The sequence below is a fragment of the Schistocerca nitens genome, chromosome 1 (genome assembly GCF_023898315.1).
Source record: "Schistocerca nitens isolate TAMUIC-IGC-003100 chromosome 1, iqSchNite1.1, whole genome shotgun sequence".
Taxonomy (NCBI): Eukaryota; Metazoa; Arthropoda; class Insecta; order Orthoptera; family Acrididae; genus Schistocerca; species Schistocerca nitens.
This window is the reverse complement of record NC_064614.1, coordinates 458,147,953-458,220,041: the sequence shown is the minus strand read 5'-3', so window position 1 is coordinate 458,220,041 and position 72,089 is coordinate 458,147,953. Positions and strand designations below refer to the sequence as shown.

Below are 72,089 nucleotides of genomic sequence, written 5' to 3'. Positions count from 1 at the left end.
CCGTGCTCGTGTCATACGGAGAGGAGGCGTGGGGTTTGGTTAATGGCTCTGAGCACTATGGGACTTAACATCTGAGGTCACCAGTCCCGTAGAACTTAGGACTACTTAAACCTAATTAACCTAAGGACATCACACACACCCATGCCCGAAGCAGGATTCGAACCTGCGACCGGCGGTCACGCGGTTCCAGACTGAAGCGCCTAGAACCGCTCGGCCACCAAGGCCGGCGGTTTGGTTAATATGCAGCGTTTTCTCCTACCAGTTGTGTCAAGCATTTAGGTGTGTAATCTTCCATCACCTTTACAATTTCCCACAAAATATATATGAATAAAACACTTACCTTGTTACTTTGTGACAAAATATTATTTCAGTGTAATATAAAGTCTTTGGAAATCAACTTTGTCCTCCTGTCACGAAACGTAAGATAACAAACACTTTGCACCTTTAAATAGATTGCATCTTTGTGCAGTCTTGTGATCATACAAGTAGAATTTCATGAATTGCACGAGAATGTTGAAAAATGTTGGTGCGAATGGAACCTATAAGAAAAACAGTTAACTAATTATTGTGTACTACGTAATAATCAATTCATTTGAAAATTCAGAAGAGAAGAAACTAAAAATTATGCCTATTAAGACAGAAACTAAAATGCAGATGTGGGAACTGTGCAGATCTGCGCTTTTTCATCTTCAGATCTTCTAACATTCTGCTTGGTGTCTGTTGCTCTATGTCGTGTCTCCCTACCACTTTCCCGCAACGACGCTCTGAGCGTGTTTTTTAGGGAATTGACTAGTTTGAACCTGGGACCTGTTGCTGGTAAGGAGACGCCAGACCACACATGACATGTAGAGTTCAGAAGAGTTCAGTGACACTAGCGATGATATAACCAAATACTTAATGATTTCAGCGTCAGCTCCACTGCACTCCCTGTAAAAGAATCTTAATACTAACTAAATTTAGTGGAAGGGGTTCAAGGCTTTCATATTTTTAGTTAGCTGGTAAAAGAACGTCGAAAAAGCAGTTAAGTTTACCATTGGAAATATTATTCTACTCACAAAACATTGTTTATAAATTGCACTATTGATAAAAGGAAATGTTTTAATACAGGATGATAAAAACCAACTGCGTTCAACAAAAATGTGAACGAATATTCCCTGAATGGGTTTCCAAGTTCTGCAATGGATGACCTATGCCATATCACATCTATAATCTAGGTTTAAATTAAGTTTCACAAAAGAGAAAACTATCAAAATGGTCTACAGTGACCCTCAATTATCTTAAATTACTTATCTAACTTGTCGTAAATTACAGTGGCTGATGTGACTTCTCAATAATTATATAACAGAAAAATCATCGCGTTTCAGATTATAACTTACGTAGCAAATGTGAATACCATGAGCTTTAATTGACGATCGACACTAGTATTACGTAAAAAAGGGGATGTAACAGATTAGACTTCTGCAGTTCTGAGTGAAGCCTTATGCGCTCAAAAATGCGGCATCGCGTGCGTTCATTACATTGTCGGTGTTCGTCAGGGGGCGGCGGCCGGCGCAGCTCCATACAGCTCGCCCTCTCGGAAGCAACTCTCTCCTAACTTCTCCTTACTACAATTTACCGAAGTTGGTTTAAAAAAAAAAACTATATGGCTGTGTTTTCATCTGACCAATCAGGGTCTCAATGTTAACCTTAAGCTCCGCCTACAAAAATTCTGTCTATCCAATGAGAAACGTTATACTTTTCGTGGTGGGGCAATGTTTTTAACGTTTGCAACGTAACAGAGACGTAAAAAGTCTCACGCTGAAACTTGCAGCTGGTGTGGCCCTTTTAGTGTTATCGTAAGATCTATACTTTTAGTGTTAACATGGGCTGGGGGGGGGGGTGGTCCTGGCGGTTACTTTTCGTGGTGGGGCAATGTTTTTAATGTTTGCAACGTAACAGAGACGCGAAAAAGTTTCACACTAAAACTTGCAGCTGGTGTGGCCCTTTGAGTGTTATCGTAAGATCTATATTGTTCTTCTGGAGGACTCTAGCTCTTAACATGGGCTGGGGGGTGGTCCTGGTGGTTAGCTGGCGACGTGGGTGTCCGTCCCTTCACGTAGGGCCTTCTAGCTTAACACGGTTCTGCTCTCGCCTTCTGTTCTCGTTTCTCCCCTCGGAAATGCGTCTGTCTCACGGTGGGACGGTATGACATGCATTTAGGCATTCTTGTGCTAGTCTGTGGTATTCCATTTGCTCACTCGTTACTCGTATTACTTTGGTTAATTTAATGTCACGATTTATTCGGAGCTATGTGACATACTACTGGATTTGCTTATCATGTCAGGGTTTTCATGGAAGGTGTTGGATTTGCCTGATACCTTACAATCTATACAAATAATGTATACTAATCGGCGTGTTCATTGCTTTCGTAATGTTTCCCTCTTGTTTAGTCGTCTAATGATGAACTGGACCACACTCATGAGTCAAATTTTTGTTTGTATCCTTCCAACTACTACCTTTGAGAGTTATTGTTCGCTGTTCAAAAAGCAAAATATTATGCCTACTCCCACGAGGTATTAAAAGGAGGTCGGAAGAAAAATGGTTCAAATGGCTCTGAGCACTATGGGACTCAACTTCTGTGGTCATTAGTCCCCTAGAACTTAGAACTAGTTAAACCTAACCAACCTAAGGACATCACACAGATCCATGCCCGAGGCAGGATTCGAACTTGCGATCGTAGCGGTCTCGCGGTTCCAGACTGCAGCGCCTAGAACCGCTAGACCACCGCGGCCGGCGCGGTTCCAGACTGCAGCGCCTAGAACCGCACGGCCACTTCGGCCGGCGTCGCAAGAAGGCTATCGAATTTTAATCAAAATACAGTGAGACTCCAATTTTTCTGTCGTCATGGTGTTAAGTCGACAGAAATAGTAGGGTGTTATTGCCTGCATCACCAGCATCCCGCTGTCGTCTTCTCTTATTGAGATTTTCATATTTCCCTGAACACAAGACGCCTAGATAAATGTGTATATTCTCCGTGACGAGACATCCCACGTTCCATTCATCCTGATCCATTCGTTACGTGCATCGGCGGCAATGAGTGACAGGAAAGCTGTTGTGAGGGGACGAATAACAATAACAATGGTAGTACTAACAAATCAATAAACAAGGATGTTTACTGCATTACAGACGATAAACAAAATAACCAAGAAATGCTGATTGTTTAATTGGCGGACTGCGTAGGTGTTCGTACCACTTTGTTACTGAATTCTGTTCTGATTTTTTGCAGAGAGAAAAGAAAGAACCCTGTAGCCATACACATCGCTTGTACTACGAGATATTACCTATCAACTATCCTTGCTTTACATCACGAGACGAACATGGCGTCACTGAGCTGATATTTGAAATACATTTCTGTTTTCTCTCTCTGTCTCTCTCTCCCTTTTTATTTTTATTTTTAGTTTTTGAAGAAAGCATCGAGAAGCCGAATAATAAGCAAGTAGGCATATAATCTGTTTACAGTTATTTTCATCGGGATACATCATGCAAAAATACAACTTTTAAGTGTATTATAACGTAATTCCAGTTATTGGCAGTCTATTCGTGAGCTTGCTCGCATTCAGTGGGGTAAAACCTATCACAGAAGCAAGCAAAACACAAATATTTCTTGCACCATGCGCAACACACAAATGAAATCTCGCTGTTCTGACGTGTTGTCTGATATATTGCTCGGAAAACATATCTGATTCATGTTGCTAAATACAGCTCTATCAGATATCAATTTGGATGCGTACCAAGTGTATAAAAATATATCTTGAAATACACAGAAAGGCACATATAGATATTCGACTGAAACATAGCCCTGACCAAGATTGTAACTGGGGTCGACAACATCGTCGTCTACCACCTTGACAACTAACGGTGACATTGCTCAGCCAGTTACTTACGTTTACTGGTATCAAAGCTACAGCATGAAAACACAAAAATGTTAATAACCCGAAGATCATTAATTTTGGAACCCATAGAAAGTAAAGCAGTCATCAGTCGGAAGAGTGGTTTGAACACCACAGGGCTTCAGTAGGCACGATCTTGCTGGAGGTGGTATGCCGTTGCTTTCCTCCGACCTTTCAGTTGACTTACGTAGCCACTTAAGAGGAGAATCTACAGTTTAACGTGGCTTTATAATCTCTCGTTTGTGCCTGCGATGGCACTTGCGTCACCCTTAGGAGACCTTACCTTTGGGATTACCCTCGTATACGTGTGTGTAAACGCCTTCCAATGCCCACCCCAGGAAGACAAGGATACGCAGTCTAGCTTCAATATTACAAATAAGCCTCAGTTTGTGGATGAACGCAGACTTATGTTGAGAAACATTTTGAATACTTAGCAGTACTGTACCCATTGGTGTTAAACTCGTTTTCAACCAATGATTCCTATAGCTACAGGAACACTACTTGTGATACCTCTTAGACAAAATACTTACGCAGTGCTATCAGACGAAAAGGTCAACCTGACACAAACTGTGGGAAGTTTGTTTTATAACCTGGATAAAGAGCTTTTCCTGTTTGAGATATGTGGGAACGTTGCTGCATAAGACGATTTAAGAAGAAACTAAATTCCTTCAGCTACGCCAATGTTTAAAGAAATCGTCTTAACGACACTAAATCGTGGTTTGTGAATCGTTTACCGGCCGTACTGTGCCGCATTTCGCTGGTTGGAAGGCAAAAAGCTTACTGACAAATTTCACAGAAGGAAAATGGGGATTTAATGTCTCCCACTGGAATGATTACAAAACAGGTAGAACGAACAGTGAGGTTGTCAGTATAAGCACATTACTGTTGTCAATACGATGTTGCACTGCCCAGGGCCTGTAATGATAATGGGCCCGTTTACGTCAGGCATATTGTATACATAAATGGAAGAGAGAGCACCACTAAATTCTACAATGCGTATGCATTGCATACACACAGAAATTACTATTACAGCGTACTTATGGAGCCCAATTGGTGAACTGCATATTTTCCGGTGAGAAAGAGCACTGGCAAATAGTCTTCGCTACATTAAGTTACTTAAACTGGTGTCACTCTGAGCTAGAATTTATGGTCAGCGACTAAATGTAAGGACAATGAAACGGATGCGGCTTTTGCAACTGTGAAATACTTTCCTACATTATACAAGCCAATATTTAAATTTGAACTAATATTGCGAAAATTTTGGACTTAGATAGCTTAGAATGAAAATCTTTCTGTTTATTGCAAAGGAAAACAATTGATTTTCTAAAACATTATCTGTCATACACAACTTGAAACAGGTCACGTCGACCAAATCATATGGAAGAACTGACAGCGACGTATATCGGAAGGCAATAAGAACCCTTGGTTTGTGGTTTGGTAGTATTCGACAGCCATTTCTAGGCGCAAGTAAATGAATAAAAGCAGCGCGTTTTTGTTACCAAGTAACGTCTTCATCAATTACTTTAGTTTTAATGTGATTCAAATGGTTCAAATGGCTCTGATCACTATGGGACTCAACATCGGAGGTCATCAGTCCCCTAGAACTTAGAACTACTTAAACCTAACTAACCTAAGGGCATCACACACATCCATGCCCGAGGCAGGATTCGAACCTGCGGCCGTAGCAGTCGCGTGGTTCCGGACTGAAGCTCCTAGAGGCGCTCGGCCACCGCGGCCGGCTTTTGATGTGATCTGCGAGTAATTGCTGATTTTTGATATTAACATGAAAAGGATTCCGTAGACAGGGAAAGTACCTGTTCTTGGGCAACTACTTCTATAATGGCCAAAAGGCCTTAAATTATCTTCAAGCACATGTGTTCCAGCAGCGGTATGAAGAAAATGATAGTAATAATGATGGTAATAATCGAATTATCCGGTAACTTCACACTTCACAGTGGATTTTCTCGAACTAAGATATGTCCTGAATTAGTGAAAATTTCAAAATGGCTTCACATCGGGGCTATGATGCCTAGAAGACTCTTTACATCCTCCTGACATGAGAATAGTATAATCTCCGTGTCAGAAGCTTGCTTCTACTTAACCATTTAATAGACTCGCATTTTTCCATCGTGACTAATTTAATAAGCCAAGCACATCGTCCGTTACAGCACACTCCTGGGGCTGGGAAATGTTGTCACAATGGTCTGCTGGAACGAACTATCACAAGTGCAATGCGTGGGTTCAGGCATTTACTTTTAAGAGGCACAAACAGATGTACTTTACCTTTGGTAACCTCAACAGAAAGATATTATAATCAAGAATCCTCATTAAACATCACTTTCCTTCATTCCCGACTGTGCAGAGCCTGTTTACGTTGGGAAATGACAAAGGTGGATGTCATGGTAAACAGAAATACTGTCGCCAGTAAACTCACTTACATTAGAAATTTTTATTTTATTTGATTTACCGATAGCCATTTAAATGAACAGGGCTCTTATTTTACGTTACTTGATTGAACTAGAGACGTTGAAAAATTTGGTGGTGGACTGTGATTCGAACTCTTATCTCCTCTTTCGAGGATCTGAATCTCTCGGGACAGTGTAGTTTAATCATTTCGTTCCTTTTCCCAAGACTGCAATATTCTCTAGGTCTCCTCGTAAGGGAAGTATGTGGCTACGAATCCTGATACAGTACAAAAATATTCACAATTTCATTTCAAGCCCTATCACGGGCACACCGGTCTGCTAGTGAAAATTAACGTGCATTTTTGATGTCTGTTCATGTGCTGCCAACAATTTCTGGTCAAACACGCAACATCTTTCTGTTGGTGAGTAAGCAACTGATACTTAAGCAATATTCGTGAACGATAAGGATGAACGATAGGAGTGCGGTTCGATTGTCGCTCAGGCACAAAAATTTGTACCCTTATTTTAGGTCCCAACACCTAGCAGCTGGTAAGAAAAACCGATACGTAACATTTGATTTTACTTAGTTAACAACCCGATTACTTGTTGGATTCGTATCTCCGTCACAGAACTTCACATCATGTGCTTCATCTTTAAATGCATATGCACTTTGTTACTTCTGAATTGAGGTATATCAGACATCTTTCGTGGTTAGTTCACAGGGATGAAAGGGTCTTGATAGGAGTCCCGGTTTATTACAAAAACTGTCGTCTTTTGTTTTCAAGTTTAGATTTGATTACTGATATTGGCGAAAATTTCGGTAATTCAAGACTCTTCATAGCTAGTCAGCAATATGATTAGATTATATTAGAATAAATACTTGTTCCATAGATCATGAATACAACATTTCGTAATGATGTGGAACGTGTCATTTTAATGAAAGATTTCTTTACATACCAGTATTCAGTTTCTTACATACCAGTATTCAATTTTTTACCCTCTCTCTCATTCTTTTTATCTCTCTCTCTCTCTCTCTCTCTCTCACACACACACACACACACACATTGTCTTTTTACTTTTATTTGTTTGTTGTGCTCGACTATCGGCGAGGCACGTAAACGTCCGTGACTGAGTTTCTTAGTTTTGAGTACAGTTACGAAAGAGATATAAAAACAACTATAAGAGTTACTGATTTATGATGCTTAGTTAGCAGTGAGTTCTGAGTATTATTTGTAACTACGCTTCAGTTTCTAAACCTAGTTACAGAAATACGAATCAGACGCATTACGTGTTCCAGGCCGTAACAGCCGCGTCTTTGAGGCGCCAGCTATGGGCACTTCTCAGCCCGCTGTAAGATCACATCGGTTCGTCTTCTTCCTGCTGGTACTGTAACTGAGATTTGGCAACAAGGCAAGGTATGTTTGGCAACACTATGACCGACGATTTACTTCCTGGTGAGCACGGAATTAAGCCTCAAAGTTCACTTGATTTTTCTTGTCATTTCCATTGAATAATCTGTTTATTATCGCTTGAGGTGTTAAAGAATATTTTAAATTTACGGCTGTCAGCCCAGGAAAGTCATCGCACGTGGAAATCGCAACTAATCTCGTTCTTTAAGTAGAAGTTTACGAGTTCTAGCCACTATTGGTCTTGTAAGAGGAAGGTCCGACACATACCTCTTCACTAGCTCTGTGGTGACGTGTTGACCTGTGGAAAAGTGTCGGTTATAGTACGCGGTTCCAGTCTCGCTGACTGTAACGCTTTTATCCCTTCTGTGAAAGAGCTACAAGCAGTCAAATCAAACATCGATAAGCAAATCGCAAGAAACTACTTTCAGCTCATAGTGCAACGGCGAAAATCTTACAATGCTGCACAACAGGTAACGCCTCTTTCCGTGCTGACAAGCAAATTTTGGGTTTCTAGGAATACATAACTTTACGTATGAAATGCCACATTTGCATACTTGTTGAGTATGACACAGCATACCAATTAAACACAGACTCAATCGAAATCTAAGTGAGTAGTATTTTACTAATTCGCGACGATAGAGACATGCTTGTGTACAAAAATGGTTCAAATGGCTCTGAGCACTATGGGACTTAACTTCCGAGGTCATCAGTCCCCTAGAACTACTTAAACCTAACTAACCTAAGGACATCAGACACATCCATGACCGAGGCAGGATTCGAACCTTCGACCGTAGCAATCGCACGGTTCCAGACTATAGCTTGTGTACAGATACTCGGTTTTATAAAACAGACTTTCGTCGTAAGATTATCATGAGTAGTTTTATTTCGTTTTTTATAATACAGTGCACAATTTTCGTAAGATTTCTTTTAGTTTTGTTAAAGCAATACTAAACATGAAGGAGAAATTAATCATCAACGATATATGCGAATTCTCTGATGTTATCTATAACAGTCTGACAATGCACATGCAGTTTATTGATTACATGCATGTATAAAAATTGTTCTGAGTTAAAGTTGTCAAACAAGGTTTGAAGAAGAATAAAATGCCACTACCAGACGACAGCTAATGTAGAAAATACTTTTCTGACTATTTAGGCACGATGCGCTCTCCCCATACGTAATACAAAAGCTTCTAGATGCATCTGCTGCCTGGCCGTCTATTAAACCTGAAAAGAACAAAATGTCGCAGAAGTTAGACGTTTTTCTACTTGCGACTATTTTGAGTTGAGAAGTGAAGGGAATTATGTTCAAAGTTCCATTAAATTGATAAATTCAGCAGACAGCAGAAATGCGTTTTAAAAAAATGTCGCAGCGACTCTAATAGAAGTCACGACGCCTCATCTACAGTGCGCGACGCTTACCGTTACACTACTAGCTAGCAGCTCTACAAATCAACAAGAGTTCCTCCAGAAGTTCCACATTCCACAGTGCTATGTGAGAATGCATATGGCCGGATCTAGATTTCTGAGAGACAGACAGTTACAGTTTTTCCTTTGCACTGCACGACGGTTTCAACAAACAGATAGCGCAATGGAGTAGCTAATGTCGAAAGGAACACTTCCTGTTTAAATTTCTGCATCCTACACTGTTGGCAGTTCTGTGTAGGTGGCAGTTACGCTATTTTATTTCGGTGATTACAAAATAGAGTCGAATGTATGCACTGGATAGCCGAGGCAGCTAGTACATGGCGATTCGGTCAACCAAGTTAATGAATGTACTGAACATGCTGCAAACCACTACAGGGAGCCTGTGTGTCAGAATTCTCATCGAGTGTGCCGCATCGCTGTTATGATAGAAAAATGAGTCACAGAGAGGAGGATTTGCTGGTCTGTTGGATCGATGCTGAGTCGGCTTTTGGCGGCCGTGGTGTGCGGACCTCCGGCGTGTGCTGTGCGCTGCGGTCTGCTGCGCTCCGCTCGGTAAGTCAAGCGCCTGCTGCAGTAGTTAGTTGCGGTATTTCATACTCTTGATGGATTCATATTAGAAGGAGAGATGGATCAGCCTAATAGAAGAGACACGCTGAAATTTGTTTTTGACCAGAAAGGGCAGAGACCGAATTCGTTCTAAATTGAGACATGGTTAGAGGAAGTTGTGAAAATTTCGTTTGAGGATATTATAGGTATTCACCTTTCAATTGTGAGTAGCATTGTGTATGTCAAGCTTAAAAACACGGAATTGTGTGATAAAATTGTTGAATCTAGTGGCGGAACATTTAAGTTCAAACATCACGATGGCAATGTTAGTGAAGTTCGTGTTACGCATGCTGGCCTTGGTATAAGGACTGTCCGTATCTTTGAGCTACCATTTGAAATCACCGCTGAGCAGATCAATTCAGTGATAGCTCCTTATGGGAGAATAATTAGCAATTTTGCAGAAAAGTGGTCTCCTGCTCACAAGTTCCCCGTCTTGAATGGTATCAGGCAACTGCGAATTGATTTACACAAACACATACCCTCGTATATAAATGTTTGTGGTTATCGGGCGATAGTCATATATGATGGGCAGCCAAGAACCTGCGCGTCTTGCGGCGGTACAGGCCATGTCCGCTCGCAGTGTATACAACGCCGAGTGGCCCAGCTACCTGCGGGCGAAGCAGTGAGACCCCCAGCCATGTCGACGTTGCCTTTAACTTATGTAGCGGCAGCCGCTGGACAACTCCACACGCGTGACGCTCCTGACGCTACTCGGGACGCTACTCAGGGTGATGCAGCTCGCGACAATGAAATGATAATGGAAGTTAGCGACTCGACGGTGACAGCACAGCCAAAGAGTCAAGAAAGAGAACCAAATATCTCTGTTCAAATAGAACAAACTCCTGAACCGGTTATAGTCCTTCATGTTGAGCAGTCTCCAGAAAACCACAAGGAAACCAACCCATCACTTGCCAGCGAACAGGACCGAGTGCAAGAAACCGAAGAGGCAATGGAAAACGATGAAACTTCCCCAAGAGTCAGTCCTCCAAGGAAACATAAAAAGAGGAGACTAGCTGGTGGTGGTGGTGGTGGTGGTGGTTAGTGTTTAACGTCCTGTCGACAACGAGGTCAATAGAGAGGGAGCGCAAGCTCGGGTTAGGGAAGCAGTAGGAAGGAAATCGGCCGTGCCCTTTCAAAGGAGCCATCCCGGCATTTGCCTGAAACGATTTAGGGAAATCACGGAAAACCTAAATCAGGATGGCTGCAGACGGGATTGAACCGTCGTCCTCCCGAATGCGAGTCCAGTGTGCTAACCACTGCGCCACCTCGCTCGGTCAGGAGACTAGCTCATAAGGGCGCTGAACAACTGGCACCGCCTTTGCGAGAAAAATCAAAGCAGATTAGCAACAAACTGCATGAAGAACAACATAGTAATCCGATTCTGAGTATGCAGGCACCTGACCCATTGCAAGCCAAATCAAATACACCATGCCCCATGTCAACGGACCATTCGTCACACGAGAGATTGAAGCTGCTAGCAAATTTCTATGCAGACAATGCTTTCCCTGATACTAGAAATGCAGAAAAAGAGACATCGAAAGCTAATCAACACAAAACCTGGGCTGATGAATCGGATGAAATGAATCAAGATGAATTGAATGAAACTGGAGGAACGGAACAGACTCCTGCCCCAAGAGATCAACTGAACACGATGGGTACATCATTGCCGGAACATACATGTGAAAAAGGATCTTCCTCCGACAGCACATCGTATGACGAATATTGACTTCGGTAATGAATAGGACAATATGAACGCAGCACAAGCCTACAAAATCGCTACGTTGAACATTAATAAGATACGCTCCTCCCTGCATTTACAAAATCTGCAAGACTTTCTTTTGTAGCGGCGTTCGTAGCGACAAACAATTCGCTGTAGAAACGGCTTACGAAGTCACCGCCACACTTTTAATAGCGGGCCGACCGGTCCGCTGGAACAGTGAACAGAAAGATGAAAACCCAAACACTCTGATTAAATAAAAGTCGGTACTTATCTTTATTAACGAAGATACAGAAACACAGTAGTGAACTCCGTGTCTGCAGAGATCTGTCTAGTTCGAGTCGGAGCGGCTAGGTCAGCGTCGGCTGACGACAAACAACAACTCTGCTGCGATGAACACACAACTGACTAGCAAGTACACAATTCGGTGGCGAGTATACAACTGAGCGGCGAATACAGAACTGTCCTAGCGCTCGCGACTCCAGCGCTTAAGAAACCAGAAGCCAGCGGTGGCGCGCGCAGACTTGCGGCGATTTCCTGTCTCGCTGGCGCTGCTTATGCGGACGGCGTCCGGACTTTGATGCTGCCAACCTTTTGGCAGCGGGCTCGGGTGGCAGTACTGGCTAGGATACAACACTTTCTATACGCAGCTGATGTTGATATACTACTGTTACAGGAAGTAACAGATATTAAATTAGAAAAGATACGTGGATACAACGCCATAATAAACCCCGGTATCGGTGCAGAGCTGGGAACCGCAATTATCACGAAAGAAGGCATCCGTGTCACACAAATAGCAAAACTTGAAAACAGCAGAGGGGTTGCAGTGACTGTTAATAGTGCCCGCATCATCAACGTTTATGCACCGTCAGGCAACAATAACAGGCGTACTAGAGCGGATTTTTCAAAAAGTGAAATCGTTCATTTCTTCGGTACACGCCGAGATTATATAATTCCAGCCGGCGATTTTAATTCTGTGTTTAGCCCGAAAGACCAGACACCGAATTTCAACAAGTCCTTAAAACTGGAAAGAATAGTCCACCAAATGCAGTTAACCGATACCTGGGAACATACCCATGGCGCACAGCCCGGTTTCACATATTTTATCAGTCACTCAGTAAGCAGGATAGACAGAATTTACGTCTCGTCTATCCTTAAGAACCATGTACTCCAGTCTGAGGTCTCGCCCACAATGTTTTCTGACCACGCCGCGTACATCACCACAGTAAATTTGGAAAAACAAGAGACTTACCGAGCGAGGGGCATATGGAAACACAACATTACACATCTACAAGATCAGGAATGTCGCGTAGCATTTAATAATGTGTGGCAAGAATGCGAAAAACGATTCCCGCTATACAGTTCTGCCATAGCTTGGTGGTTACAATGTGCTAAGCCTAAAATAAGACGAATGTTGATAGATTAATCACGACAGAAAAGTTTCTGGATTAAAAAGACGACTGAATTTTATTTTAGCTGCCTTAGAGACCTGTACACCCTGGACACACGATTAATGGAGAACTTTAGCCGGATTCAGAAAGTTAAAGCAAAACTTTTAGCACTGAAGCGGCGACAGTCAGAAGGTTTTAAAGTCAGAGCGAGAATGCAAAACATTGTAGAAGGGGAAGAAACAGCTATGTACTATGTAATGCCTGAGAATAAGAGAGGAAACAGAAAAATACTGACAGAAGTTAAGTTACCTGATGGGACCAGTCACACAAAACGCTGTTCATAAATATATCTCAGATATGTTGTCCACCAAACCTACCGTCGACGAGGCGCGGCGTGATCTTGTTGGTAACGTATCAGGACGAATTAGTACAGAGCACGTAGAAAATCTCACGGCTGAAATAGAAGAGGACGAATAGAAAGACGCAATAGCACAGAGTCCTAAAAATAAGTCTCCAGGACCTGGTGGTATCCCCGTGGAATTCTACCAGGTGTTCTGGCCACAAATGAAAAGCAAGTTGCTTTGCATGTACAACGAACTCATGAATGGCACTGTTGTCGCTCCCAAAGAATTTCCTGAAGGGATCATAGTTCTAATTCCTAAAAACTCACTTAGCAAAGCAATTGAAAACCTTCGCCCAGTAACATTACTCAACAGTGATTACAAAATTATGGCCCGCGTATTAGCAAGAAGAATAAAAATGGTTATTAACTCTGAAACTGGCCCGTACCAAACATGTGTAGGCAAAGACAGAAACATCTATCAGAATATATGCGAATATAGGGATATAATATCAACCGCCAATGTATGCCGAATAAAATGTGCTTTAGTGTCATTAGACTTCGAGAAGGCGTTTGACAGAGTAGATCATAAGTATCTCCTTGGAATCATGGAAGTAATGGGATGCCCACCACGATTCGTGAGGACTAATCAACAAATTCTGAAAAACAGTGTAGCACGAATAATGATAAACGGACAACTAAGTAGAGAGATTGAATTGACTGGATCCGTACGTCAAGGTTGCCCAATATCAATGGCCCTTTTCACAATAGCAATAGAACCTCTCCTCGCGACACTCACGCATCACCTGCAAGGATTCTGTATAAACGGCAAGAAAATAGTGTACAACGCCTACGCAGATGATGTGGGCGTCCTGGTTATAAATGAAGATGAAGTGGCGCAAGCTCTTCAGATTGTGCACACATATGAACTTGCTTCTGGCGCCAAACTAAATAAAAGGAAGTCAGGCATCATGAACCTAGGCAGAGGAATATGTATGCAAAATCGGGGACAATTGACGGAAGTATCCACATTGAAATGTTTGGGTATTGAATTTAGGAGCAACATCCAACACACTATTGCCGTCAACTATAAAAAACTACTTGCAAGCATACGAGCATCTGTACAAGCAAACAGTATGAGGCAACTGGACGAGATACAGAAAACTACACTAGTAAATGTGTATATAACATCCAAACTTTAACTATGTTATCCAAGCTTTTCCGATGCCATTAGAAACAGCCAGAAGAATTTTATCCGCGATAGGAAGCTTTGTAAGTCAAGGCAACATTTTCAAAGTGAAGTTCAATACACTAACACTCCCAACAAGGAAAGGAGGTTTAAACCTTGTTCATGTCAGTTACAGGTCACGAGCGTTATATGTGTGTCGAATGTGCAAGCAATGGAAACAGATGCCCGACAGCTTAACGGCCCACTTGCTGAATGAAATTGCTCCAGCAAACATGCAGCCGCCAATAGATGTGCAGCATATACCAGCTGGTCTTTGTCACCTAAAAACTTGTCTCGTTGCGTACAGTTATATCTCATCGAGGCTCTCAGAACAGCAGTTGAAGAAAGTAAAGGACATCTATACATATTTGGTGGAAGCTAAGGAAGGAAATATTATTGAAAGAAAATAGCCCAACAACGACTGGTCTGCAATTTGGAAAAATATCCACGATCGGAACTTACCCTCTAAGGTGAAAGCAACTTGGTATAATGCAGTCAACAGGAAAATATCAACTAATTCCAAATTGCATGCTATACATCTCACAAATTCGCCCTTGTGCGCGTCATGCAACGTTCTTGACACTGAAGAACACCGATTCGTGTGTGAAAGAGTGAGGGACATACGGCATATAGTTAAGCAGAAATTAGCGACCGTTAACAGAACATCTCCAACCGTTTTCACCGCCGCAGATTTTCTGACTCCAGACGCAGTGTCATATCCTAATACGAAAAGAAATGCTGTTAACTGGCTAAAAGGGCGCACAGTGCACTATATCTTGAAGGCAGAAAATAAAAGCAAAGAAGATTACTGGGTGTATCTGACGACTCAGCACCATCATCTCATGCGGACAAAAGACTACAAATTACGCATGCTTCCTAAATAGAATTATGGAATAAAATTATACAGAGAACAATAACAGATTAAGATTCGTACGGAATTCAGAGATGTCAGCCTTGCACGATTACAGATAACTGGCACCAGAATGTCTTCGATCCTTTCACGAGACACTACAGAAAAGAAATCAAGTCCGTGGCAAGACGCACCGGACTATATCCTCATGAAGAAATTAGACATCAAATTTTATGCATTTTATTTTTGTTAATCATCTTATGCCATACGCAGAGCAGTTTTAAGTTCTAAAAAACGTTTTTCAAGGGGATGCAAGATTTTATGTTTTCCTTATGAAGATGAGAGACTTCACGTTTCAGTTTATTTTAATATACTTGTCTTTCCATTAGCAAGAGGAAGATTCATTTCCTTTAATTAATATTAAGAAGAAATATTTATTCTCGTTTATGTTCGCAAAGGTAATGTACGCATCCAGCTTACAGAAAATAAATAGGAAGCCGACAAAAAAAGTGGCCGAGCACTCGCAAAAAGTAAGAAAAATGAGGATTTGGCATCAAAAACATAAAGAAAGTACGTAAAATAAAAAAGTAACAAAAGTTGGTAGAAGGATGGACTCTTAATAATAATCATAATAATAAAAACGACAAAAGCAAAGAAGCTTGCCGAAGAAGGCAAAAGAAGGTGAGCGTTTGAAAGGGCTGTGAGGGGAGAAGGGAGGCCCTAAAATAAAAAATAAAAAATGCTAGCTTTGTATACGGATGGTCTGGGTTCGATTCCAACTTCTGCCGGTGATTTTTGATAGGGAGAGACAGATTCTATTCGCTTCTGGCTACGCCAAGTGAAAAATGTATAATGGCATTGTGGTCTGAAATTCATGTTAAACAGAATATTACTTCTCTGCCAAGTAGACGTTAGGTTGAACCACAATAAAGTCAGGAGTGGCGACATGTAGAAACTCCATCACCAATGTCCATTCTTATACTAGTCATTTATTTCTAGTGACGAAACAAACGATAAGTAGGGTCACAGGACACTTATTCCATCTTTTATTTGAGCTACTGTATGTCGCTAAAATTGGTTCTGAATTGGGAACGCAACTCAGACCGCCCTTAACGCGGACTTTGATCCCTTCGTGAGAATACAGTTCGACTACAGTTTGCTGTTTGTTCAAAACTGCAGATTCCTAAACATCTCCACATACTGCGCGTGAATGGATTCGAATCCTGGCCCGGCACTAAGGATTTCAATGCGAATTGTCAAGCTCTAGCATGAGAACACCTATCTGCTGGTGGATAGCAATTTTGATTTTTTAATGCACTTTCAGTCGTTGTCAACGTTAACGATATATGACGTTTCTGACTCCCAGTGAGACACATAACTATTTACGAGATCACTGTAAGTTCAAGGATGTTATTCCGAGCTGTTGTTGGAGAAAAATTCGGTAGCTGAATCTGTTTGTGTGTAGTCAACAACGATACGTGTGGGTTTCGATTCCCAGTCAGCACTGAACTTTTCGTCATATTATTTCTAGTTCAAACATGCTCACATGTCGCTGCTGGTGTAAAAAACCGATATTTAACGTTAGTTTTCTCTAGACTGTAACAGCGATAAGTGCCGGGTTGGAGTCCTGGGAAGGAAAAAAACTAATGTTTCGTCTCGTCATTTCAGTTAAGACATCTAGCTACTGCCGAGAAATTCCGATATGTCACAGTTGATTGTGCTTCGATAACAATCCGATTAGGTTCTGGCTTTGAATCCCTGTCCAACACAAAGCTTTACCTCGCGGAATTTCAAGTAAGTTACCTGTGAAGAAGCAATATTTAACATCTCTCGTAGTTCGTTAACAGGGACAATAGATGCTGGGTAGGAATTCGCGTCCGTTGAAAATGTTAACGTTACGTAATTTAAAGTTGATATTTGCTAACTGATACTGTCTAAAATCGAGGTATATCACTCTCTGTATGCCTAGTCAGGAATGACTGTTAGTTTCCGTCAGTCACGAAATCTTTGTCTGCATGACCTGGGTTTGAATCCATGTGCAGAACGAGACGGTTCGTCGTGTCATTTGAAGTTCATACATATTCTCAACTAGCTGCTCGTAAATAACTTAAATTTTTAATGTCATTTTGTGTTAAATAACAAGTACGGTATGTTACTTTGAAGAGGAAATCATGAATACGACGAACTTACTACGTGCATTACCTATCTGGCGTAATAATGAGAGTGGTAACATTTCAGGTATGTCATTTATTGCAATAAATGCGAACTTACAAGCCTTAAGGACAGTCTTATCTGTGATAAGGTGTTCCCTGATATTTGTAGGATCGTGGTATTACTTTACATCTAGAGTTATTGTGATACAAACCAGTGTTTTCTAGTGGTTACTTGTTGGAACCATTTTCAATAGTTAAACGACTGTACCAAGGAGCGATTAGAGGACCTACTAGACAGCTGCGTCATGTGGGTTGCATGCGAATCAGGTGAAATGCAATGCTGATCGTTCTGATACTTTTGAGCACGATTGTACATTTTCCAGTCTAGTAGTCGGATATCGGAATGTATTCTGGAAGTGTTGAGATAGCTACAAAACTTTCAGCTATTGACTTTGGAGTTGTGAAAAGTTTAAACGCGTCTCGTCGGACAATGTTAGGTAGACGACCCTTTATTCAGAATGATATAATAGTTATTTACATTTAATGAGGACCTACGATTTGAAATACTGAAATTCATTCCTTAAATATTTATCTGTAATAATTGTAGATGTACTGTGTAACGCGACATATGAATATATAAAGCGAAGACGGGCGTGTGACGGAAACGACAACGATACTCTATTACTTCTCGTTGGCTTAATTCTAAAAACCTGTGCGGTACTCACGAGATGTGCGAGTGCGGGTAAATGAATTTTGTCTATGAGAAAAAATAGATAAGTGTGTGGCAGATGGAAGTCTGGATCGGTCCGGAGAGCGTACTCGTGTAACTTAAGTGGTAAGGCGACCACTCGCGATAAGTGGGAAATACGGGTACGTCGCTTCAGGTACTACATCTGCACTAGTAAAACCGACACACTCGGGAAGTAGCACAAGACACCAAAACAAATATTTTTCTCTAATGTCATAATGCCCCTTAAGCATTATTTAAACTGGTAGAGAGCGTACTCACTCTTCAATTTTAATGACTGATTAGTTGTTCTAATGGTTCCTGTTGCATTGGTAGAGGACAGACTTCACTTTTCAGTTGTAGCAGCTGCTTCAGATTAGCATTTAGCTGTACGTCTTGACCCGATACATTACTTGTTTACTAATGGGGGCGATACACATAGCGTGAGTACACTGATGTGGTTGGTGCTTACTACGTAGCGATACGATCTTTTGCATCCGCAATTCACACTTCTGGAGTAACAAGGAGAGGTCCCCAGCGGCGGGATCGACCTTTTGGAACCAAATATACGGTGATGAAAGTTAAGATCCCTGCAACCATTAACTCTTGTGGGCCCTAGTTTGCGAGTAACTGACGAAACAAAATTTCGGAGTTTTGCGTGGTGCTGGATAAAGTTAAGAAAGTCGTGTTATATGAATTGCTTGCCCGGCGTAGTTCATAGGATAATAGCTCCACACGCAGGAGGTTGTCGGTTCGAATCTCGTCAGGTGCAGTGAATTCTTTATTTTTAAATCTTTATCGAGATAACTTTGATCTTTATTTTTATTCCCTTAATTGGTTTAAATGTACTTTTTATGTCTATTCCTTTGTCAAGTAATTTTAATCACCGTACGAACTATTTCGTTTGTTTAATTTTTTCTTTCTATCATTCTTTCTCCAATAGGAATTTTTGTCAATATGAATTTAATTATATTTATCTTTTATAATATTCGATTATTTGAAAATTCCGATCTAGCAATTACAAAATAAAAGATGGAATAGCCTATATTGACTGTGCAATGGTGTAAAATATGTGTTTTCGTTACCAGATGTGCAACTTTTTTTTTACTCGGTAATCGTCATACGAACATTTAGAACATAATCTAAATGCCTATTGCACTATGAACAAAATAATGCAGATGAAGATGTAAATGAAAGAAGGATTTAGCCGTAAAACGAAATAAAAGCAAAATGAGAAATAGATATAACGAACACAATAATGTTGACGAAAAACCAGGGTGATAAAACAAAACATATGAAATCGAAATTAGTACATAAAATTAATTAAAAACACTTGAAAAAAGATTTCTGGTGGAAAAGAATGATAGGAAGAAAAATGAAACCAAATGAAGACGTTGGTATTATAATTAAAATTATGTGACAAAGGAACAGAAATAAAAAATACATTTAAATCAATTAATGAATAAAAATAATGATCAAAGTCGTTTCGATAAAGATTTAAAAATAAAAAATTGCTGCACTTGACGAAATTCGAACTTACAACCGCCTGCATGTCAAGCTATTATCCTATCTATTATACCACATAACCAGTCTATGCAAAACGACATTTTTGAAGTTACTGAGCATCAAACAAAATTCCGAAATTTTATTATCGTCAATTACTCGCAAACGAGAGCCTACCAGGGCTAATGGCTGCAGCGTGTGATACCCGGGAACTTAACGTAGATAACCGTATAGATGGCTTCAAAAAGCGAACCCACCGCTGTAGACCTCTCCTTATAAGTTTAACTCCACCTGCCACGTTTACTCACGCTCATTTAGTGCACTTCTGCGTGAACGTGTGGGCAGGTGATGTTAGTAACTGTTTAATTGGGCCACGTCTCCTATGTAAGCCATTAAATGACATTACAATGTCCTCGAGACCGCGTTCCCGGAATTTTTGGATACCGTAACGCTCGCTGGAAGACAGGGCATTTGGTTTCAGCTTGATGAGGCGTCGGCACATTTCAGTTGTCTCGTGCGTAGGTTCTTGAACCGACAGTTTCCAGAAAAGTGGAGTAGCAGACTTGTTTCTGTTCCAAGGCCTACTTTGGACTTTTTTGGTGTGGAGAGAGAGATGTGCAGCCATGTTTACAAAACCATTGTTGAGTCATAAGGGGATCTGGTTCTCCGGATAGTAGCAGCAGCATGAGAAATTAAGGAGACCCCTGAGTCTTTGACCGTTTTAGACAGGACGTGTCAGGCAGGTGTAGCCTTCGTTTACAAGTCAATGGAGTCAGTTTTGAATCTCTACGATAGTTGAAGTAATTGTGTTGTGTTTATATTGTTGTCTCTTGGTAAAAAAGAATAACAATTTTCTGTGTTACTTTTTGTCTATTGTAAGTAAGATATGATGTGCTCATAAAACGGTGCCTCACAGGAAAACACATTAGGAAAAGTGTTTTCGATGTCCCATGCAGCCTTCCATAGTTGATTGGTTTGATCAATTCTCATCCAGAGAATACTTCTACAGTTTTAAAAAATTCACAGGAGAATATAACATTGCAGAAAACTATTTGTTTTGATGTCCTGTGCAATCTCCCAGAGTTAGTTGGTTCATATAATTTTCACCCTATACGATATCTATTACAGTTATGTTGAATATCAGGAACAAATTTCATGATTTAACAGTGTGACAGAGCGGAAGATAAATCAGGGTCCGCTAATAAAGTATTCAGAGTATATCAGCAAAGAAATGTAGCATAATTCGTTCCGAGCGCCGCAATCGTTAGGAATGCGCAGATTCTGGCCGCGACTGCGAGTGAGATTTCACGTTCGCCACTGAAGTCTCGAGAACTGAATGAAGGAACGTTTCAGACTCTCTAAACACACTTCTCACAGACTATTAGTGTCACTAATATTACTGTTCCTCTCTCAGGGACCATCACTTCTCCTATAACTGACGAAATGGATCTCCTCGAGCTGATAATTGACGGCTCAAAAGTCCAGTCCTGTGTCAAATGGCGGGATTTTATGCAAAAGTTTTGAAAAGACTTTTCACGCTGTCAAAACTGTTCAAAACAGTAGACTACATAGAAAAATAATCAGAAATTTCATATATTTGCCAATTTTAATATGTATTTTTGTGCTCTTATGTTGTCAAATAGCAATCCCATTTGAGACGTTGTTTGCTAATTGAAAATTAGAAGACTAAAGAATTTAGTGCAGCAACGATTACCGCGTCTAATGTCTCAGAAGGCAAGTCGGACGCTCAAAACGAACCTGTGGCTCATTTAATTCAGTCAGCGAACGCAGTCGTTAATTAACGGTAATGTATGGACGCCACTGGCCTGGAGCTGCGCATTGTCTTCAGGGTAATTGGCTCATTTGCTTTAACGTACATGGGCAGTTTCTCGTGTGGGCAAAGCGGGGAAATGCTTTCAAGCTTTTACACACTTTCTCGTTAGCCAGGAATCTTGGCTACCGAACAGAGAACTTCTCACGATTTTACCTGTGTTACAAGGGGAAGCCGGCTCTTAACGTTTCGAATGTTCACCATGTTAAGAGGTGCTATGATGTTCTGTAGATACGGTATTTCAAGTATCGTTTTAACAAAATTTTCTTCGACATGCTGGCGTCAAATCTGTCTCTCAAAGTATCACACACACACACACACACACACACACACACACACACACAGACACGGGGGCGCGCGCGCACACACACACACGCACGCACGCACGCACACAACATGGAGGTTCTCTCTAATTGGTAAGGTTGGTACCGAAATCGTACAGTGATAATAAAAGCTGGTCTTCTTGAGGCACTATAAAGTTTCGTTTTATAATTTGTGTATTGCAGAATAACTTACAATCTGATTCAGTTGGAAATGTTATTCGCACTCGAAACTTGATAAAACCATGTGTCTAAGTCAGTCGAACTCCTATCTCTCTACGGCTTTCGTGATAAGTACTTTACCATATGAGCAATCCAATCACACCGGCAAAAGTTTTTAATGAAATGAATACTTTTCCTGAAATTGGGTTTATTTGAGATATATAGAAATGTTTTGTAGTTAACAATGATTAATTATCTTTTATTTTAATAGCTACAACATATGTACGATCTGTCATCTCGTGCTTAACACAGTGGTGTTTCCAAGCCTTAAAACTGAACATGTATTTGAAACGTTGGTAACTTGGTTCTTACTGTTTTCCCCAATTATATACCGAAAACGCAAATACTGAGTTCAGATAGAAGCGACTGTATTGAGCAGCTTACGGAATGCAATTCCTGCACTGGCCAATACAAAAAAATCACACATTTGCGCAAAGATAAAGCTTGAAGTGAGGAGATAGCAGCTTCTGGACTCTTCTGTCAAAAACTACGATTTAGTAAACGATCCGACCGAGTATATGGCTTCCAAGACGAATGGCATTTGAATGGAATATGAAAATCGGAGTATATGAATGATTTTATTTGAGAGAGCGATGAATTACGGTTCTTTGTCGGCAACGGGCTTGACCTCAGATCAGATCAACAAGGATTGTAGATGATTTTATCACCTACTTCAACAACTCTCATTACATCAAGAATGAATTTTATACGTTACTAAGACCTTTCACATTTCATATTTGTCTACACGAAGAGTGTCTCCTGAACATCGTTAGGTTAATCACGTCCTTCGGCAGATATCTGAAATTTAGAATCTGTAGTGTTCGGATGAAGTCAGCTCTTCCATCAACTGTTTCATTCGCCGGCAAACGTCGCTACGGTTCTCATAACAAACAAAGCGTTGTTTTTTGAAGTATAATTTTATGTGCTCGGTTGACATAATGGCATTATATTCAGTCCAAGGATATTTATCGTCGTTGAAAGCACGATGAATAATGATCATCTCCGGCATCTATTGAACAAGCCGCGTGAGGTCTTCACAGTCACGTCATGTAGCAATTACGTTGGAAACGCTGACCATTCTTCACGGCTATCTGTTGCCGTCAATAAATACCTTTGAACAGGTTGTTCTTCCAGTCTATTTTAAGACTACTCTATCGACTGCGAATACGGATATAAGCGTTAGAACATTTAGTTTGGAATGAGAACCAAAACAACTTTTCTGTTGAGAGTGGCCTCCATATCGACCGATATGGGGCGGTGGTAAGGTACTGCATACATTCAAGTGGGCTGATGTTAAAATTCCAGTAAGGTCATCTTCATTTAGGTTTTCTATTGTTTCCGTATACAAGATAAAGTAAATGGCGAGACGGTTCTTTTGAAAAGGATCCGACCGAATTCCTTCCACAACAATCTGAGATAGTACTCCCTCTCTAATGACCTCTTCTACATCGACATGACTTCTATGCAATTCACGTTTAAGTGCCTGGCAGAGGGTTCATCGATCCACCTTCAGACTATTTCTCTGCCATTCTACTCTGGACTAGAACGTGAGAAAAATGAACACTTAAATCTTCCGTACGAGCTCTGATTTCTCTTATTTTATTACGATTAGCTTTTCCCTCTACGTAGGTTCGCGTTCATAAAACATTTCCACATTCGGAGGAGAAACTGGTGATGGAAATTTCGTGTAAAGATCTCGCCGCAACGAAAATGTATTTATTTTTGTATTAGCCAGCCATTCTCGAGTATCATATCCGTGGTACACTCTCGCCTGTTCGTTGGTGGTACAAAACAGCTCTTCTTTGAACTTTCTCGAAGTAATTCCTCAGTCCCATCTGGTAAGGATTCTATACCGAACTACAATACTCTAGTAGAAGACGGACAAGCGTAGTGTACGCAGTGTATTTAGTAGAACTGCTGCATCTTCTAAGTGTTCTACCAATAAAATGCAGTCTTTGGTTTGCCATCCCCACAACATTATCTATGTGATCGTTCCAGTTTAAGTTATTTGTAACTAATTCCTAGGTGAGCGGACCATTTGGATGGGATTCGGTTAATGAAAAGGGGACATACAATTCAAGGTTTATTTCCCCAAAACAATTAATTAATTGTAATAAATTACACTGTGGCTTACAAATTACAGTGAAATCAAGCTGCTTACAATATGAGGTAATAAAAATGTTATATACCGCAGGTAAACAGAGAAACTTCAAAACTGTTTACAATTTGTGCATTAAACTACATACCTTCACCAAATACAGTTAAATTTTAAAATGTGAAGCACAAATGTATAATTTACAACTAAATTTTCAGTTGAAGTTACTCCTTCCTATACCTTCTTTAAAAGAATGATAAAATTTCCAACAGGTATCTCAGTTAAAAATGCCCTAAAATCTTTAACACAACAACACGTACATGACTAAATATATGTACGGCAAAGCCCAACATCAACAGCGCAAAACACATTCAAACTTTCGCCAACATGGGACGCTTGCCGGAAAAACATGTTACGACTACAGCAGCGGGCAAACTTAAATAGGTAATAACACAGGCCACGTAGCAATCTTGCCAAAATCAGTTTACACAAAGGAGGAAGAGGGGGAGGAGGGGGAAACACAATAAATACCATACGCAAGTGCACTTGCCAAACCTACTACTAAAAATACAGTATAAAAGGCTCTCAATTAATGACAAATCCGAAATAGGCCCGGCAATATAGCACCTGAGCGCTAGTAGCCAAAATAAGGTTGACAGATACCAAGGTCTGACGTCATCTTAGGGCTAAGAGTAAAAGAACAAGCAAATGCCAATGCCCAAGAATTTAAATAGGATCAAGTACACACGAGGCTAAAATCAATTGCTAGCACCTTGGACATCGTTTTAGACTTAATTGACTCTACAAATAAATAAAGGTATAAGAACAGACAAATGACAATGCCCAGCAATTTAAATAAAAATAAGTAAGCACAAGGCTAAAAGGAATTGCTAGCAACTTAACAAGCACACATAAAAATATCAGACTGCTGCCACATCACAAACGGAACAGGCGCGCGCGCAGTCCCCAGCAAGCCAAAAAAAACAATAACACACACTTCAGCAACCGAGCCAGCATGACCACAGTAATTTCAACTCAGAATTTTCAGTTGAGCACACCAGGTCCACGCAAAACACACACTGCTAAATAATTCCCACCAATAGATACGGCTGCCCCCCGGGCGGAAAAACAGGGGCAACGACCGGGTTCACACCAGCAGAAAACTCGACACCCAGACTCCGTCTAAAACGGAATCACGCAGAAAATATAAACAATAGCTGAAGTAAGGTGAAACGAACCCCGCCACGCAGACTGGACAGAGCAAACACACTGAAAACCTGCCCTGCAGTCCTTACAACTCCTGGGTGCGGAAACCCAAGCGATATCGTGGCACCCTTTTCAGAGGCTGAGAACCTCGAGCGGTCTCGTGCAGGAATCCATCAGTTGTCCACTACAGCACATCATCAACACGCCGCACTGCCCAACGCCCAAATCAACGAGGCCCGCCAAAAACGAGACCACACCTCCGTGTTGGGGCGGAAGGCAAAATACCACCAGCTCGGCGCGAATCCAACTGCCGAACCGAGCGCGCGCGGCCCCCCGCGAAAAACGCTCCAGAGGGCAGCAGCCGCCTCAGCGCCTGCGCAGGCCGAACCAGACGGAAAAACAAATACAGGTCGCTATCGATAGTGCAGGATACGCAACGCGCCAGAGAAATGGCACACTAGGTATTTAGTTGAACTTACTGTGATTTATCGAGTAACCAACATTTTAACATATGTCTTTTAGTACTTATGTGTATGACCTTACACTTTTCCTTAGTCAATTGCCACTTTTCACACCATACAGATATCGTGTCAAAGTCATTTTGCAATTGGTCTTAATCTTCTGAAGACTTTACTAGACGTTAAATGACAGCATCATCTGAAAACAATATAAGATGGCTGTTAAGATTGCCTCCTATGTCGCTTGTATAGGAACAGTAGGGGGCGTGTAACAGTACTTTGGGTAACGCCAGATCCCGATACCACTTTTGTTTTACTTGATGACTTTCCATAGATTACTGCGTACTGTGATCTTTCTGACAGAAATCACGAATTTAGCCCCACAACTGAGACGATAAACCGTAGGTCAAAAATTTGATTAGAAGCCTCTTTTGAGGAGCAGTGTCTAAAGCCTTAAAGCCTTCCGGAAATCCCATCCTCGGAGGAACATTATGCGGTAATCTTACTTTCCTCGGTCTTCGCATGAAGTACCCTATGATGTCTTTGTTTGGGTGACTCTACCTACATGTTACGAGAACGAAATTCAAAATAACTTACAAAACATCAGAGAAATGGTACCTAACATTTCTTAGGAGAGAACGCAGTATGTGAATTATTATTTCGCCTCTGTTTCCACCGTTTTGAAGTTAGAATTATTTTACTAAGTATTCTGCCCTATATACAGTACATATAACACTGTGAACAAAGCATTTCAAAGCTCTCCATGCGATTGTAACCCTTTTTTGCCCTGTGAGATGCATCTACGCAGAGAAACTAATTGTAAAAGAATTCTGATACGCCACAGACGCTTGAAGCTCTGCATTTACATAGCTGTCTTCATTCTCCTGCAGTTATTTATAAATACAGTTTAAGAAACGTCAGGGCCGAGGAGATTGTGTATGAAAGACTAACTAATTTTCGGTAAGCACGAGAGAAAGCTCGTATTTTCCCGGAACTATGTGCTTGGAGCGATTTACATGGAGAACCTAAGTCGGGATGGAAGGCTGAGACTGAACACGAATCTATTGCCGTATCACGCCTTCCATATTTTCTACAATCGGAGCAAAGAGAAAATCCTTCATTAACTGCCATTCATTGCGGCATATATTCATTTGGTTCTACTGATACGAAGCAACGGAAATTACATTTTCGGTTCCATCGATGAGTACTAAAAAATTTTGCAACTACTTCGTTGAGATTAATTTGTTAATAGGGATTGGGGGAAGTCGTTACCAGAGTGGGGCTCTAATTCTAAGAATCTACCCAATGTAACCAGTATGTATCTTATTGTTGCCTTAAATATTTCTGAGAAGATGAAATATTGGAATTACGTGTTATAGTAACCTTCAGTATTCATAAGAACTATTTCTTCTCTTTTTGTTGTATTATGCTGGGATCGACTCGGAACAGATTGATGTATCTAGATATCAGTTATAAGAAAATGAGTCTAATGACAAAAAAATAAAGACGATGTGAAACAGTATCAAACGTCTGCTGTTAAAGACAAGAAAAGTAAGGATAAAAACATGTATATCGCGGTAGACTACTACGGAAACATATCATTCAATAGATTATGCTTGCGTCAAACAAAGATAACAATCTTCGACGCACTGTTAAAGATGATATGGGTCTCAGAAAGCCGCGTCTGTACTTCTACACGAATGTAGCATATCTTATATGGGGCCGACGGCAGCAGATAGGAACATCAGCGACTCACCCGACTAAAACACCCACAAAAATCGGTATAACCATTAAATGAAATATTATGAGACAATTATCGTGGTGGAAACATCAAGGTATTGGTACAGGACTTCATCGAAATAAGGAAGTTGAAAAACCTAATTAACCGAGGTGGAGGTTGTAATTTAAAGAAAGTTTTGGGTTCGGCACTCAAATAACTAAGATTTTGCGGCCATATCACCGACCAGCACCGGAAAACACTGAGAGAATGTTTTTTTCACGGAATAACAGTCAAGGCTCCCAAAAACAACTGAGCATCAGCGGACTTATAGGGCGGCGGGTGTCGAATTCTGCTGTACGTGGTGTATGTATACTGCTACAATATAAATAGCGGCGCGGTAGCAACAATAATTTTTAGTCTGATCGAAATCTAGGCTGCGATACGCTTAACAACATTTCCCGAGTCACCTGGGGAAGACTAGGTCGATCGTCGAAATCACCTGCAAATAAATGGAACCCGTAACTATGCTGCACACCCGTCAACACAAAAAAAAAAACAAGTTTGTCCAAGCTGAAATTTTCTCCCATTTCCATTAGCGCAGCTCTGTTTGCAGTCCTTCGGAACAGAATGTTCTATTCGTTACCTCTGTATCCACAAGACAGTTCCATCAAGAACGCATCATAGCATCGACACTTTGACAGAAACTAGAGGTTTTTAAATTATATTCATAAAGTCATTTCTCAGTTTGAGGTAGGCAGGCAGTAGCGAATTTGCTGCTTCTCAGTCTCGAATGCATTATATTTCTAATTCAAAAGCTGACAGATGTAAAGTATGTATGGCGTAAGTTATATGTAAGGCGTGGCGACTTTGATCATTGACGCGATGATGATTGACAGTACCGGTCTGACGTGTACTATGATATTTCTACTGCTACAGCCCTTCGTTGACGCTGCAGGCTGCAAATTTGTTGGAGAGGGCGAAACCGATGAAAGCAATGAGGATGAAGACGTTGGCGAAGCCATTGCGGCTGCCAGTATGATATATTCGGTTGGGACAGAGAGAGTATGTGGATACGTGGGGGAAACAGAAGTGGAACGAACGATCAAGAAAGTTCCAGCACAGGGAAGGAAGGAAGGAAGATTGGGTTTAACGTCCCGTCGACATCGAGGTCATTAGGGACGGAGCACAAGCTCGAATTGTCAAGGGTGGGGAAGGAAATTGGCATTTGCCTGGAGCGATCTAGGGAAATTACGGAAAACTTAAATCTGGATGGCTGGACGCGGGTTTGAACCATCGTCCTCCAGAATACGAGTTCAGTGTGCTAACCACTGCGCTACCTCTCTAGGGCAGCATAAGGCATCGGAGGCTGATGATGAGGGGAAGAAATCAGGAATGTCATATAAGCTTGGACCACCTATCGGTGTGACTATGGACAGTAAATAAAACGGCTATTTTAGACGGCAATGATTAATTTGGGATCGAATTTATGTATCTCAGAGAGAGAAAACACTGAAATTACCTTTAGAGAGGAGATGGAGAATTTAAAGGACAGCTATGGCTAGGTTCTTGACTGACTTGATTACCTGAGAGTATTCAAGGTGGTTTTGGGGGGATAGGAATTCTGCTAGATGGTGTATGCGTAAGGTAACCTAATTAAGAACTGAGGGGAGTGCCGTTACTTACATCATAATGATGATTATGGGCGCCACCCAAAAGAGATCGAAATGTCCAGTCGAGACGTTGACGCTGTGCATGTCTTCCAAGGGGAGGCGGCCAATTGTGAATTTCAGATTCGATTCATACTGCGCATAATAAAAACTCATGGCCAGAGGTGTGATGTGGCAAAGCACCAAGATGCACTTCTCAGACGTTGTCGAGAAAATCGACAGTTAAAAGAAACCGTTGCAGTGAAATACCAGTGAAATACTCTCTACGATTAATAATTTGTCCACAGCGTCGTGTCGCAGCGGTAAGCGCTCGGGTTCGTAATCCGAAGGTCGCCGGATCGCATCTCGCACCATGCAACTGTTATTTTTAGTATTTGTTTTTTGTAATTCAGATGTATATATATATATATATATATATATATATATATATATATATATATATATATATATATATATATATACTCCTGGAAATTGAAATAAGAACACCGTGAATTCATTGTCCCAGGAAGGGAAAACTTTATTGACACATTCCTGGGGTCAGATACATCACATGATCACACTGACAGAACCACAGGCACATAGACACAGGCAACAGAGCATGCACAATGTCGGCACTAGTACAGTGTATATCCACCTTTCGCAGCAATGCAGGCTGCTATTCTCCCATGGAGACGATCGTAGAGATGCTGGATGTAGTCCTGTGGAACGGCTTGCCATGCCATTTCCACCTGGCGCCTCAGTTGGACCAGCGTTAGTGCTGGACGTGCAGACCGCGTGAGACGACGCTTCATCCAGTCCCAAACATGCTCAATGGGGGACAGATCCGGAGATCTTGCTGGCCAGGGTAGTTGACTTACACCTTCTAGAGCACGTTGGGTGGCACGGGATACATGCGGACGTGCATTGTCCTGTTGGAACAGCAAGTTCCCTTGCCGGTCTAGGAATGGTAGAACGATGGGTTCGATGACGGTTTGGATGTACCGTGCACTATTCAGTGTCCCCTCGACGATCACCAGTGGTGTACGGCCAGTGTAGGAGATCGCTCCCCACACCATGATGCCGGGTGTTGGCCCTGTGTGCCTCGGTCGTATGCAGTCTTGATTGTGGCGCTCACATGCACGGCGCCAAACACGCATACGACCATCATTGGCACCAAGGTAGAAGCGACTCTCATCGCTGAAGACGACACGTCTCCATTCGTCCCTCCATTCACGCCTGTCGCGACACCACTGGAGGCGGGCTGCACGATGTTGGGGCGTGAGCGGAAGACGGCCTAACGGTGTGCGGGACCGTAGCCCAGCTTCATGGAGACGGTTGCGAATGGTCCTCGCCGATACCCCAGGAGCAACAGTGTCCCTAATTTGCTGGGAAGTGGCGGTGCGGTCCCCTACGGCACTGCGTAGGATCCTACGGTCTTGGCGTGCATCCGTGCGTCGCTGCGGTCCGGTCCCAGGTCGACGGGCACGTGCACCTTCCGCCGATCACTGGCGACAACATCGATGTACTGTGGAGACCTCACGCCCCACGTGTTGAGCAATTCGGCGGTACGTCCACCCGGCCTCCCGCATGCCCACTATACGCCCTCGCTCAAAGTCCGTCAACTGCACATACGGTTCACGTCCACGCTGTCGCGGCATGCTACCAGATCATTGCTTGTACAGCCCTCTCGCAGTGTCCGGAGCAAGTATGGTGGGTCTGACACACCGGTGTCAATGTGTTCTTTTTTCCATTTCCAGGAGTATATATATATATATATATATATATATATATATATATATATATATATATATATATATATATATCCCGGCAATCAGTTGCAACAATTATGCATATAATAAGTTGTTGAAAGTCGTTTGTCGTGGAAAAACTCGTGACTTCGAACATCATTATGCTTTCCGCAAACAAAGTCCTATTTCACAAATGTTATTAATTTTCTTCATAATGTTAACCACGTATAGTTAACGGAAGACGTAGAAACGATATTCCGAAACGAATACGTATAACGTAAGTCAAACGTTCGAACTAGAATAGAGACCCCACGATCAGAAATTCGCTGTGGCAGGTATGAAATATAAACTCCGTTACTCGCTCGTTACACTTGAAGGACAGATGTTGAATGGGCCGAAACGAGCCGCCGCATAACAGCGTAGTTGCCTGCTAACTTCGAAAGAAGGTAGATGCGGTCCCTAGCGCAACTTATAACATCGTCGAAAATCAGTGCGGACGGGAGAGCTTTGGTACACCCTGTTAAAAAAACGGAAAAATGGAGGCGATACAATTGGAGAGCGATCCGCCTTCACCAACATGCATAAGCAATTCATTAATAAAACTAATAATAAAAAAATTTGCATGGCGCGAGATTCGATCCGGCGACCTTCGGATTACGAACCCGAGCGCTTACCGCTGCGCCACGACGCTGTTGAAAACTATTAATCGTAGAGAGTATTTCACCGCAACGGCTTCTTTTAACTGTCGATTTTCTCGACAACGGCTGAGAAGTGCATCTTGGTGCTTTGCCACATTACACCTCTGACCATGAGCTTGTATTATGCGCAGTAATAATCGAATCTGAATTTCACAATTGGCGGCCTCCCCTTGTTAGTACCTGTAAGGGATCAATCGTGGTCAATCACTTTATGGGGAACAGATGCGGATGGACTGTTTGCATCATGAGTCAAAGTCTGCATCTCTCTCGACTAAGTGTGGTACATGTAACTAGATGACTGTTAGATGCCGTTACTGAGTAGATCATTGGGTTATTCTGCTGACGCATCATCAGTATGCGAACTGGTCATGTTGATCCCAAGCTTTGAGAAGCCTTCAGCTTTAGGCTGAGACTGCTTTGCCGAGGTTTAACACTGTTAACGTGGCCCAACAATGCTGATAGGCTAGTGTATCGTATGTACGGTTGTCGTAGTCGCTACTGTCACGTGCTATTTTCTGCGACGTAGTTAATCCAACCTGGGTGAAAGTAGTGTTCTGAGGAAACTGAAGCAGTCGCTTCGCTCGGGGACCATGCAGCTAATTGTGTGCCCGCACTTTGCTACGTCGGGTACGACTGAACAGTTTGTAACAGAGCCCTGTTAAAACTAATTGCTTCTACTACTTTCCATTTAGGGACAATATACCAGTAGGATCTGATGATATGCTGGTGGAGTTGAAAGATGTACCAGACGGGCGGCGAGAAAACGACTAAAATTAATTAAAAACAATTCATATATTTAATTACAGGTACATGGGAACAGTGCGCTGAAGATTCAAGTGTAGGTTTCATGCTGGAAAAAAGTGCTGTAACGAATATAGAAGTTTTACAAAATAGGAAGACTTATTTTAAAATTAAGGGAAGGATAAAAGAAGTCAGTCATTGAAGTCTGAGCACCAATGTGTCTACAATTTGATGATGATGATGTAGAAAGCCTCGATGAGAAGTTATAAAATCTGGCAAATAACAGGAAATTGCAATGTATGATGACACTGGAGGCAAATTAATGCAAAATTAGGACACAAACTACAGAATGGTTTCTTAGGGAGAATGGCTACGATAACAGAAATGACAGAGGTTGAATCTGCAATCCAGAAGAATATATATACGACGTGGACTCAGTAAAGAGCAAATGGGTCTAAGAATGAAACCGAATATCTAACAATAAACTATCTAATAATAAACAATCGACGTAGCATGTGAGAGTCCAAAACCAATTTCGACTTGCAAGTGATAATATACGAGGCGTATTTTTTAAGTAAGTACCGTTTTGAAATTAAAAAAAGACGTGCTAAGATATCTCATTAATTTTATTTTTACATGAAATCCTGTACCTTAATCTACTTTTCTACATAATTTCCGTCAATATTGAGGCACTTGTCATAGCGTTGTACCAGTTTTTGAATACCCTCCTCATAGAAGTCTCCCGCCTGACTTGTTAGCCACTGCATCACCACTGTTTTGACTTCGTCATCGTCTTCGTTATCGTCATCGTCTTCGTCGTCACCTCGTAATGAGACAATCAATGCAGCAGCTTACTGTAAGACATTGCACAATCTGCGCCGTTCAATTCAAATCAGAACAAAAGACGTGGCAAATTGAGCAAGGGCATCGTTTTGCTGCAAGAAAATGCCCGTTCGCATGTGGCGAATCAGACCAAAGATCTCACCACATCTTTTCGATGGGAAACTCTAGATCATCCTCCGTACAGCCCCGATCTTGCGCCCAGTGACTACCATCTGTTCCTGCACTTGAAGAAACACCTGGGCGGTCAGCGCCTTCAAGACGATGACGAAGTCAAAACAGTGGTGATGCAGTGGTTAATAAGTCAGGCAGCAGACTTCTATGTCGAGGGTACTCAAAAACTATTACTACGTTATGACAAGTGCCTCAATATTGACGGGAATTATGTAGAAAACTAGATCAAGGTACAGGCTTTCACGTAAAAACAAAATTATTGAGATATCTTAGCACGTCTTTTTTAAATTTCAAAACGGTACTTACTTACTTACTTACAAGATGCAAAGAAAAAATGAAGGCTTCAGGCGAAGAAGGTTCTGACAGTCATTTAATAAGGATTAGGTTGATTACCCTAGCTATTGAACTATAACTACCTTTCCCTATTCGGCAGCTAATAAACTATTTCTGAGAATTTGTGTATTTAATTAACTGTTTCAAGCGTGTAGCGTGTAAATGTTGTTCATATCTGACAATTAACAAGTTGTGTATTTAAGCAACACTATTTCATTAATATTGAAAATAAATCTGAACTTTATCAGTCCTGTAGAACAGTCAAGAATCACATTAAACACAGAGCTATATAAACGTTGTGAATAATGTCTTTCATTTGCATCTTAGGAAGGTTACATATGTATAGCTTAGTGCGAAATTGTTTAAATATGTCTTCATTTAATCTAATCAGAATATTTCCCTTGCTGGTCTCCTTGGCGGTGTCTGGTAACAACTCGGTTACGATAATGCAGCGGCTTATCTAGGATTATCTCTGAAATTATCTAGGATTATCTCTGAAATTGTTTTTTATGTTCGCTTTCCGCATGGGATCATCCGTGTTGCATTGATGAATATGTCGACGGACTATGGATGATAGTCGCCCCATAAAATAGAGCTTTATGCATGCAGGTTCTTTACCAGCGTCCAGAAAGCATCGATCCATACGACTAACGAACTACAACTCTAAGAAGTACATGGGTTTCATTAAATGAAAATTGACACACGTATCTTTCATAATTTTCGATCTATATTTTGAAACTATTAACATCGAAAAGCGCTAACACTGAATATATAATATGAGATAATAATGATAACAATGTGTCTACAAGTTTTAAACGTCCTCCAAACACGTCTACTTTCATCCAAGTCCAAACGCCATCCTCTCAGAATTCATCTTGATCCTTTTTCCTCCTTGGGTAACAGAAGATAAATTGAATTTAATTGATGAAAGGAGAAAATATAAAATTGCAGTAAATGAAGCAGGCAAAAAGGAATACAAACGTCTCAAAAATGAGATCAACAGGAAGTGCAAAATGGCTAAGCACGGATGGCTAGAGGACAAATGTAAGGATGTAGAGGCTTATCTCACGAGGGGTAAGATAGATACTCCCTACAGGGAAATTAAAGAGACCTTTGGAGAGAAGAGAACTACTTGTATGAATATCAAGAGCTCAGATGGAAACCCAGTTCTAAGCAAAGAAAGGAAAGCAGAAAGGTGGAAGAAGTATATAGAGGGCCTCTACAAGGGCGATGTACTTGAGGACAATATTATGGAAATGGAAGATGAAGATGAAGATGAAACGGGAGATACGATACTGCGTGAAGAGTTTGACAGAGCACTGAAAGACCTGAGTCGAAACAAGGCCACGGGAGTAGACAACATTCCATTAGACCTACTGACGGCCTTGGGAGAGCCAGTCCTGAAAAAACTCTACCATCTGGTGAGCAAGATGTATGAAACAGGCGAAATACCCTCAGACTTCAAAAAGAATATAATAATTCCAATCCCAAAGAAAGCAGGTGTTGACAGATGCGAAAATTACCGAACTATCAGTTTAATAATTCACAGTTGCAAAGTACTAACGCGAATTCTTTACAGACGAATGGAAAAACTGGTAGAAGCCGACCTCGGGGAAGATCAGTTTGGATTCCGTAGAAATATTGGAACACGTGAGGCAATACTGACCTTACGACTTATCTTAGAAGAAAGATTAAGGAAAGGCAAACCTACGTTTCTAGTATTTGTAGACTTAGAGAAAGCTTTTGACAATGTTGACTGGAATACTCTCTTTCAAATTCTAAAGGTGGCAGGGGTAAAATACAGGGAGCAAAAGGCTATTTACAATTTGTATAGAAACCAGATGGCAGTTATAAGAGTCGAGGGGCACGAAAGGGAAGCAGTGGTTGGGAAGGGAGTGAGACAGGGTTGTAGCCTCTCCCCGATGTTATTCAATCTGTATATTGAGCTAGCAGTATAGGGAAAAAAAAGAAAAGTTCGGAATAGGCATTAAAATCCATGGAGAAGACATTGTAATTCTGTCAGAGACAGCAAAGGACTTGGAAGAGCAGTTGAACGGAATGGACAGTGTCTTGAAGGGAGGATATAAGATGAACATCAACAAAAGCAAAACGAGGATAATGGAATGTAGTCGAATTAAGTCTGGTGATGCTGAGGGAATTAGATTAGGAAATGAGACACTTGAAGTGGTAAATGAGTTCTTCTGTTTGGGGAGCAAAATAACTGATGATTGTCGAAGTAGAGAGGATATAAAATGTAGACTGGCAATGGCAAGGAAAGCGTTCCTGAAGATGAGAAATTTGTTAACATCGAGTATAGATTTAAGTGTTAGGAATTCGTTTCTGAAAATATTAGTATGGAGTGTAGCTATGTATGGAAGTGAAATATGGACTATAAATAGTTTAGACAAGAAGAGAATAGATGCTTCAGAAATGTGGTGCTACAGAAGAATGCTGAAGATTAGATGGGTAGATCACATAACTAATGAGGAGGTATTGAATAGAATAGGGGAGAAGAGGAGTTTGTGGCACAACTTGACTAGAAGAAGGGATCGGTTGGTAGGACATGTTCTGAGGCATCAGGGGATCACAAATTTAGTATTGGAGGGCAGGATGGAGGGTAAAAATCGTAGAGGGAGACCAAGAGATGAATACACTAAGCAGATTCAGAAGGATGTAGGTTGGAGTAAGTATGGGGAGATAAAGACCCTTGCACAGGAGCATGGAGAGCTGCATCAAACCAGTCTCATGACTGAAGACCACAACAACAACAACAACAGGAAGAAACACCTGTCAGTTAGATATAGACGGATCATGAAAATTTGTTGAAGAGGAGGGAGCTATATCAGATTAAGCTGTGAGCATAATATGGCTCGTTGACTCAGCGTGAAATCGCCAGAATATGAATAGGGTTCAAGATCAAGTCCATCTTAATCTTTTCGCCATCACTCACGCTTTTCCACTCTGGCAGTAATTTGTAAACGTAAGAAATGTCAAGTGCACTGTGTTTCGGGCTACAGTTGAACTGTAGGTCCTTCTATAAATAACTGAATTGTTAAACTGGGTAAATGAAGAAACAATGAGTGTTAATGGAAAATAACTCAAATACTTCCGTTTTCCTGACGATATTTTACTGTGAAACATGGACGATAACCAGTTTGGACAAGAAGAGAATAGAAGCTTTCGAAATGTGGTGCTACAGAAGAATGCTGAAGATAAGGTGGGTAGATCACGTAACTAATGAGGAGGTATTGAATAGGATTGGGGAGAAGAGAAGTTTATGGCACAACTTGACTAGAAGAAGGGATCGGTTGGTAGGACATGTTTTGAGGCATCAAGGGATCACAAATTTAGCATTGGAGGGCAGCGTGGAGGGTAAAAATCGTAGAGGGAGACCAAGAGATCAATACACTAAGCAGATTCAGAAGGATGTAGGTTGCAGTAGGTACTGGGAGATGAAGAAGCTTGCACAGGATAGAGTAGCATGGAGAGCTGCATCAAACCAGTCTCAGGACTGAAGACCACAACAACAACAACATTTTACTGTATGTCTCATGTGAAGATAAACTCTAAGAATGAAGTAATCAACTTAATGGAATATGTTTGAAATGCGTAACCAACGCACCGAATAGAAAATAGTAGCTACAAATTAACATGAAGTCATAGAGTTAGTGAACGGGGTTTATTTTGGCGCATCTGAAGTCAGTGAGTAGACGGACAGTGAAAGAAATTAACACAAGGGGAAAAGTGATGCAGAGTGCTTGTGGCGAATTAGTAGGAGGCTCAAAAATAAGTTTCTGATGTACCTGAAAAGGAGAATTTACGGTCAGTGTATACAACGAGCAGAATACTTTTAATGTGAAAAATACTTAAAAACTGAAGTTTGTTCAATGACCCATGGAGAGATTCGTGTTGGGAATTACCAGGAGAGACAGGAAAATAACCAAGTGGATCAGAGAACAGACTGGAGCATAAGACATTTTTATGACAGCAGCGAAAAGGAAAAGACATGGACAGGACCTGCTGGCGGGTATGCGGGTGATAAATGGACCAAAGAAGGTCAGCTGCTGGATTCCAACACACAAATTCTCGAGTTGACGCACTAAGGCACATGGTGTGGATTAGAAAACATGCAGATGCGACATCAATGACTGTAGCGGAAGATTTTACTATTGGACACCGTCTTTATGGAGCAGTTGATGTCAGACGGCCAATGTTAATGACATTGCGTGTTTGGGTGTTTGATTTCTGGATATAGAAATGAGCTTATGGCAGTTGGCTGGCTCTGAGGACTATGGGACTTAACTTCTAAGGTCATCAGTCCCCTAGAACTTAGAACTACTTAAACCTAACTAACCTAAGGACATCACACACATCCATGCCCGAGGCAGGATTCGAACCTGCGACCGTAGCGGTCGCGCTGTTCCAGACTGTAGCGCCTTTAACCGCTTGGCCACCACAGCCGGCTTTATGGCAGTTGGCCGGGAGGTCCCATACGGAGAAGTTCGGCCTCCAAGTGCGTCTTATTTCAGTCGACGCCACAATGGGTGACTTGAGCACCCGTGATGAGGATGAAATGATGACAGGGACAACACAACACCCAGTCGCCGAGGGGAGAAAATCTCCAACCCGACCGGGAATCGAACACGGGCCCACTTGCATGGGAGGCGAGCACGTTACCACCCAGCTAAGCAGGCGGACTTTCTGGAAGGCAGACGCGACGTACGGTGTCGACTGATTTTTGACTGTATGTGCATACCTTCGAAAATCACCAGGCTACATGGGTTAGTGTAAGAGTGGCTTTGATAAGGATCTTGTGCATGTGTAGGAGAGTGGAAGGTCTCAGTTGGAACTAAGTTTTCTTCCTGTGAAATATGATGCAGCTCACAAGACCGTACACGCAGATACCTGGACTAGTGGTGCCGGAAGGTTGGTATAATTTGCCAAGCCCTGCGCTTGTGGGAACCCCCAGCCTCAGTCGTCGCGGCCTGCCTTGCGCTTGGGCGCGCGCACGGAACGCCGCGTAGCGGTAAAGCGCAGAGTTACTGACCTCTCCGCTGTTTGCGTTTCCTACTCCGTCACTGAAGATGACATCTCTTCCTGCTTGCCTTTCAGTTTAACTGCCGTTGGCAGCTGAGCGAGAACGAGGCATATTCTGACAATGGTGCGATGCCCTGTTAGATTTACTACTAACCCTCAACACTCAGTAATATGAATGTCATTCCAGTATCCGATTTCAAGTTTGCTGTAGTGATCTCTCACGTAACCACCCTCCGTATTTGAGAAAACTCTGACAGTTTTATTGACTGGTATTCTACTTAGTGTTTTCCAGTACTACAGAGAGTACACTGTGTGTCGAATATTCTCAATTACCGACGAGAGCTTTACAAAATAATTATTTAAAAGGACTCATTCACCAAACCGGGTATTCTGTGTCACAAAGTCAGTAACAAGTAACTAGGAAACCCGAATTTTTAAGAGAAACGCAACACTGGATACTCTGAGAAGCGAGAGAAGGGGTTGAAAGCCGTCCAGGCGTTAATTACCGGATGAACTGAGTCGAAATATTGTTGGCAGGCTCGAGGTAGAGCTAACTGAAATAAAAGTGGCCAGATGATTAAATATCCGTCCCTCTGTTCCACATATTATGTAGTAGTAATTTCTAGTCACTCATTCGGCAGCCAGAATGCCCAAAGCCATGGATCAATGACTACTCTAGATCATTATATGAACGAAGGACATGTAGAAGAGCTACAGTTAAAGTTCAAACATCTTCAGTCAAGTTCTGGATAAGATACAGGGTGGTCGAAACAGTCTGAAAGGCTTGTGAAGGTGTTGCAGGGGACGTTGTGCCAAGAAATAATTCTTAAAAAAACTTGTACATTGCACCGTTTCCGAGGTATTTGTGCGCGCAGTGTCCGGCAGTCTGCCAGAGACAGTGTCGCCAAACGTTTGGTTTCCTCAAACTGAACAAAAGCAGCTACTGCTCAACTAGCTTAAATTTTAGCACTTCCGAAAAAGGCACATTTTAATTGAGCATTTGAACATGTTGTAACTCTAAAGATGCTTTATCGCATCTGAGCACATGAAATGCTTGAATTAACGCACGCGATGGCCGTATTGGCTAACTTCAAAGCGAAAATAATTCAGAAACGGTGCAACGTTTCGAATTTTTTTCTGAACAATTATTTCTCAGGACAACCTTGCTCCCTTCCTCCTAACCGCAAGCATTACCTGCAATTTCAGACTGTTTCTGACCACGCTGCGTACCATGCAAGGTAATAAATGACGTCACAGAACCATCTTGGTTTAATGGTACCATTCGCAACTACTTTGAAGACAGAGATTATCACAGTTTCTTTAAAAGGAAATATAGCGCATCTTATGGAACAAATTTAATAGTAACTTGTGAAAAATAAGAAGGAATTTGTGTAAAGCCTACAATAATTTCCAGCAGGATTTATTCGGAATGTTTCCCATAAAATCCTAGGAATTTCTGGTGCTATATGAATGAATTCATTTATTGGAGTGAAACTTTCGATTCACTCTCCCATGAATCTCCCTGGAGCTGGAACAGAAGACAACTGACATCTGAAGTATAGAGTACTATACTTAAAAATTCATTAACGCTTGAGACATTTATTAATGTTCTGCCATTTGATCGCCGCATAAATTCACGAACAGGTGATACTGAAATAAAGATTCTTGGCATCGGAAAAGCCCGAAACTACTAAGAGAGAACAAGGAAACAGCCCCTGACAAAATTTCTTTTATGAGTCTTATTGGATGTGTTGTGGAATGAGCTCACATTCTTAAGAAGTCTCTCGAACAGCGAAAAATCTCTTGTGACTGGAAAAGACTAGAAATCAATCATATTTATGGAATTGTGATGCACAATATTACATGTCATTACTTATGACGTACGACTATTACGGGGTCGTATACAATATGTGAAGCTCGAACGTGATGACATTTCTCGCGGAAAAGGGACTTCCCTGAAAGAAACAGGAAACAAATCATGTGATATTCAACTCGCCCTTTTCGTACATGATGTGTTGTGAATATTTGCTGCAAATATACAAGTACATTCATCCTTTGGAAGGTTACAAAAACCGTCCAATTCAAGCACACTATTGAAACATCGTCTGATGACCAAGACACAATAATATGGCATAGGTTCAAGGGCGCTAAGAATTTTTTCTGATACAAAGTAATGCATTACAGGCATTACACTCGACGGTGAAACATAGAAGAGAAAGGAATGTAGCACCGGGTGTAATTGGGCTGTAATGCTCTCAGAACACAAATGATTTGTGAGGAATCATCGGCAGCAGTCTCAGTGTGTTACTTGACGGTTCTGTTGTAATAAAATACTAGAAAGCAGATCCCCCTAAAAATAGAGCACGAACTCGACAATATACGATTACAGCATTAGTGTTAATCTTCTAGGCTAACTTCTAGGGCTAATACTACAAACTGATATGAAATGGGACGAACATGTGAAATGAGCAGTTTCGAATGTGCCTGTAAAAGATCCGTTGAGGAGAATTCTGAGCAAACTGTAACACGACGCTAGTGCGACTTGCGCCCTGGTCTAGTGTTTGGGGCTGTTAACAAGCACGCTGTAGTACAGACACCGAAGGAAGTCGCATACACGCTTCTACGTTGGTGCTGTTGACGTGAAAACGTAGAAGATGCACTTGAACGCAAAGCTTTCGAAAGTAGGTAACATTCACGTAAAACCTTTTTGAATAAATTTAGATAACTGGTATCTTAATTGCGCTGGTCAAAGATTTTGCTCATTTCATGGCATATCTCGTATTGGGACTACGCGAATAATTTACGAGAGACTAGAACGCGAAAGGAAGTATTGTGTGCCATAGGAGTACTACTGGCACAAAATACACTCAACCAGGAAATGAACAAGCCAACAGTCGTTTGACCACTGCTCTGAAGACGACAGATAGTACTCTCAGCCATGCTCCGAGGAAACATAGTGACAATCACACAGGCGTAGCAGAGTGATAGCTGTCAAACAGTGCACCTAGTCCCGCAGCCGAACCCTACGATCTCAGAATGCCGTGGAAACATACTGACAAATGTTTAACCCTTCCTCTACACGCGAAATGAATTGAATAGAATAGGACAGAGAGTGATTAATACAGAAAATGCTCCGCGCCGAGTATGCACAGCTTATCGTGAAGGTGGAATGTACGCTAGTTAATCAGCCACGCGTCGCTAGTCTGAAAGTCTGGAGTGGACCCCGAAGACGTATACGGGAAAGCAGGTAATTAGAGTCCATCGTCAGCGCCGATGTCATTACGGACGGTTATGTGTTCATAATCCCATGCTGTATGTGATGATTTAATTCTGAAACATTGCCCAATCACAAAGGGCTCCTCATATGGGCGAATATCTCTGTAAAACAATTTCACTATGAAGGTTGGTTAGCTCGATTACTTGGTCTGAATCCCATAGAGCATGTTTGGGAGTTTTATGGGGTGGGTGTTGTCGCTCAGAGTCTTCCTCTCTGCTGTCTCCTGGCGCTGAGAATGCGAAGCTCTGCGTCAAGAATAGTGTTATATCCTTACGGAGCTGAAAGACGTCACCGGGGACAATATCATTTGCCGCTGTCTATGGTGTACTGTGGTATGCTCTGCATTGACTGTACATTTGCTAATCCCGAGAGAATGCACTTTATAAAGATATTCTAAAATGAAACATAAAAATATCTATCGGGGACTGTAGTTCGTATACCGTTCTATGCTTTGACTGCGTTTCATTTCGTTAAATACATAGCCTTTATGTTACCGCCATTTTAGTGTTTTTTTAGTATTTTGGAAGACAATTCGTAAAGGTCTCTTTCGAGCTCCTAGACCGGACTTTGTTTCTGTGTTAAAGCTTGAATTGGCCGTAGGATGTATGACTTTTCACTGTCATGAGAGTGAGTTATACACTACTGGCCATTAAAATTGCTACACCAAGAAGAAATGTAGATGATAAACGGGTATTCATTGGACAAATATATTATACTAGAACTGAAATGTGATTACATTTTCACGCAATTTGGGTGCATACATACTGAGAAATCAGCGACCACAACAACCACCGCTGGCCGTAATAATGGCCTTGATACGCCTGGGCATTGAGTCAAACAGAGCTTGGATGGCGTGTACAGGTACAGCTGCCCATGCAGCTTCAACACGATACCACAGTTCATCAAGAGTAGTGACTGGCGTATTGTGACGAGCCAGTTGCTCGGCCACCATTGACCAGACGTTTTCAATTGGTGAGAGATCTGAAGAATGTGCTGGCCAGGGCAGCAGTCGAACATTTTCTGTATCCAGAATGGCCCGTACAGGACGTGCAACATGCGGTCGTGCATTATCCTGGTGTAATGTAGGGTTTCGCAGGGATCGAATGAAGGGTAGAGTCACGGGTCGTAACACATCTGAAATGTAACGTCCACTGTTCAAAGTGCCGTCAATGCGAACAAGAGGTGACCGAGACGTGTACCCAATGGCACCCCATACCATCACGCCAGGTGATACGCCAATATGGCGATGACGAATACACGCTTCCAATGTGCGTTCACCGCGTTGTCGCCAAACACGGATGCGACCATCATGATGCTGTAAACAAAACCTCGGGTTCATCCGAAAAAATGAGGTTTTGCCATTCGTGCACCCAGGTTCGTAGTTGAGTACACCATCGCAGGTGCTCCTGTCTGCGATGCAGCGTCAAGGCTAACCGCAGCCATGGTCTCCAAGCTGATAGTCCATGCTGCTGCAAACGTCGTCAAACTGTTCGTGCAGATGGTTGTTGTCTTGCAAAGGTCCCCAACTGTTGACTCAGGGATCGAGACGTCGCTGCACGATCCGTTACAGCCATGCGGATAAGATGCCTGTCATCTCGACTGCTAGTGATACGAGGCCGTTGGGATCCAGCACGGCGTTCCGTATTACCCTCCTGAACCCACCGACTCCATATTCTGCTAACAGTCATTGGATCTCGACCAACGCGAGCAGCAATCGCGATAGGCTACAATCCGACCTTTATCGAAGTCGGAAACGTGATGGTACGCATTTCTCCTCGTTATACGAGGCATCACAACAACGTTTTACCAGGCAACGCCGGCCAACTGGTGTTTGCGTATGAGAAATCGGTTGGAAACTTTCCTCATGTCAGCACGTTGTAGGTGTCGCCACCGGCACCAACCTTGTGTGAATGCTCTGAAAAGCTATCATTTGCATATCACAGCATCTTCTTCCTGTCGGTTAAATTTCGCGTCTGTAGCACGTCATCTTCGTGGCTTAACAATTTTAATGGCCAGTAGTGTAGTATCACAGATATCAAATCCTTCTGTATCCGCTGTTTTAGAAATTACCTTTCATATCGGTCGTTTCATTCACGTGAAGAAGACCATAATTCGGAAACTAACACTGGTATTTTTTTTTTTTGTTAAACAAGGTGCCTTATGAACAATGTGATGATATTAAATTACTTTAAAATATTTATTTGGTTGCTCGTATATAAAGCCTAATATTGGAAACACATTAGTTTTAAATGTAAGTAGACAGTCTATTACAAGGAGAAGAATTGCTATTCGCGACGAGAATTAGGGGATGGGTTGAATCGTAATACTATTCATCAGCTTCACTGTAGCGTCTGATGTAGTAAGGTAATAAGATGTCATTTGCGGTTGTACGATTGCTGTTCAACGATTCGTTCCGGCATGGTCGTTAGAGATGGAACACAAGCGACGCAACACAAACTCGTACTGGACAACGATGGAGAAGAAAACTGGCTGCGACTTCGATGCAGAAAAGAATTCAACACTCGACTAAAGTGATTCCGGGTAACTACGAGATCTCTGAATCGCAGAATCGCTAAAGGAAGATCTTAGTGAGATACTTTGCTTAATTTATCTATGCCTCGCCTACAAACGACTAACATTCCGTGAACGCATTTCCCCAGTGCTACGTTATTCTACTACGGACACTGTGATACGTAACTCACCTATCCGATCCCTCGTTTTGCCATTTTCTTCTTCATAAACTGTTCGTACCCAATCACTTCGTGCCATATGTATAACTAAGTTTTTAGCTTGCAGATGCCTCCAGGTTTATTTACAATCTTTACGACACCCATATTTCATTTGCATTTAACGCTATGTTAAACATATAGTAACCAGCTTACATTTTCAGTTCCCGACTCAAATCTAGCTTTAATAAAGTTCTTTTGTAGAGAGAATTAAAGGGTATGCAAATAATTCATGAATTTTTTAAAAATTATATTATTTTCGAACTACTTTTGGTGCTACTAACCTGACAGCTGATGTCAACCCACTAAAGTTTGGGACTTTGTTTTATTTTCTCTACTTACTGTCTGACCAACAATTCTTCGTCGTATTATTCTTTATTTGTCAATAACGTAATATTTATTCAGTCATGAAACATCATTAAATAACTACTATGGGTTTTCATCAACTTCTCTACTAAAATAACAGCTTACTGAATTTAATTTCATTAGTCACAGTGCGAATAGCTAATAATGATGGAATTCAAGCGAGTGTCTCCCAATTAGTTATATGTTTATATGAATGCTTGGAGTCTGTTCTTTCTCAGATGTCCGACAGAACAGACGCCACGCGTAATCCGCACTGTGATACATATTATGTAAATTGAAGGTGGAGTGGTGGGGGGGGGGGGGGGGAGAAAAGGAGAGGGAAGAAACTGATAGCTGCATGGGGAATGTATGCGGAATCAGCGGCGACGATTGAAAATGTGTTCTGGATCGGGATTCGAACCCGGGATCTCCTTCTTATTAGGCAGTTGCGGTTTTTTCCCATTTTGGTCCTTATTTTTCTAGGAATTTGGTCTGGGCGACGTCACATGACAACTGTTCAAGTTGATTGTTGAATAATTCAGTAAGTTTCCTTTTATTACAGAGGGTGGGCAGTCCCTGAGCTACTGTGAAGGCGTATATAAACACTTGGTGCTATGTGTAGAACTAAATGACAGAGTTTATCGCAACTGCGCGGTCTGCCCTGGCACGCCTCACGGCCGACCCAGACTCCCGCCTAGCGCCACCTGTTCGGAGCAGTCCCTGCCCATGTCCTCCGTGCTCGCATGAGGTCGGACACAATTGTGCATCCCCTGTGAAGTTGGGGGATTTATTGTTCGTAGAGGCGAATCAGTTATACGAATGGCTGCAAATGTAGGCGTATTATGCAGAATGGTAAGTTATTAGTGACAAGACAGCACATTACCAAAAGGTGAACTCAGCATTCGAGGAGAGAGAAGCAGCTAATAATCTGCGCGGCAGTTAGGCTGCTATCGAGATTTCAGGGGGAACCTAATCAATTTCCTAGAACAGAATGCTCCTAACAGCTTCTGTGTCACGGAGTTTCTACGGCATTCACAGCTCGTAGGGCTCGGCTGCGGGACTAGGTGCACTACTTGGCAGGCACCGCTCTGCTTTGCCTGTGTAATGCGCGGTTTGGCGAGTTCCGTTCCGTCTGGCAAAGTGGCGCAAGGTCGCTGTACCGTAGCGTGCAGACGGCGCTCGCCAAAGTTGATACGTGATCTCTGCCCGACAACTGTTCCAAAACCACGACGTCCGTAGTTCTCCATTCCAGTAGATCTAAAAAAAGTCCTCGTTTTAGAGAGGAAGATATAACTATCATTAGAACGAACGAGGGTATCTACAACACAGCGTTGATGACAACCACAAATAACGCGCCATAAGATCCTGAAAGGCCCTTACAACTTCAGTTAAACAAAAATGTTCGTATACCTCGACAGAGTTGTCTTGAATTTACAAAATTACCGTAGTAATTGAAAAGGAACAAACAATGAAAAACGCTTGCCAATTTTAAAATATGGGCCCTCACAAGAAAGCAAATAATTTTTTTTAAAAAATGTTAATTTCTTATAATTCGATAAACACAGATACAAGGCTTTTACAAAAAAATCAACAAAAATATAATTTCTGCTGAGTTTTACCAGTGAGCTCAAAATAACTCATGCTTTGCTATTGACACAGAATACTGATCTACATAACAAGCTAAGACAAATCTACACTGAATAAAAGTAAGCGGCGTTATAGGATAAATTTCGCTAAAAGTGCATGGAACTTCCCGAATGTCAACAGCCTTTTAGCCTCTTTAGTTACACGAAACAAAGGTGCTCACTCGTTGGTATACCTGTGTTTGGTTGTAAATCAATCCCGACAGCACAGGACCCACAGCCAAGGCAGCTGAAATAACAAACATGCCGACTTGATGCATACCTGCGACCAATAAGTAATCATTATTCAACTGTCGTATGCCCACCGTTTCCCTTGTACGCCATCCCTTGCTGCAAGTAAATGCCGGCACCAAGGCATCCGCAACTAAGGCAATCAAAATGAGATACGTGCCGACTGCGAAGATGCAAAACCCCGACCGTGCAAGCCGAGGGAAGCAATGATTCATCAATTCTCGTGTGCATAGCATTTCTGCAGCCACCGATAACACGATGAATCGGACCTCCGACTTCACTGCGCGACCCCAATGTACACATGATGGTAAGTAAGTCCGCGACATTTAGCAAGTCGCCAATCAACCCTCGCTTGGAAACGCCGAGCAAAGAAGCGTAATGAGAGGCACGAATCAACTGAAAAACGCGCACGGTTCGGTAATAAATGGAAACGACGTGACACTGCAGAATCTTCTGTTGCGAGAACGTACCGAGGAAAAACCACATAAACTGATATCTAAATAATGATGTTCCAGCCGATGTAATGCAACGGTTTAATGAGTCATGGGAGATTGAAACGCGGCAGCAGACAACCTGGATATTGCGTCAATGGCAGCAGGGGAATTATCCTATCGCTGTGAAAAAAAAAAAAAAAAAAAAAATCCAAAGCCGAGAGTACGTAATTAATGGGATGATCGGGGCTTGGTGTATTGTAGAAAGCGTGTACATCAGTCCCAGAGGACTGTTGTTAACAGATGTGAGGCTACCAATAGAGAACTTTTACACTGGGGAGTGGGAAGCACATGAACGCTAACAGTGAGGAAAAAAGAATGGAGAGACGAGGAACACATTAGGAGCAGACACTGACACGTGAGGGGGGCAGTGGTCTGGTGTGCACGTGGGTGACGAGAGTACGCGGGCGCAGAGCTGAACGAGTATAGGTTTGGGCAGTGAGTAGCCATTTGACCAACCACATGATGAGATCTTCAACTGTACCTTTATTTAATTACTATTTTGGACGAATGTGGTTGACTGGAAGATACTAAGACATTCCGCCGTAAATATAGAAGTCGTAATAATGCAGTGAACAGCAAACTTGAGTGGAAGTAGTCTCCTGAGTTGTCAGTAGCTGAGTGGAGGAGGACGCGCTATCATCTAAATATGTTCTCAATGCTAGGACAGCGTTTGCAATACTTGATCAAATATATTTTGTAATTAGGTCAGGAATTCCTTTAGTTGGAACTGAATAAATGTTCTTCTCGACCGGGGCCGCAGCAAACAATACGTCATGAATGAATAAATGTTATTTTATATTACCATTTATATTCGAGTGTTAATTTTCCAGCAGATGACTATCATTTTTGGTTGCTTTAAGTGTATGTCTTTTGCTCTGATCTATCTTCTTTTATTCATAATCACCAACTGTTTCGGAGACACAACGAACAAAAGGCAGATATTGTAAAATGAAGTAGCCTGAGGACTTCAGAAAGTATGAAAACATGGATAAACCTAGTCTCATATGGTATTGAATGTAAAGGATGTTATCACAGTGGCATTTGCACTGACATTAATGAAGTGCAAATAAATAACAATTTTATGTGTCCTCTACGTGAGATAATCTACATCTTACGTTTCGTATGTAAAGTGTATTTTTTTCAGTATCCTTTGAGGGATGCAAGACGCTTCTATTTTAATATTAGTTTAGTAGAAGAAGGTACATTTATGTTTATATCACATTGCTGGCCCGATGTAATATATATTTACATTAACACTTTAGTTCTGTCTTACATAAGGGGAAACATTGATCAATGTGAACTTACAATATATAGGGCAGTTATATGAATAATATGTTATTGCATGGAAGCAGTGAAAATTGTTACAGTAAGTAATGGTTTATACTACTTCAGTCACTCCTATCTGAAAGAACAGTCGTATACAATACAGGACTAATGCAAATGGTCTATTTATAGTTTAACCGACAGACTTTGCTTGCTCGTGTAAGAGACGGAAACTTAACCTCATAGTACCAGTTAATACTTTAGTTCATAGAAGACGTTTGTGTGATTGTGTATAAAGTATTTACATGTACCAAATAGAGAACATACCTGTTGGTTCAAAAGGCTCTGAGCACCTTGGGACTTAACATCTGAGGTCATCAGTCCCCTAGAACTTAGAACTACTTAAACCTAACTAACCTAAGGACATCACACACATCCATGCCCGAGGCAGGATTGGAACCTGCGACCGTAACAGTTGCGCAGTTCTGGACTGAAGCGCCTAGAACCGCTCGGCCACAACGGCCGGCTCATACCTGATGAAGTAGGCACAGTTTACATCAGGTCAATTATGTCCCATACATATAGCCCTACTTTCTTGTACTAAACTAATGTCAAAACTGAAGTGTATTGTATCTCTCAAACTTCACTGTAAAACAAATCCATTGTACATACGAAACGTAAAATGGGGCTATTTCACAATGAGGAGAATGCATATTGTCATCACTTAACTGCACTTCATTAATCAATGGTAATGTTATTGTAATAAACATAGTGTGATGTTGAATATGACGTATATACCGTGTTTCTATATATGACGGTAGCAATGCTCATAGCTCACAAATTATTACAAAGTTTGTATAATCGGAAGGATATTAACAACTGGAAACCTAGACTACGAATAAAAAGAATGGAGATTCTCTGTGCCGTACACTCCATCAGATTTGTAAAGACAAATCAGCCGTGTAGCCGCTAGTATGTAGAGTGATTCCACACGTAAAAGTGGAACCCGACGGAAACATGTAGGTGCACATTAAATGTATTGTCATATTTTCCTGCTGACTGTGCAATGTATTTTCCTATGGATGGCAGAACTGTTGTATAAATGCATCGAATTTACTTCGTCATAAGTATGAGCATTATCATTTCTATCACTTTATGTTTTGCACTCTTAATTTTATTGATACAGAATGGCCACAGTTTTCATAGTGACGTTTAAGCTACTATAACTGATTAAGTGAGTGTATGACATTGTAGTACGAGCGTTTTTGTAATCATGTGCACCACATAGCATTGTATTGATAGTTGAATATTAAATACACTTCATGTTTTCTCTGTCTTGTATACAGTTGCCTTAAGATGACATGAAGATCGAAACCGGTTGTGAATAATTGTTTATTGCTCGCACTGAGGTTGACCCCTCACCTGTGGCCGAGTGGGAGGTCGCCCCAGGGAGTAGCAGGCGGCGAAAGACTTTCCAGGCAGCCGCACGTAAGCCTACCCGGTTTGTCTGACAAGCAGGTTCGAGGCGCTGTCTGTGGCTGACGCTGTCGCTGAGCCAGATGCAGTCATTTGTCCTGTTTCAGAGGAAACCTCTCAGCCTGTAAGATCCGGACAATCTCAGAGGGTGGGATTATTGATAGTTGGGAGCTCCAGCGTTAGACGCGCTATGGGGTTTCTTAGGGACACGGCTGCCAAGAAGGGGAAGAAAACCATTGTGAACTCCGTGTGCATACTGGGTGGAATCATTCCAGATGTGGAACGGGTCCTCCCGCATGCCATGAAGAGCACAGGGTCCAGCCAACGGCAGGTGGTTGCTCACGTCGGTACCAATGACGTGTGTCACTTTGAATCAGAAGAGATTGTCTCTGGTTTCAAGCTGCTAACAGAAGTCGTAGTCTTGCTTGCAAGACGAAAACAGAGCTGACCATTTGCAACATAGTCGACAGGACCGATTGCGGAACTCTGGTACAGAGCCGAGTGGAGGATCTGAATCAGAGGCTTAGACGGTTCTGCGACCGTGTAGGCTGCAGATACTTCGACTTGCACCAAAGGGTGGTTGAGTTTCGGATTCCGCTGAATAAGTCAGGTGTCCACTACACGCAGGAGGCGGCTACACGGGTAGCAGGCGCTGTGTGGCGTGGACGGCGGTTTTTTGGGTTAGAGGGTCTCGGGAAAACACAAGAAGGGCTTCAGCCACAAGGGTGCAAGCCGAACACAGGAAGAACGTAGATGCAGGAACCATCGGTAAAACAGTTGAAAATTGTTGTAGCTGTGTTGGGAAACTACCAGAGCTCCAAGCGCTAATAGAAAGCACTGATGCTCAAATCGTTATAGGCACTGAGAGCTGGCTGAAGCCGGATATAAGCTCAGCCGAAATTTTTGTGAAGAACCTGACAGTGTTTCGAAAGGATAGGCTAAACACAATTGGGGGTGGGGTGTTTGTTGCTGTTAGAAGTATTTGTCTTGTCGCGAAATTGAAGTAGATATTTCCTGTGAGTTAGTATGGGCAGAGGTCATTGTTGGCAACCGGAGTAAAATAATAATTGGATCCTTCTACGGATCTCCGAATTCAGATAATACAGTTGCTGAAAGGTTCAAAGAAAACTTGAGTTTGATTTCAAACACGTACCCCACTCATACGATTATAGTTGGTGGTGACTTAAATTTAACCTCGATATGTTGGCGAAAATACATGTTTAATTCTGGAGGTACGAATGAAACATCATCCGAAATTGTGCTAAACGCATTCTCTGAAAATTATTTCGAGCAGTTAGTTCATGAGCCCTCGCGAATAGTAAACGGCTGTGAAAACACACTTGACCTCTTAGCAACAAATAATCCTGTGTTAATAACGAGCATCAAAACGAATAAAACCGGCCGCTGTGGCCGAGCGGTTCTAGGCGCTTCACTCTGAAACCGCGCGACCGCTACGGTCGCAAGTTCGAATCCTGCCTCGGGCATGGATGTGTGTGATGTCCTTAGGTTAGTTAGGTTTAAGTAGCTCTACGATCTAGGGGTCTGATGACCTCAGATGTTACGTCCCATAGTGCTCAGAGCCATATGAACCATTTTGAAAACGGATACAGGGATTAGTTAACACAGGGTTGTCGTAGCGAGATTGAATATTGTAACCCCCAAATATACCAAAAATAAACGAAAAATATACCTATTCAAAAAAGCAGATAAAAATTCATTTGAAGCCTTCCTGAGAAATAATCTCCACTCCTTCCAAATTAATGATATAAGTGTAGACAAGATGTGGCTTGAATTCAGAGAAATAGTATCGGCAGCAGTTGAGAGATTTATACCAAATAAATTAACAAACGACGGAGCTGATCCTCCTTGGTACATACAACGGGTTAGAACACTGTTGCAGAAACAACGACACAAACAAGGCAAATTTAAACAGACGCAAAATCCCCAAGATTGGTGGTCTTCTACTGAAGCTCGAAATTTTTCGCGGACTTCAATTCCAGAAGCTTATAACAGTTCCCACAACGAAACTTTGTCTCGAAACCAGGTAGAAAATCCAAAGAGATTCTGGTCATATGTGAAGTATGTTAGCGGCAAGAAACAATCAATGCCTTCTCTGCGTGATAGCAATGGAGATACTATCGAAGACAGTGATCCCAAACAGCCGTCCGGAATGCCTTCACAAAAGAAGACGAAGTAAATGTTCCAGAAATCGAATTAAGAACAGCTTCCAACGCAGAGGTAAATATCCTCGGAGTAGTGAAGCAACTTAAATCACAATAAAAGCAAGTCTTCTGGTCCAGACTGTATACCAATTAAGTTCCTTTTAGAGTATGCTGGTGCATTAGCTCCATACTTGACAATAACCGTTCGCTCGGCGAAAGATCCGTGCCCAAAGACTGGAAAGTTGCACAGGTCACACCAATATTCAAGAAAGGTAGCAGGAGTAATCCACTGAATTGCAGACCCATATCATTAACGTCGATATGTAGCAGGATTCTGGAACATATATTGTGTTCGAACATTATGAACTACCTCGAAGAAAACGTTCTGTTGACACACATTCGCCGGCCGGAACGGCCGAGCGGTTCTAGGAGCTACAGTCAGGAACCGCGCGACCGCTACGATCGTAGGTTCGAATCCTGCCTCGGGCATGGATGTGTGTGATGTCCTTAAGTTAGTTAGGTTTAAGTAGTTCTAAGTTCTAGGGGACTGATGACCACAGCAGTTAAGTCCCATAGTGCTCAGAGCCATTTGAACCATTTTTTTGACACACATTCAACATGGGTTTAGAAAACATCGTTCTTGTAAAACACAACTACCTCTTTATTCGCATGAAATGTTGAGTGCTATTGACAAGGTATTTCAGATCGATTCCGTATTTCTGGATTTCCAGAAGGCTTTTGACACTGTACCGCACAAGCGGCTTACGTTGAAACTGCTTGCTTATGGAATATCGTCCTAGTTATGTGACTGGATTTCTGACTTCCTGTCAGAGGGGTCACAGTTCATAGTAATTGACGGAAAGTCATTGAGTAAAACAGAAGTAATTTCTGGCGTTCCCCAAGGTAGTATTATAGGCTCTTTCCTGTTCCTTATCTATATAAACGATTTGGTAGACAATCTGAGCAGCCGTCTTAGGTTGTTTGCAGATGACACTGTCGTTTATCGACTAATAAAGCCATCAGAAGATCAAAATAAACTGCAAAACGATTAGGAACAGATATCTGAATATTGCGAAAATTGGCAGTTGACCCCAAATAACGAAAAGTGTGAGGTCATCCACATGAGTGCTAAAAGGAATCCGTTAAACTTCGGTTACACTATAAATCAGTCAAATATAAAGGCCATAAATGCAACTAAATACCTAGGAACTACAATTAGGAACAACTTAACTTGGAAGGAACACATAGAAAATGTTGTCGGGGAGGCTAACCAGAGACTGTCTTTCACTGGCTGAACACATGGAAAATGTAACAGATCTACTAAGGAGACTGCCTACACTACGCTTGTCCGTCCTCTTTTAGAATACTGCTGTGCGGTGTGGGATCCTTACCAGATAGGACTGACGGAGTACACCGAAAACGTTCAAAGAAAGGCAGCACGTTTTGTATTATCGCGAAATATGGGAGAGAGTGTCACAGAAATGATACAGGATTTGGGCTGGAAAAGAAAGGCGTTTTTCGTTGCGACGGAATCTTCTCACGAAATTCCAATCATCAACTTTCTCCTCCGAATGAAATGTTTTGTTGATACCAACCTACATAGGGAGAAACGATTACCACGATAAAGTAAGGGAAATTAGAGCTCATACGGAAAGATATAGGTGTTCGTTCTTTCCTCGCGCTATACGAAAAGCACTATGGGACTTAACATCTGAGGTCATCAGTCCCCTAGACTTACTTCTACTACTTGATCAGGCACCGTGGGCCGCACCCTTCTACAAGTTTCCTCCTCCACTGCATTCTGTCGATTGCTGCTATCTGCCACCCGTCTACATCTATTGACACTTGGTTTAAATCTTCTTGGAGGCCATCTCTCCAACGCTTCTTGGGTCTCCCTGGGGGCCTCTTTCCTGTAAGTGTGAAATCCAGGAGTTTCCGAGGCCATCTGTGATCCTCCATCCGAGACACATGGCCGACCCACTGCATTCGTTTGGCTTTGACATTTCCTGCTATGTTGGGCTGCTGGTATAGTTCCTCAAGCTCTTGATTGTATCTGATCCTCCATTCCCCTGTATCTGCATCCAGAACCGGACCGAAGATCTTCCGAAGCACTTTTCTCTCAAAAACGAGGAGCTTATGGAAATCCTGTTTCCGGATTCTCCATGTCTCACAGCCATATACGAGTAGAACAGAAGGGTGGATCAGGGTTTGGTACAGTCGAATCTTGAACTACCTGGAGATATGTCTGGACCGAAGCAGTTGTGCTAAGCTGTGTTAAGATCGGCTCCCTGCTTGTATTCTGGCATTGATCTCTGCTTCACGTGACAAGTTCTCAGTGAAAAGTGCCTCTAGGTATTTGAATTCGTGCACTCTCTTGTAGGACTGGTCCCCATCCTGCAGTGATTGTAGATGACCAGCAGTCTGACAATGACCACGCGTCATAACGAGGTACTCTGTGTTGGCTTCGTTTATGTTTAGCCAAAATTTGCTGGCAGCCTCCTTTAGTGCTTTGGTCATTTGTTCCAACTCCTCGTTCGACCTAGAGAGTAAACAGATGTCGTCTTCATAGGCTAAGTATGCCAGTCTCTTTCCTTCGATTTCAATCCCTTCGTTCTCTTGGAACGTCTCGCGTACGATCTTCTCGAGGACAAAGTTGAACAGGATAGGGGACAATCCATCTCCTTGCCTGAGTTCTGTGACAATTTCAAATTCCTCAGTTGCCCGATTTCCCATCCTCACATTTGTACGTGTTTCGCTCAGACAGATCTTTATCAGATTGATGAGTTTCTCTGCCATGCCAGACTCCCTTAAACAGCTGAGCAGGCTCTTGTGATGTATGCAATCATAGGCCTTCTTAAAATATGCAAATCTTTACCATATTCACCCAGTTTCTCAGTGAGCTGCCGGAGACTGAAGATGTGATCTACTGTTGACCGTCCTGGCCGGAAACCTCCCTGGTACTCCCCAATCACCGATTCTGCCACTGGCTGAATTCTATGTATGAGGCAATTGGACAGGATCTTATAGCAGACGTTAAGCAGGGCGATTCCTCGATAGTTGTCACATTTCAGTTTGTCGCCCTTCTTATGTATTGGACAAATTAGAGCTGTTTTCCATTCTGCTGGTAGTTCTTCTTTGGTCCATATTGCCTATATCAGTCGGTGTATTCTTTCTGCAAGTTTCTCTCTTCCTGCCAGAATCATTTCAGCCCGTATTTTATCTTCACCTGGACTCTTATTCTGCTTAAGGTGTCTGATTCTAGTTTTTATCTCATTCAGGGTAGGTGGGGGATAGTCTGCTTCGGCTGTAATTGGGTACTGGAAATCAAACTGCAGTTCGGGTTCATCACAATTTAGCAACTGTCGAAAGTACTCTTTCCATCTCTCAGCTATGTCGCTATCGTTCGTCAGGATCTTATCATGGAAATTTTTGACAAATTTCTGCTTGGCCTGGTGACCTTTGCAGAGGTACAATTCCATAGTCTTTTGTCCTCTGAAGTCTGTTTCTGCTTCAAAGATGATTTTCCTTATGTATTTCCTCTTTGCCCGTCTCAGACTTCCTTGTGTAATCTTTCGCACCTCCTCACGTTGTGCTTTGCCCTGTGCCAGATTTGTCCCCTTCAGCCATTTGCTCCTAGCTTCCTTCCTCCTTTCCAGGGCATCTGCACATTCCTTTCCAAAACAGATCGTTTTACCCACTGTGTTTCCCATGAGTGTTTCCTTTGCTGTATCCCTAACTGAGCTCTGGATGTTTCCCCACATTAGTTCAAGGTCCTGATTCGTGTCCATTTCACTGAGTGCTTCAAAGCGGTTACTAAGTTGCACCTGGTATCCGGTGTTCGTTGCCTCATCTTTTAGTTTCTCCACATGGTACCTTTCCACTCTTTTTAACTTGGGCCCCGTTCTTCCTTTACACTGTATGTTTAAAAGGCCTCTGACCAGGAAATGACCACTCCCACCTTCAGCACCTCGCGCTGTCTTATCGTCTAACACCCATCTCTTGGCTCTGAGATCAATGGCAACATGGTCTGCTCGATTTATAGTTCTCCCATCTGGTGACACCCAGGTTCCTCTATATATGTTTTTCCGCTGGAAGTTTGTGCTGGAGATGAACAACCCTGATGATGTAGCGAAGCTGATGAAACTAACCCCATTGTCATTGCTTAGGCTGTGTAGACTGTGCCTTCCTGTTGTGTCTTGGAATATTTGTTCTTTCCCAACCTTGGCATTCTTATCACCAAGGAGGATCCTCAGGTGTCCATTTGGTACAGCGGCCATCACTGCCTCTAGCTGTGCATAGAACTCGTCTTTCACTTCACTTTCGCTCTCCTCCGTGGGAGCATGACACTTCACAAAAGTCGCCTTAATATGGTTTACGTCCACTGTTAGAACAGGTATTCTTCGGTTGACTGAAACGAACTCTGAAACATAAGTGGACTAAGTCTTACTGACGCAGAAACCAGTGCCTAACAGATGATATCGTTCACAGGCTGCATACAGAATAGTACAGTTTTCAACATCAGTACTGCCGGAATCCTTCCACCGGATTTCTTGCAGTGTCCCCTAGACTTAGAACTACTTAAACCTAAGGAACCTAAGGACATCACACACATCCATGACCGAGGCAGTATTCGAACCTGAAACCGTAGTAGCCGCGTGGTTCCGGACTGAAGCCTAGAACCGCTCGCGCTGTACGAGATTGGAATAATAGAGAATTGTGAAGGTGGTTCGATGAAACCTCCGCAGGCACTTAAATGTGATTTTCAGAGTATGTATGTAGATTTAGATGTAGATGTAGATAAGTCTCAACCACAAATCACAGTCGCGATGGATTAAATTATATATGTCTCTAAAGAATCGCAGTAATGTGCCTCTTAAAATCCTGTCTATCATTGACTCATGATAATTACAAACAAAACTCTTTAAATTAAGGATTATTCGAGTCTAGCTGGGGGCTTAGATCCTTATAAAACCAGTTACTGATCAGAACGGAATATTTTTTTTGCACTACTTCTTTTTTAATATTGTCAGTCGGCGCCGCCGATGTTACGGCGTCTACCTCATTCCGTCCGCTGTCGGCTGTACTCTGCTATCGACCAAGCCACTCGGTTCACTCACCGTTTCACCACCAGCGGCGACCCGTACCATACAGCATGCTTTCTGCAACATGTAGCAACTTCTGTTATCAAGTGGAAAATCCTCGTACGGTGGGTGGTTGCCCTTTCAACTGTCTGTGGAACTTCCCATCGTGATGTGCCTCTACATCGTGGGATCTACGTGTAATGTAATTTAAGAAGTCGATAGGAGCTATCCGATACATACTATTTTTTATTCTGACTGTGCAAAAAAGTCTGCATATTCGGTAACACTTCTTGTACCTTTCGCAAACACCCTTACATTCACACAAAACCAAAAAGTTGAACAACCTTTATTGCCAGTAAAATACGTTTTAAAAACCGAAGCAAAATTAGAGATTTGGAAACCTACAAACGACCAATAAAGAAAAAAAGCTGTGAACAACATCTAATGCCGAACAGTCTTAACACTAGTGTTAAGGCGACCACTTTCTTATATATGATCCGAGCACAATTCGTTTCTGTATGTCTAACGTTGGGCTAACTTTTATTACGTGTTTCATGGGTAATAGCGGCCGTTTGGTTTTGGTTTTGTGTGCACGTAAGGTTGTTTTCACATGTGAGTGCAGTGGCCACATATCGTTGCACCTCCCTTTCTTAATCTCAGAAATGCTTATTCTGCGGTGTTAACTTCAATTTTTGTGTTCTCACTGTAAGTTAAAGTGAGGGAACTTAGTGAACTTCTACGGCTTCTGATGTCAGTTGATTCATTTAGCCTCCATTTATCGAGGTTCCCATCAACAGCCGGCCGCAGTGGCCGAGCAGTTGTAGGCGCTACAGTCTGGAACCGCGCGACCGCTACGGTCGCTGGTTCGAATCCTTAGGTTAGTTAGGTTTAAGTAGTTCTAAGTTCTAGGGTACTGATGGCCTCAGAAGTTAAGTCCCATAGTGCTCAGAGCCATTTGAACTATTTTCCCATCAACAGACGAAAGTGTTGAGTAATTGAAACTGTACATCATGCCACCGTGAGTTATTCTGACAGAATATTTGGCTTAAGAAGGAAAGAATTATTCACAAATTAACAAATGTAACTGCAACACAGATGACCATTTTTGCAGAAAACTTGTCATTTTTAACGGGCAAATCATTCTCGGGATGCCGCTGATTGGCTTTAAAGTGTGTTCAATCCATTAATTAAGCAAAATAAATTTATTAATAGACGACACTTCTTGGTGCTGCTTAGGAAGACATGAAGGATACACATGTATGATTATCTCACTTGTAGCGATCTGCTGATAGAAGAATGATTAGAGAGAATATACATACAAAGAAACAGGTAAAATATAAGCTGCGGTAACGACTCACTTCTCCTGAAAGTAATGTAAGGAAGTAGTGATGATCGAAGCGGTATTCAAGCGACGCATGTAATTACAGTTCATGTGCTTATCTCTATGGATCTTCCTTACAATTATTTTGCGACCTAGTTGGAAGATGCACACAAGTCACCGGAAAACTTGAGAGACGGCAGAGTCAGGCTTGTGCCAAAATTTTAAATTTCGTGTGTCGTTTCTTCACATGAGAGCATCGTTCTTGCCAAGAGGCATAAGGATGCAACAGAGCTGCAGAGAACTGTGTGTTGAGCAAAAGTCCGAGCACACTACCAGTCTTCGTTTACTGGATAAGAAACATAAGTGACAAAAATATTAGTGAGCTTTGGGATGCTGGTAAAGAGCAATAAAAGTGGCAGATAATACTTACAATCTGTTTTCTTCCACATTAAAGTGGATACACGCCATGATTTTGGCTTATTAGGTCCTCATCATCAGATACCATAATTTTTGCAGTGTGTGCTCGAGTACATAATCCTACAACTCTGAAAGGATTCAGTATGAGACAATTGTTTAGAACTGTGTAATATATCGAAAATTGTACAGTATGTAACCGATTACATCAAAGATGGTTTTGATTCACACAGACAGAAATAAATTCAATCAGAATCACTTACTCTCATATTTAAGTATCTACATTTAGACAAGAGCCATGACGAAGTCGTTAATTCAGCTAATAGAGACAACTGTTTAGTTTACCATATTTTTTCACCTCTTACAACCGCATCAATAACAAGCTTCTATCAGCTCAAATATATAGTGTTCTGCTCATTTCTTAGCTGAACTAATAAATTTATTGGCACTTCAATATAAAGATAATGTGAAAAAACTGTGCAGTGGCCCTGAAGATGAAAAGAAGATTGGGAAAATTTGAACGGTTAAAAATAAATACTCCGAAAAATTTTGGTGCTTCTCTGCAGATGATACTTTGTGGGCTAGAAGAATAGCTCTTAGATCCCTTTACTTTCGTGAATTTTTTATTTTTTTTATGACAAGTGAACAAGACCTTTACATCAAAGTGTACATGGAAAATTAAACCTCGATTTACTCGGTAGCCACTGTCAATGACTTCGGGCGAAAGTATCATAAAATAAAGAGGGAGAAAAAGAATTTAAATCCTTAAATAGACATGTTAATATAAAGAGAGCACTTGCCCGCGAAAGGCAAAGGTCGCGATTTCGAGTCTCGGTCCGGCACACAGTTTTAATCTCCCAGGAAGTTTCATATCAGCACACACTCCGCTGCAGAGTGAAAATCTCATTCTGGAAACATCCCCCAGGCTGTGGCTCCGCAATATCCTTTCTTTCATGAGTGCTAGGTTCGCAGGAGAGCTTCTGTGAAGTTTAGAAGGTAGGAGACAAGGTACTGGCAGAAGTAAAGCTGGGAGGACGGGGCGTGAGTCGTACTTGGGTAGCTCAGTTAGTAGAGCACTTGCCCGCGAAAGGCAAAGTTCCCGAGTTCGAGTATCGGTGCGGCACACAATTTTAATCTGCCAGGAAGTTTCAAGTTTCATGTTTATATAAAGTTTGAGTAATGGTTTACATTGAGGAGAAACAGAACCGGTAGAAAGTAAAACAGTCGCTATTGTAAATCGGGTTGTCTCTGATCTTGGGGCTGTTGCTGGCACAGATTCGCAGAAGTACGCTTGCGCAGCACTGACAACCCACGTACGCAAAAGTGAGAAGAGACACCTTCTAACGGCTTTCGCTCACCCGTGAGTGTGTGATGTTTCATGTGAACTGTGTGTGTAGGACTCTAACAAGTACTTGTGAAGTGAAGTTAATCGCTGTGTTTGAGTTACAGGAGTTGAAGGTGGACTGCCAGAAAGGCAAAGGCTAAAATGTTATCCCAGGGCAAAGCAATTTCTTCTCTACAGGATCTCGATAGCAACGGAGGGAATGTTCATCAACAATAATGTTGTGTCCTCATTCAGTATGCCATTGTACACTGGAGTTTTGATGCGGCCGGCTACTATTTCCTTTAGAATTATATTAATACCTTCAGCTGCTAGCGAGCGTTGATATATATCAACGGGGACAGGTGAAAACGTGTGCCCCGACCGGGACTTGAACCCGGGATCTCCTGCTTACATGGCAGACGCTCTATCCATCTGAGCCACCGAGGGCATAGAGGATAGCGCCACTGCAAGAACTATCTCGCGCACGCCTCCCGCGAGACCCATGTTCTCACCTTGTATGTCCACACACTACATTCGTAGTGTCCCACCCCAACACACTCATTACTCGTACAAGACATTCTTACCAAGTCCCGTAAGAGTTCGTGGAATATGTGTGCATCCGCACAGAACAAGGAGGTCATGGCCGGTGTTGCCAGAACTATATACTTATATGGATATGGTGTCTGTTCTTTCGGACATGTCTCGATCCAACACCCTGGAAGTTATGCCCTGATGTTTTAACACATCTCCTACCTTGTCACATTTTCTAATTAGTGTTTCCAGCGTATTTTCTTCCCAAGTATTTAGCAGACAAACACGTCATTTTTTAGTAGTACCTTTCAGTTTCAGCATCGTTCTGTAACAGTACATCTCAGACACGTAGATTCTCACCTTTTACAATTTTTCCACAGTTCACTATTCGCTTCCATATAAAGCCGTATTCTAGAGCTACATTCTCAGAAATTACTTTTTCAACTTACGCCCTATGCTCCACATTCGCAGACTTATTTCGCAGACGAGTTCCCCCTCTGTCTGTGCTAGTCTGGTTCTTATGTGCTTCTTTGTTTGTCTGTGATGCGCTATTTTCCTCCAAAGTAGCAGAATCAGTTCTCTTTGTCTACAAAGTAATTCACACTCATTTATGCTACTATTCAACACTTCTGTCGTCCTTTGGTTTATTCTAAATCCATGTTCTGTGTTCATTAAACTGTTCATCGCATTAAACAAGTTCTGTAATTCTTCCTTACCTTCACAGAGAATAACGAAGTCGTCAACCAATGTTATCATTTATATTCTTTCATTTTGAATTTTAATCTCACTTCTGAATCTTACGTTTCTTTCCTTACTTCTTCGACATAGAGGCTGAACAGTAGACGGAAAATATTTAGTCTTCCCTTTACATCATTTTTAATCTGGGGACTTCTGTCTTGATGTTCCATTCTAATTGTCCCCTCTTGGCATACGCTGTATGTTACGCGTCTTTCTTTACATTGTCATCTAACAAATTCTTTTCCATTCTTCTAGTGTTATCCTGGACAGCAACTTATATGCGTGAGCACTTAAGCAGATTGTGCGATTATTCTCCCATTTATCTGCCTTTGTTATCTTCGTTATTATGTTGAATTTCCCGAAAGTCCCATGGCATGTCTTCAGTCAGAGATCCTATCCAATAACCTGAATAATCATCTGACTGCCACTTCCTCCAGCGGGTTTTGAAATCCACTGTGTCTCGCTTGTCCGCTAGTGTTCCAAAGCTCTGTCACATTGTGCCTTTAATACTGTATCAGCTATGTCATCCAAATCAACTCCAATTTCTTCCTCTATAACTTCAGCTGAAAAGTATTCCCCAACCTGCTCTCTTCTCTTCGTTTCATGGAGGTTGAAAAATAGTGACATGAATTACAGAAAAATGGAAAAACTGATGAAAGCCCACCACAGGGAAGATCAGTTTGGATTCCAGGGAAGTCTAGGAACAGGCGATAAAATACCAACACTACGAATTACCTTCGAAGACAGGCTGAAGAAAGACAGACGTGCTTCTATTGCGTTTGTAGGTTAAGGGAAAGCTTTTGACAATGTCGACTGGAATACACTCTGTGAAACTTTTGAGCTAACAGATATAAAAGACAGCGATCGAAATGTTATTTACAACTATAAAGAAACTAGAATGGTAATCAGTAGCTGAAAAGGGAAAGAGAAACGTTCTTCAGCCTGTACATTGAGCAAGCTGTGAAGGAAACCGTGGAGAAAATTTGAAAAGAAATTAAAGTGCATAGAAATTATATAAACGGCTTGATGTTTGCCAACCACTGTAATTCTGTCAGACGTGGCAAATCAGTTGGAAGAGCAATTGAACTGTATAGATAGTGTGCTGGGAAAATGTCATAAGATCAATACGAACTAATGAAAAAAAGGGAATGGAATGCAGTCGAATTAAATAAGGTGATGTTTATGTTAAGAAATCAAACATTAAAATTAATAGATTAGTTTTGTTATTTAAGCATCAAAATAAGTGATGACGGCTGAAGTAGAGAGGGTAATAAACGCAGACAGGTTTTAGCAAGAAATTAGTTTCTGAAAAAGGGGAATTTATTAACATTTAACATTAATTTAAATATTATGAAGGCTATGTTGAAGGTATTCGCCTGGAGTTCGGCCTTACACGAAGGTGAAACATAGATAACTAACTAGTTCACATAAGAAGAGGGTAGAAATTTAGAAATGTGGTGCTTCAGAAGAACGCTGAAGATTAGATGGCTGGATTGAATACCTAATTGGGAAGTACTGATTCTAATCGGGGAAAACAACTTTATGGCACAACCTGATTCACAGAAGATATCTATTGACAGGCATGCTGAAGCGCGAAGGAATCGTGCAGTAGTTATGGAGAGATGAAGAGGCTTGTATAGACTATGGCAACATAGAGAGCTGCATCCAATGCAATCTTCAGATTGAAGACGACAACAAGAACACCAACAACACATAAACTTGCTTGTACAGCTTCTGTGATTTTAGTTACTATATCTTCCAAAAGATTCTGTGAATCATCGGACTGCACATTACAATTACTAAACTGTAGACAAGACATATGCGAGTAAGATGTAACTGCTGCCCCCAATTCTCTAGATTCATTCGTCGAAATGGATAACAATATCTACCGTCAAAAGTATTTCGAAGAGATTAATGTCGAGTGTCGACACGATCGATGTTTATTTAGAAACCTCTGTAAATTGCATCTTTGCATTACCGGAGTAATACTCAGGCTTTCATAAATTAAAAATAAAAGTTCTCAAAATACACTCCTGGAAATGGAAAAAAGAACACATTGACACCGGTGTGTCAGACCCACCATACTTGCTCCGGACACTGCGAGAGGGCTGTACAAGCAATGATCACACGCACGGCACAGCGGACACACCAGGAACCGCGGTGTTGGCCGTCGAATGGCGCTAGCTGCGCAGCATTTGTGCACCGCCGCCGTCAGTGTCAGCCAGTTTGCCGTGGCATACGGAGCTCCATCGCAGTCTTTAACACTGGTAGCATGCCGCGACAGCGTGGACGTGAACCGTATGTGCAGTTGACGGACTTTGAGCGAGGGCGTATAGTGGGCATGCGGGAGGCCGGGTGGACGTACCGCCGAATTGCTCAACACGTGGGGCGTGAGGTCTCCACAGTACATCGATGTTGTCGCCAGTGGTCGGCGGAAGGTGCACGTGCCCGTCGACCTGGGACCGGACCGCAGCGACGCACGGATGCACGCCAAGACCGTAGGATCCTACGCAGTGCCGTAGGGGACCGCACCGCCACTTCCCAGCAAATTAGGGACACTGTTGCTCCTGGGGTATCGGCGAGGACCATTCGCAACCGTCTCCATGAAGCTGGGCTACGGTCCCGCACACCGTTAGGCCGTCTTCCGCTCACGCCCCAACATCGTGCAGCCCGCCTCCAGTGGTGTCGCGACAGGCGTGAATGGAGGGAAGAATGGAGACGTGTCGTCTTCAGCGATGAGAGTCGCTTCTGCCTTGGTGCCAATGATGGTCGTATGCGTGTTTGGCGCCGTGCAGGTGAGCGCCACAATCAGGACTGCATACGACCGAGGCACACAGGGCCAACACCCGGCATCATGGTGTGGGGAGCGATCTCCTACACTGGCCGTACACCACTGGTGATCGTCGAGGGGACACTGAATAGTGCACGGTACATCCAAACCGTCATCGATCCCATCGTTCTACCATTCCTAGACCGGCAAGGGAAGTTGCTGTACCAACAGGTCAATGCACGTCCGCATGTATCCCGTGCCACCCAACGTGCTCTAGAAGGTGTAAGTCAACTACCCTGGCCAGCAAGATCTCCGGATCTGTCCCCCATTGAGCATGTTTGGGACTGGATGAAGCGTCGTCTCACGCGGTCTGCACGTCCAGCACGAACGCTGGTCCAACTGAGGCGCCAGGTGGAAATGGCATGGCAAGCCGTTCCACAGGACTGCATCCAGCATCTCTACGATCGTCTCCATGGGAGAATAGCAGCCTGCATTGCTGCGAAAGGTGGATATACACTGTACTAGTGCCGACATTGTGCGTGCTCTGTTGCCTGTGTCTATGTGCCTGTGGTTCTGTCAGTGTGATCATGTGATGTATCTGACCCCAGGAATGTGTCAAAAAAGTTTCCCCTTCCTGGGACAATGAATTCACGGTGTTCTTATTTCAATTTCCAGGAGTGTAATTATAACTATAAAATTATTAAAAGAAACAGCGTGAAAGTAACGAACACATGATAAAGCCAAAGATGCGACATTAATTATTGACTTGAGAATTTTTTTCCTTACATTTACAATGAATACAGCATATCAGAGAGTTGAGTGTCCAATCGGGAAGGGTTTATGAGAACAAGGCTGCGAGCTATAACATGTTCCCCGTACTGATAGGGAATCAGTTGAGGAGACTGAAGACTCACTTCGTGTATAGCATATATTCATTCAAGTCATCTCTATAGACCTCAAAAAGAGTGAAGCATTTCTGAATTTACTTTAATGTGTTTTACAATTTGTGTATTGATAACTTACAGGTAGTTTGCGTAATACGCTAAAATGTGGTCAGCTACCCACTCAGTTTTGCACTGCCAACACTTTATCGTACATGCGTGCATCATCTGTGAGGAGCCGTAATTGCTTAACTTTTTCGCTGATAGGCACTGACAGTGGAAGCTGCCAGTATAATGCTAACACCAAAATCACCTGTACTGCAGCAGTAAATAAAGAAAGTAATTTTTTGATACAGTTGGCCATGTACTGTATTGTATCGAATTGTATGTTAACCGGGGACCTAGAAACGACGGAGAGGCCCCGTCCCCGCTGCAGCCGCAGTGGTCCACAACCCCACGACACGACGACTACAGCAGTCCACTTCACCCCTCCGCCTCCCCACACCGAACCCAGCGTTGTTGTGCGGTTCGGCCCCCGGTGGACCCCCCCACCCCCACCCCCCACCTCCCTTCCCCCAGGGAACGTATGACATCAGACGAGTGAAACCCCTATGTTTGAGTGGTAGAGTAATTCTGGTGTACGCGTACTTGGAGAACTTGTTTGCGCAGCAATCGCCGACATAGTGTAACTGAGGGGGAATAAGGGGAACCGTCCGCAGCTCGTGGTCGTGCGGTAGCGTTCTCGCTTCCCGCACCCGGGTTCCCGGGTTCGATTCCCGACGGGGTCAGGGATTTTCTCTGCCTCGTGATGACTGGGTGTTGTGTGATGTCCTTAGGTTAATTCGGTTTAAGTAGTTCTAAGTTCTCGGGGACTGATGACCATAGCTGTTAAGTCCCATAGTGCTCAGAGCCATTTGAATAAGGGGAACCAGTCCGCATTCGCCGAGGCAGATGGAAAACCGATTAAAAACCATCCACAGACTGGCCGGTTCACCGGACCTCGACACAAATCCGCCGGGCGGATTCGTGCCGGGGACCAGGCGCTCCTTCCCGCCCGGAAAGCCGTGCGTTAGACCGCACGGCCAACCGGGCGGGCTGGTCATGTTACTAACACACAAGAGGATGCAGTCACGAAAAAAAAACTTTTATCCATTATGGATATGGAACACTGCAACTGTTATGAATAAAGGTTTCCAGATATTACTGTAATCAAATGGCTCTGAGCACTATGGGACTCAACTGCTGAGGTCATTAGTCCCCTAGAACTTAGAACTAGTGAAACCTAACTAACCTAAGGACATCACAAACATCCATGCCCGAGGCAGGATTCGAACCTGCGACCGTAGCGATCTTGCGGTTCCAGACTGCAGCGCCTTTAACCGCACGGCCACTTCGGCCGGCCATTACTGTAATCAGTCGCCTTTTTTCTATTCTTCAATTTTCATTTTCCACTACCGGTTTCGAATCGCCTAGCGATTCATCATCAGATGGTACATATTTACTTCATATCTGCAGTATTTTGGGGGTCGTGTAGCTGTGGCAAGATGTAAAAACGAAACGTATAAGCACTGAGCGTGGAGAGAATTATTCACATTGAGATCTGTTTAGTTGCATTACTTACAGTTATGAGTATCGGTTAATTTTTTTTTTTTTTTTTGTATATTTTCCAGTGACGTTAGCTTCACAGCACTTCACAAACTTTGCCGCAGTTAACAAAATCCACGTGCTTTACAGAACGTAAACAGACCAAAGAGCGTTACTACAGTCGTGATCAAATAGTTTGTGTTGTGGCAGAGACTTCCTTTGTTCGGTACTCGCACTGCACAATAGCGACAGTAATTTCAGTACTAAAATTGTAGATGAAGTATCTTCCAAACTCATTATTTAATAGATTTTGTAAGCATCACAGGTCAGTTTTGCAATGTAAATACATATTATTTTGCAATAATGAAATACAGCATGAATCATCTAAAACTTTCAATGCAAATACTGCAGAAATGGGGAGTACTATTGATGTGCGATTTCCACAGAATGGAATGGTAGTCAGGGGCACGTATTGTTAGCTAATAAACTGATTGTAATAATACTTAGAAAGTGTATCTCTGTGCAAACGTCCATTTCTTTAAATGGACTAATGACTATTGACATCATTAAACCAACAGTAGGGTAAATTAAAATGTCAATGGTGTTTGTTCCAGTATTCTAGTCAGAGTCATTAACGAGATAACGTATTTTGAAAAGTTCCACACTAACACTTATACAGTACCCGTGGTAGCATATACTAAAGAACGACATTGGTGCATACATCAGTTATGTGGAGTCTGACCATTATCGAGACAACTGACCATTACAAGTTTCGTTCAAAATGACCACCGGCATTGGAAATACATTCACCCTATCTGGCATGGAGAGAGTGCTGCACACGTGCTAGCATTTCAGCGGAGATGTCAGAGCAAGCTGCAATAATACGTCTTACATATCATCGTTTGTAGCTGGTATGTCCTTGTAGACAGTGTCTTCCAGCTTTCCCCACAGAAAAAGTCTACAGGCGTCAAACCGGAGGATCGGGCCGGCCGAGGTACTGTTCCTCTGCGTCCAACACAACGATTTGGAAACAATTTCTGAAGACGTGCTATAATAATTCGTTTACTGTGGGCTGGACAACCATCGTGTTGATACCACAGATTTCTCCTACTCTGCAGAGGAACGTCTTCTAGCATCTGTGGAAGATGATCTGTTAGAGGACTGCGATACTTGTGCGTGCTGTGTTCCGTGTGTGAAAAATGGGCCTATGTGCTGGTGGCTCACTACCCAACACACCACGTTTACACTCCATGGACGCTGACGTTCCACCTGACCAAGCCAATGGGGATGGTCAACAGGAGGTTTGTCTGGCAATGATTGGTTAATGTGGCTGCATCACCAAACAAGATACATGATAGATCTGGAGTATCCTGTCTTAATGCCCACATAAAAAAGTTAACACGATTCTCAAAATGGTTTCCATGCAGTTCTCGATGAGAGAGATGTGATATTGATGGAACCTATGTCGATGGAGAATGCATAGGACACTTGCCTGACTCATGCTACTGCCTCTTGGGATTCTGCGGGATCCAACGTGCGCATCAACGACAACATCAACAACTCCCACTCCTTTGTCGTCCCTTGTTTCTTTCTGTTCCAATGTCTAGGTGTTACACTGCCACTGTCGCTCAATTGGTTCAAGAGGTTGATAAATAACTGTCGACATGTTTGACGTTTATTGCGATATCGCGCCACATACATCGTACAAGAACGAACTGCATTTTTCCTATACTCTCCATACACTAAGAGCACGTCGGAGATTTCTGCGCTGATAAATCCCATTGTCGGCTCACGACCTACTGCTTGGACTGTCACACACTAATGGTTCAAATGGTTCAAATGGCTCTGAGCACTATGGGACATAACATCTGTGGTCATCAGTCCCCTAGAACTTAGAATTACTTAAACCTAACTAACCTAAGGACATCACACATCCATGCCCGAACCTGCGACCGTAGCGGTCACGCGGTTCCAGACTGAATCGCCTAGAACCGCACGGCCACACCGGCCGGCTGTCACACACTATCTGACTAACAAGTCGCAATGCACTCAAGGAGCCCACTGTATGCAAACATAACAACATCGTACCTAGCAACTAAGCAGGTTGAATGGCACAAACAAGTGTCAGTGTGGGAACTTTCCAAAATAAGATATCTAGTCTATGACTCGCACTAGAATTCCAGAACAAACACCACTGACAATGTAATTTACTCTACTTTTATTTCCATTTAAAAGTGTATGATTGCATTAAAATACACTTTTTATTATTACAATCTATTTATTGGCGAACAACACGGGCCTTGGACTACCAACGCATTCTCTGAAAACCACACGTCAATAGTAGTTTCCATTTCCGCAATATTTGCGGTACAAGTTTTAAGTGGTTCGCATTGTATATTTATATTATATTCATTATTGCAAAATAACATGTATTTACATTGCCAAACTGACATGTGATACTTGTAACATATATTAAACACTGAGTTTGTACGATACCTCATCTACAATTTTAGAACTGAATTTACATTTGATGTATAGCTTTATGCGTAATAAATATTGCTTATTACTTGTGAGGTAAACATTAGACCTCTGCGTGAGATTTTAATGAAATGTTAAGTGACTTGGGTATTTGGGAGGGTAATATATGGTGGGGAGGGGAGGAGGGGTGTATTTCTGTTTATGTGTGTGTGTGTGTGTGAGAGAGAGAGAGAGAGAGAGAGAGAGAGAGAGAGAGGAAGAGACGGAGAGATTGTTTTGTTCTAGCTTGTTTAGTTTTTCAGGTTTAAAGAGTGTTAAAAGTTTCGTTGAAATTAGAAAAAAACATGGATTATTTGCTAAGTCAATTTATTTGTTTAAATAATGTGGGGTGGTTTATTGTTATGGGAGAAAAATCTCTAATTGCTCCAGGAGATTCGTCTTTATTCCTTTGTCTACGTTTGTAGAATATGAAGATTTGTTTTGATCTCTGTAACTGAATCACTGTTTTTTGATAGATGGTCTGCAAAACTTTATTTATTTAAATTTTTTCAACCAGAGTGTGTCTCTTTGTATTGAATTTGGAAGTTTCTTCCTATTTTCCCTATGTAACATCAGGAGCAACTGTTACACGTTAATTCATTGTTGTTGTTGTTGTGGTCTTCAGTCATGAGACAGGTTTGATGCAGCTCTCCATGCTACTCTACCCTGTGCAAGCTTCTTCATCTCCCAGTACCTACTGCAACCTACATCCCTCTGAATCCGCTTAGTGTATTCATCTCTTTGTCTCACTCTACGATATTTACCCTCCACGCTGCCCTCCAATACTAAACTGGTGATCCCTTGATGCCTCAGAACATGTCCTTCCAACCGATCCCTTCTTCTAGTCAAGTTGTGCCACAAACTTCTCTTCTCCCCAATCCTATTCAATACTTCCTCATTAGTTATGTGATCTACCCATATAATCTTCAGCATTCTTCTGTAGCACCACATTTCGAAAGCTTCTATTCTCTTCTTGTCTAAACTATTTATCGTCCACGTTTCACTTCCATACATGGCTACACTCCATACAAATACTTTCAGAAACGACTTCCTGACACTTAAATCTATACTCGATGTTAACAAATTTCTCTTCTTCAGAAATGCTTTCCTTGCCATTGCCAGTCTACATTTTATATCCTCTCTACTTCGACAATCATCAGTTATTTTTCTCCCCAAATAGCAAAACTCCTTTGCTACTTTAAGTGTCTCATTTCCTAATCTAATTCCCTCAGCATCACCCAACTTCTTTCGACTACATTCCATTATCCTTGTTTTGCTTTTGTTGATATTCATCTTATATCCTCCTTTCAAGACACTATCCATTCCGTTCAACTGCTCGTCCAAGTCCTTTGCTGTCTCTGACAGAATTACAATGTCATCGGCGAACCTCAAAGTTTTTATTTCTTCTCCATGGATTTTAATACCTACTCCGAATTTTTCTCTTGTTTCCTTCACTACTAGCTCAATATAGAGATTGAATAACATCGGGGAGAGGCTACAACCCTGTCTCACTCCCTTCCCACCCACTGCCTCCCTTTGATGTCCCTCGACTCTTATAACTGCCATCTGGTTTCTGTACAAATTGTAAATAGCTTTCCGCTCCCTGTATTTTACTACTGCCACCTTCAGAATTTGAAAGAGAGTATTCCAGTCAACATTGTCAAAAGCTTTCTCTAAGTCTACAAATGCTAGAAACGTAGGCTTGCCTTTCCTTAATCTTTCTTCTAAGATAAGTCGTAAGGTCAGTATTGCCTCACGTGTTCCGATATTTCTACGGAATCCTAACTGATCTTCCCCGAGGTCGGCTTCTACTAGTTTTTCCATTCGTCTGTAAAGAATTCGCGTTAGTATTTTGCAGCCGTGACTTATTAAACTGATAGTTCGGTAATTTTCACATCTGTCAACACCTGCTTTCTTTGGGATTGGAATTATTATATTCTTCTTGAAGTCTGAGGGTATTTCGCTTGTCTCATACATCTTGCTCACCAGATGGTAGAATTTTTTCAGGACTGGCTCTCCCAAGGCTGTCAGTAGTTCTAATGGAATGTTGTCTACTCCCGGAGCTTTTTTTCGACTCAGGTCTTTCAGTGCTCTGTCAAACTCTTCACGCAGTATCATATCTGCCATTTCATCTTGATCTACATCCTCTTCCATTTCCATAATATTGTCCTCAAGTACATCGCCCTTGTGTAGACCCTCTATATACTGCTTCCAACTTTCTGCTTTCCCTTCTTTGCTTAGAACTGGGTTTCCATCTTAGCTCTTTATATTCATACAAGTGGTTCTCTTTTCTCCAAATATTCGTTCATATATAATTCATATACACCATATTTGTCAATAGGTGGTTTGTTTGTTTTTAGTGTTAAGAAATATTTCGTTTTGTGTTTTGTTGGTTGAGTGGAAACTTATTTTGACTTTGTGTAGTTTAAACAGTTTTGCAAGTTGATATGAGATGTTACTTAGGAAAGGGTTAGAGATACATTTAATTTCTTCTGCTACTGAGGACTGTGTTGTTGACATTGCTTTATTTTTCATGTAATTTGTCAACTATGAATGG

General features: G+C 42.1%; 1 non-coding gene across 1 annotated transcript; it reads right to left on the bottom strand.

The window, feature by feature from the left end:
* Positions 1 to 60,884: 60,884 nt before the first annotated feature.
* Trnat-ugu (transfer RNA threonine (anticodon UGU)) lies at positions 60,885 to 60,959 on the bottom strand. The gene has a single exon. It is a non-coding gene; the product is annotated as a tRNA-Thr (tRNA).
* Between the last annotated feature and the right edge of the window lie 11,130 nt (positions 60,960 to 72,089).